Source organism: Ictalurus furcatus, chromosome 8 (genome assembly GCF_023375685.1).
Source record: "Ictalurus furcatus strain D&B chromosome 8, Billie_1.0, whole genome shotgun sequence".
In the NCBI taxonomy this organism is placed as follows: Eukaryota; Metazoa; Chordata; class Actinopteri; order Siluriformes; family Ictaluridae; genus Ictalurus; species Ictalurus furcatus.
Genome location: NC_071262.1, coordinates 8,619,327 through 8,681,674, shown reverse-complemented (window position 1 = coordinate 8,681,674; position 62,348 = coordinate 8,619,327). Strand labels below are relative to the sequence as shown.

Here is a 62,348-nt window from a genome sequence, read left to right as displayed (position 1 = left end):
CTTTTAATGTGGAGATCACGTCCATCTCTACAGCGGGCAATTATTACATTTATGATGGCGAAGATGCCAACGTGCATGTAACACGAGGGTGTAGATTTGCATATGGACGGTAGGGACATGTCCCTATCAATATTTTGGGAGGGCAGAATTGTCTCTACCAATATTTGCGCGAACTCGTTCGCATTATCTTTGGAGTGAAGTCATGTACATTCCATAGCATACTCTCCCAGAAGCTCCAGGATGTAGGTATGCTAGCATTTGATTGGCTGAAAGGGAGGGGGCGGGGCTATCTGAAGGCTCACCTTACGTGCAAATATCGAGCTGTCAGTGTAGAGTACAGACACGGAGGCGTGGTTATGAAGGCTGTCAGTCCATACCTCAAGCATGGGCGAAAAATGTAGTCTTTCAGATGACTTTACTCCCTTTCCTCTATTGTCTGCACGGCACAGCACACATAAAGTATTTTCCCCATGCCAACACGTTTTGTACTTTGTAGATATCATGCCACAAAAAAAACAAAACGACGAGACATCAGGAGCTTTTTCCCCACACAAAGCGATATAATAGGTAGTAAACTAACTGTCCAGTAGCCACATTGATTTAAAATGAAAACCTGTTAGCGACCAAACGTCACCAGCCTTGCACTGCGGAAAGTAATGTCACCTGATGTTAGGTAACCGTGTTAGCTAGCGTTAACTAGCAAGCTGACCCTGCCTTCTGTCATCTGCAGGCTAGCAGTCAGGTTGCTAGCTGGAACATAAAATAGGTGTGTATATGAAATTATGTGGAGTTGAATTTTAGTCTAGAAATCCCATGAAAATGTCATAATTTAATGAATGAGTTTGTATGCAGGAAACACAGCAGCAGGCTGAAGTAGAGCAGGATGAAACGGCTGCATCTTCAGGGTTTCAGGTGAGGTCCTAATTATGAATTACATTTGGAATTGTAGGGAGGAATCAGCATTAAAGTCAGTCTTTAGGATGTTCAGCAAATATACAGTATAACCTTTTGAAAGTCAACATATTGATCATGAGTTTGTTTTGAAAAAATCTTACATCAAAACAACATAAGATCCTATTCACTCTATATTAACATTTCCCTCAAAAATAAATGGGATCCAAAGTTTAACTATATGTTTATGTATCTTCACCAATGCATAATTTTATTACAATAGGAAACTCAGAAATCAAGTAGGCCTAAAGATGCCGTAGGGCAGATTGAGGGAGAAGCAGCTGGACCTTCAGGGATTCAGGTGAGGTCTTAAAATGATACTGTGATTAAACATAGGCCTATATGAAGAGTTCATTTGCAAAAACAGATATCCACCATTTTAATTCATTTTCATAAATAATTTTTTAAACTGTGCATTCCAGGAAATATCAATCAAACTGCAGTTGGGTTGTTTTAATTAAGTGAAAATAAATGTAATCAAAACAACCCAACTCTTCATATGCTATTATGGATTAATTGTAAATGACCAATTTACATGTATTGTAAGTACCATAGTCTGCCTATTTTAATGTTAACTTAGTTGCAAGTTATTATAACACAGGATGGAAAAGAATAATTTGCAAATGTTGGTACAGAACAGGTTAAGTTTAGTTTTCTCTTTAGGAGACAGTCAGTGTGAGTGAGGATGATCCTGAAGCAGGTCAATGTGTAGCAGTGTCATGGACATGGGGAGTAAGCCATACCAGCCTGATCTAAAATTCATCGAAGTACAGCAACTTCCAAACAAGATTTTGTGGTTTCAGGCGAACTGGTACAGTCAGTATTCATGGCTTCACTACAGACCAACACTGAAAAAGGTTCTTTGTTTTGAGTGTGTCAAAGCATACACCATAAAAAAGACCACTTTGGACCACTTCTGCACAAAGGGTTTCAATAATTGGAAGAATACCACAGATAGCTTTAGTCGCTGTTTGGATTGTTTAAATAGACACCAAGGACTATCATGAAGAATGTTGATGTTGGATGCAAAACATTTTTTTGTTTTTTTTTCTCTTTTCCGTTAACAAGTAATTTCATAGTTTACTTTCTTTTATTCTTTGATCTGTTGCTTTGTATAATTTGTATTTAAATGTAAATACAGATCTTACTGTAAATATAGATGTTATATTTTAATAAACCAGTTGGTTGTCAACATTAAACAGTCCTTTTTTTTCCGGGGTGGATGGGTGTCCCTTCCAATATTGAGACCAAACCTACGCCCTCAATGTAACATCAGTCCCATTCACAAAGTACAAGATATAAAATTACATCATGATAAAACAACTTTTGTTATGTCGAGATCACGAGAAAACAACAAAAACAAAAAAGTAATAATGCGTGGCCGCTTAGGGCTTTCGTAAAATATAGATGGAGTTTGAGAGTTTAACTTCATGCCATATGAAATGGATATGAAATATGAAATTGATTCTTGATGACAGCTTGACCTTTACAGACCACATCTCAACAACTGCACGGGTCCTGTAGGTTCATCCTGTACAACATCAAGAAAATCCAACCCTACCTCACCGAACAGGCTACACAGATACTAGTCCAGGCTCTTGTTATCTCAAAACTGGACTACTGCAACTCACTACTTTCGGGCCTCCCAGCCAGCTCCATCAAACCCCTTCAAATGATTCAGAATGCTGCAGCATGCCTCGTCTTCAACCAGCCCAAGAGAACCCATGTCACACCCCTCTTCATCTCCCTCCACTGGCTTCCGGTAGCTGCCAGCATCAAATTCAAGGCCTCGATGCTCACCTACGAGACCTTGTCTGAAACAGCACCATGCTACCTCAACTCTCTCCTGAAGGCTTACGTTCCCTCACGCAATCTGCGATCGATTAGTGACCAACGTTTAGTAGTTCCCACTCAACGTGGCGCAAGGTCCCTTTCCAGAACCTTCACAGTAACTGTTCCTCAGTGGTGGAATGAACTTCCAACCTCAATCCGGACCACGGAATCTCTCACCATCTTCAAAAAACAGCTAAAGACCCACCTCTTCCGTGAACACCTAACCAACTCATAAAATAAATAAATAAATAAATAAAATAAAATTTTGCACTTACACCTCTACTCTGTGCACTTTGCTTCTTCTGGAACTCAATTAATGGATCTTGTATGGGAGCACTACTTGTATTGTTCTCTGCTTGATATATCGCTTTGCTTGTATTTTTCTCATTTGTAAGTCACTTTGGATAAAGCGTCTGCTAAATGAATAAATGTAAATGTCACAAACAAGGATAAAGTGCACATATATATGCTGAAAAGCCACTTTCTTAAAGTTTATATAAACTAAAATCACCAGGGATAAATACATATAGTTCAAACATTTTATTGAAAAATATGCTCAACATTTTATAAATGCATCCATTATGAACATTCCCTTTAAAATGCTTTAAGTTTTCTAAAAGCTTATTTATCTAATATAGGGACTAGAAGAAGGATGAACGTGGACTGGTTCGTTAATGAGGAAGTACAAAATCGGGCTGCTCCCTTCAGCTATTTCCTTTTCTTTCTTTTTAGACAAAGGGCTAATTTAAGGTCCTCTGTTCCACTGCTCCTGAGCTGACTGTACGCAAAAATGCTAGCTGTTGTCCATGGTATTCCACAGAACTCCTCAGATGTTGGTAAAGAGATATCTCTGGTTTGGACTTGGTGGACGCTATATTAAAACTATTCAGTAAGAATAAATAGTTAGGTATATTATAAAGCTATTCTCATTGTGGCTTAAAGCAGTTCCTGGTGATGGTGATTGGTGTTATAAGATCTGATTATTCAGCTGACCAGGATAAAGTTCAAACTCCTTCTCTGCTTCTTCGCTGTATGAATCACCTAAGAACAAAATATGAAATAAAATGATTGTATTGCTAACAAGAAACATAGAAGGTAGACAATAAATAATGAGCTAATCAATGGTGGGATGTGTTGAAAAGTGAAAAGTCTAAACACTGCAGATCTATACAAATAGGGTTAGTAGTTACCTAAGTGGCATTTATGCAGCCAGACTCGATGACCATCGTATTTGCAATTGCAGCGCATGGCGTTATTGGTGAAGTCACTTTCTGCTACCTCAAAGTTGGGGTTTAGTATAACCTGTGAGAGACAGAGCCAGCAAAATGCGTTACATTTTTTGGAGGAAGAAAGTGCTAAATAAACAAATGACTGACCAGTTTATGTTAATATTAACTAATGAATCCTACAGGTGTGTTTTCCCTCGTTCAGTATAGCATTGTGTGCTATGTCAGTTTAATAAACCTTTTTTCTTTTCTTTTTTTTCTTTTTTTTACATGCTTCACCCTCCTAAAGTGAAACCTACATTCACTGTCCACTTTAATAGGAACACTTGTATACCTGCTCATTTATGCAGTTATCTAATCATTCAATCATATATCAGCACACAATGCATAAAATCATACAGATACAGGTCCAGAGCTTCAGTAAATGTTCACATCAAACATTAGAATGGGGGAACAAATGTGATCTCTGTGACTAACTGTGGCATAGTTGTTGGTGCCAGATGGGCTGGTTTGAGTATTTCAGAAACTGGGATTGATTGAATGATTAGATAATGGCATAAATGAGCAGGCGTACAAGTGTTCCTATTTAAGTGGACGGTGAGTGTATGTTGAAGTATTATTAATTTGCTGTGCTGTTGCAGTATCATATGTCTGCCACAAGAGTGCAGACTGTGAACACCATATTTACATTTCTTTGCCATTATAGTGTTGTTCTGCATTTCCAGAAAAAAAAAGGCATCTGTTTTCGGTGATTGTACTTTTTAATTTTGTTTCCCTTTGTTAGTATAAAAAGGAAAAAAAAAAACTGTGAATGAATTTATTACAATGCTCATTTAAAATATAATAATTACAAGACAGCATAGGGTGAGATCAAACTCAAGAATTAGCTAAAATACAGTAGTGGCAATTGTGAAAATAAACAAAACATGCCAATGCTTTGAAGGATGTGAATTGGAACAGAGTAATGTTCTTCAATTGCGAATCTGTTTTTAGAGGATTTAAACCTAACATGGTGAACAAATTATATTATAGAATTCAGGCAATTTTATTGGGGTTATCTCATACAGTGTGGCAAGTAATAATCTGGAAAGACCTTTGTAATATCACAGTCTAAAACTGGATTTAAAGAGAAGCAAATCAGTAAATGAATCACATGAAAACGAATCACATGTAAATGAATCTCATGAAAATGAATAAAAAAAATAAATAGAGAAGAGTGCAGACTGTGAACACCATATTTACATTTCTTTGCCATTATAGAGTTGTTCTGCATTTCCAAAAAAAAAAAATAGATATCTGTTGTGGATTGTGTTTGTATGACAATGATTTATTTATTTATTGTTTACGAATAAGGTTCTTAGTGTTTACCTGCAGTATGTAGTTTCCGGGTTTAACATCAGTGATATCAATCCACTGGCAGTCTATATCATGTCTGTATGTGTCCCAGCAGCCAACCGTGATGCCCTGCTCACCAAAGTTGGCACACTCGTATTGTTTTGAAACACCTGTAGCAATGAAGTTAACAAATCGTATGCTTCTCATTTTCTATGAACATGTAACCTAAAAACTATCCAATCATGAAGACAAATCCAACCCCAAGTCCAAAAAAGTTGGTACGCTGTGTAAAATGTAAATAAAAACAGAATGCAGTGGTTTGCAAAACTCATAAACCCGTATGTTATTCACAATAGAACATAGAAAACATATCAAATGTTTAAACTGAGGAAATGTACCATTTTAAGATAAAAAACAAGGTCATTTTTAATTTGATGGTCGCACCACATCTCAAAGAAGTTTGGACGGGGCAACAAAAGGCTGGAAAACCCGCTGGGTCACTAAAAAGAAACAGCTGGAGGAAACATTTAGCAACTAATTAGGTTAATTGACAACAGGTCAGTAACATGACTGGGTATAAAAATAGTATCTTAGAGAGTCTCTCAGAAGTAAAGATGGGATGGATTCTGATTGGAAGCATATGTTGCTCTAAAACGTGTATACACCTTTATATCCAGATGTGCAAGCTGGAATTCAAACCTTACTTTTTCCTTAAAATGGTACATTTTGCTGATGATTCAAATACAGCTGTCCTACATCTACATTTCACAGATAAAATGCAAAATCAGACCCATATGTGCAGCCCAGGCCTCTGCACATCAAAAGCACCATAATCATAACCCCTGCCTTACCTTCATTGCAGTCTGTGTCCTCGAGGCAGAAGCTCGCTTTGTGACCATCTGCCACTTTTGTGCCATTGAGATCCAGCAGGTCGTAGTTGGTAAAGATATCCATGCTGTGATAGTGCCTGGTAGGGGTAACACACAGGTAGTGAGTACTGTAGGCAAAATTACAGCAGGATTTATTACTGCTCTTAGAACCATTTCCAAATACAAAACTTGACTAATTCACTTTAATGCCTGCTCACAACACATAAAATAACTAAAATATGACTAGGACATTACAGTATCTAGTACTAAGCTTTATGTGTGTTCCAGAAGCAAATTTAAATATTGACAAACTCAACAGGTGGGGACTCAACCCATGGTATAAACTTTAGAGCTCAGTTCTGTAAATTAAAGATAAATCCACCCTGAATGACTTGCATATTAATCTTTCTAATTGGGATCATCGATGGCGTTCATAATTTATATTTGTAATCAAATTTTTAGTTGGCCATTTTAGTTTAAACTTCATTTTATCAACACTTTGCTTTATTTTCACTTTGGTTTCCTACATTTGCCACAATGCCTTTCAACTACCTGCTGATAGTGGTGCCAGTGGGATTTAGACCTTGCTTCATTTCTAACTAAAGAGACTGATGCAGCAGCGCTTTAATCTGCCCAGCTGCCTCACGTCATCTGTTGCAAAGCTTTAACTTTTATACTAATACCAATATTAACACTGTTGTGCTTGTCATCTTGTAGATCACTAACTAACCAAGCTGTGTCTGCCATAAATCATCGAAATTGTGCCATGTGGTGTCTCTACTACTTTTTTTCATTGAATTTCTCATTAATATGACATTGAACATGACTGGAAAATGGTGAGCAAGAAGTTGTTGCTCATTTGTCAATGAGGCGGCTGTGGCTCAGGTGGTAGAGCGGGTTGTCCACTAACTGTAGGGTTGGCGGTTCGATTCCTGGCCCACACGACTCCACATGCCGAAGTGTCCTTGAGCAAGACACTGAACCCCAAGTTGCTCCCGATGGCAAGTTAGCACCTTGCATGGCAGCTCTGCTACCATTGGTGTGTGAATGGGTAAAGGAGACACAGTATAAAGCGCTTTGGATAAAAGCACTATATAACTGCAGGCCATTTACCATTTGTTTTTAGGAGCTAACAGCAAAACCTCACTGTTATGTTGAATTGTTTTTAGTCCTTTAGTTGCCTTTAGCTGATAGATCCTCTATCAGTAGTCATCACAAAGCAGCCTCTGACAAATACTTATATTTACAGTTAGAGACCAACAAGCAGTTCTGATTATCTGCCCAAATGTTTACCTGTGGCATTCGTGCCACACCCAGGAATTACGGCTCAAACGGGGACGGAAGTCAGCCTGGCCCACGTTGTGGATCTCCGAGGAGAAGCGAAGTAGACGCCTCTGTCCGTACGGCCAGTTGGCGTTGGCTGCAGATTTAGATAAACAGTTTTCCTCTGCTGCACAGTAGAGCAAATGCAGCGGCCGATCTTCTATGTAGACACTGTACTCCACCAGAGGGGCATTCAGGACCAAGTCTGATGCCGCTAAGGATTGTGGGAGATGAGGATACGTTTATGTTTATTTATGTTTGTCTCTTACTAAAGCAATAACATAAAAAACTTAATAAACCATAAACCAGGTGCTATCATGTCGATTGGTCAATGCACATATTACTTACTGTCTGTGCAGATAACTCCAGCAGCAAATGCAGCTCCTGCCCTCTTACAGCTAACAACACTATGATGCTGACACTCAGTTAGAGTCATCTCGTCTCCACGACACTTCACCCCACTCATCACCATCTCAGTCACGTTGCCGCTGTCCCAGTACCAGGTTTCCTTAGTAACAAAGAGGACGATGCTAATGACACAGAATAACGAGTAATCTATTGACCTTATCTCTCATAATAATGAGAGTGCACAAGCAGTCTGATAACAATGGTAGATTAAACCAGATAGATTGTGTTTAGTTGCTTCTGTCATGTATTACTGGAGTACAGATCCATGATATACAGTACTATACATGTTTGCATCTACAAAATCATAGCATGAGTATTTGTTGCGTTTTTACAAATTTAAATTCAGGAATGAAAATGCTTATTCATACAGCAGTCCTTTATTATTGTGTTTGCATGCAGGATATAACCAAGGCCTAGATGACGGCAGGCCTCCATGGCCTGCTTAGTGTGCCACCTGGAGCCAACCTGTACACCTGCTCTGCCCTCGTGGCCTGTACTGCCCCTGACCATAAGGATCTCTACATGGATCCCGGATCTCTGCAAGGGCTAGTCACTGAGTTACCTGATGACAAGCCAGTGAATATAAACTGGACTGCAATTCTATTATGCAAGGTATTAATTCATTCGTATTATTGTGCTTTTGTGTCAGTGCTTAACTTTAAGTTGAGCAATTTACACTTTACCTGGCTGCTACTACAATAACTGCTATGTCCATATTTGGTATAAGCTAATTTGCTGAAAACTAAGTCATAGCATGTTATGTTTACAATTATACCATTTTTAAATTATATTGTTACTCCTTGGCACCTATCTCCAGCACTAAAACTATGTACTGTTCAGTGCTACACTGTCACTGTGCCTATTGTCCTGTTTTAGTAGTATTGTATTGTCCTGTGTTGTTAGCACACATTTGCACGTGCACTTTGTGTAGAATGTGTAGATCTTATTTAGTTCTGTGTCGTCTCATGGGGTTAGTGTGTTGTTTTATGTAACATCATGGTCCTAGAGGAACGTTGTTTCATTTCACTGTGTACTTGACCAGCTGTATTTGGATGAAATTAGAGATGCACCATTGTATCGGCTGATAATCGGTATCAGCCGATAAAGGCTATTTTTCCCGCTATCGGCCAATAGTTTAAAAACATCAGATGATCAGGACCGATTATATCCTGTCAATAAAAAGGGGGTGGGAAAACACATCGATTTTGTGCTGTAAAGATGTCTCTTGTCTGGAATGATGACAAAACTGCAGTTTGTAAGTTCTGTAAACTCTGCACCGCTAAAATTTTACACTGGAAGTAAATTTTACGACGCAGAAGTTTCTGTGTCGAGTCAATACCCCCCACTCGCCCTCATTCTGAATTAAAGGGCCAGTACACTGTTGAAAGATTTAAGTTGAAGATGAATTGACAAAAAAAGTATATATTGCACATAAAATATATTTGTAGAGTATTTGTATATTTCATGTATTTGTATCCAGTTAATGTTAATATATACAAAGTTTATATTATATATTACCAGTTTGATGTTAATGATGTAGAAATGCTTTTGTAAGTGGTGAGTGAATGTGAGACTAACAGGAGGTTTTTTAGAATTCAGTCAATGTTAATATGAATTAATAACATTCAATAAGCCAAGAAATCTTACTTTAATCTTCAGAATGTAGTTCATGTGTTCATGTTAATTTGAGTAATGTGTTTTCTGTTTATGAGACCAGTTACTGTGAAACAACTTGTTGAAAATGAGCGAATCAAGTTTTTATTTGGATTTCTTTCAGAATTCTTTTAAATGAATCATTATTAATTTAAAAGAAGGTATAAAAGGCAGAACTATCGGTTATCAGTATCGGCCGATATCACTCTGAATAATCGGTTATCGGTATCGGTGCATCTCTAGTTGAAATGACAATAAAACCACTTGAACTTTAAGTTATTTGAGGAAGATTCCTGCCCATTAATCTTGAAAACTGCTCATATACTATAAACATCACTGAATGCATTAGCATAAGAAGAAGCAGTGTTGTTAGACCAGGGGTGGGCAATCTTATCCGGAAAGGGCCGGTGTGAGGGCAGGTTTTCATTCCAACCAAGCAGAAGCCACACTGTTAATCAAATCATATACAATGATCTAACAATCTGTACTGTCATAATGAGTTATGACCAGTTTGTGGTCTATTATCAATGAAATAAGCCAATTTTATTCCCTATATTGTTAATTTACTTTGTTGTCTGCCACAGAAGTGCCTGATGCAAAATATTTAACTCATTTGCCAAATGCCAGTCCTTGTTATTATAACATGGTTCTGCATTTCCAAAAATACTTTTAATAGTAATAAAAAGGTCATATGCTCTAGTCTTCATTTACCAACCATTCTCAACTAAAGAGCCGACTTGAGCAGCTGACTTTTTTCATGAACAACGCATCGCTAATTAAGGAGGATATTATACGACAGTACAGCAAGTGCTTAAGCTTTATAGTTATGAAAATGACAACCTTGTAGTACTTCTGAGTTTTCCAGCATCTGGAACCTGTCAGTCCACATCTTGAATCTACAAATGCAACCCGTTTCGTATTGCACAATAGTCTCTGTGTGTTTTGTTTCTTGTCCTGAGATAACTTATGCTACAATCTCAGCATGTTGTTATAGAGATCCACTCCTGTTTAATACTCTGCTTATTTAAGGCACTGGAGCACATCCATACTTTTGGCAACTACCTCCCTGCACAGTAAATATATGGCTCTATCTGACAATTCTATGTTTTTAAGATACACAGCTATACATTGTTAATCTTCAGTAAGGTCAAAGCAGATACATCTTGATGCACAACTTCTCACTTTTGCCAAAAATAATTCCAGGCATGTTAGATTGAGCAAATAAGTCTCCGCTAACTGAGCTGGGTACCTCTGATATAATACACCTGCTCTTGACATTCTGGGAATTCTTACTCTGAGGCCGCTGCTAGCATGTCCCAGTCCCAGCTGTCTGCATGCCACCATGGCCTCTCGAGAAGTCCAGTCATCCCCACAGATCAGGCCCCACTCCTCTAAAGCATCAGCATTAGGGGCCAGAATCTCCACCCGACCCTCCAGTTGTGTACGGCCTCCAGTTATACGGATCTATGATGAGTTTAGAGACAAGCAACAACGAGCAAAGAAAAGTAAAACGCTGTTCAATCCAGTGACTCATTTAAAGTCATTAGGTAGTGCATCCATGAAAGATCATGGGGTGATTCTACAATTAAGGGTACACTAAACATCAGTCATAAAGTGGAAAAAACCATTGTGCTCTTTACTGAAAGTTTTTTTGTTGTTGTTGTTGTTGTTTTTTTTTAATACATAATCTAAAATGAAATTTTGGATACTTTCAGGAAAAAGTATCTTTGACTGATTTCTTTGTCAACTCAGTGAAGAACAAAATGTATGCCATCAAATATTCATAATAGACTATATAAATAATTGATTGATTAAAATGTAACAAAACAAGTGTAACTTAGTTGACCTCTGAGTTGACAATAAGTTTATAAAAGATATCAGACCCATTAGGAAAAAAAAAGTGTTGTAATTCGAACTATTAAGCTATGCATCTAGAAGTAGAGATTCTGACCCTTTTTTCAAAGCCCATGTAAGGGGCGTTGCACCTCACTGCAGCATCCTCCGTGTGTTTGCACTTCTTAGCAGTGATGTTGTTATGAGGGCAAGCCCACAATGTCTTCTCATTCCCACGGCACCGTACCTCATTCATGTAGATGTGTCCTGTGCCTATGGTCAGGTTACCATTACACAATATTGCATTTTCTGATTAATATGAGCAAAATGAAGGTTACATCACCGAGAACGATGCACAATAATAATTTTGCACAAAAATGGCTTATAATAGTTTCACATGCATGCATGCTCTGTTCAGAAAGCTTTAGAGACATTATCAGTATTTCATTATATCAGCCTATAATGGCTAAACACTTTCTGTTCAAGCTAAAAGTTAGGTGCTCGTTGCTCAGTGTAATCCACCTTGGCCCATGCGTGCGTCAGTCAGAGCCTCTTTAGCAGTACCGAAGCCCAATTCTCTGCATACCACGCTAGCCGACTGCAAGCTCCAGTGGTCATCACACACTGTACCCCACACAGAGTCCTTCAGCACCTCCACCCGGCCTTCCCCTGTCCTCGCACCACCCTTTAGACGCACCTTAGACTGGGTCAGAGACAAAGAACTACCTTTGTTACTGTTATAACTTTAAATAGTCCTTATTCTAACTAATGACTGAAATCTAGTCCTTATTCTAAAGTGATGGTTTACTGCTAAAGAGAAAGCAGAGAAAGAGAAAGTTTGTATGGAGTATTTTTCAAAGTCAACAACATTACACAATTTGAGATTTTCCATAAATGCTCTTACACTATAGTAAGTTTTCAGCACAAACCCATTCCATACATTTTCATAGCTTTGAGAGAAGCTGCTAGTAAAATTACTTCCTACAGTGTGCACTATTCCTTCAAGAGGCAACAAGTTTGAGCTTACTGTACGGTTTTGCTTGCTCTTGTGTTTGTGACCTTGAGTGAACTGGGGTCCAGACACACAACTGACTGCAGCAGGACCTCCAGCAGGACAGGCTATGCTAGTGTTCTTACTGAACACCATGGTACAGGCAGAGAGATGTGCTTCATTCCCACTGCAGGCCACAGAGTGAATCCTATACACACTATTATGACTAGGGACAGTAATTACATAAAAGGATTAGTAAACAAATCAACAACCAACAGGAAATAATAAAACTGTTGAAAGTTAAACAACAAAAAAAAGAAAGTCATATAGAATGAGACACAGCTAGAGTGGAATAAGCATACAGTAGATGTTGCGTTATAAATTACTTTACATTAGTCTAATAGGCTGTTACACCTTTCCAGGTCAATTTGAGCAATCTGGGATTGCCACCTCAACCCGTTTGACACAACTGACGCATTTCTAACATTTTAGCCGCTTACTGATGAGAATCCAATGTACAGTGCACACATTTTATGTTACAGCCTTATTCCAAAATGGATTACATTCATTATTTTCCTCAAAATTCTACAAACAATACCCCATAATGACAACATGAAAGAAGTTTGTTTGAAATCTTTGCAAATTTATTAAAAATAAAAAACAACAAAAAAAAAACATGTACATAAGTATTCACAGCCTTTGCTCAATACTTTTGTTGAAGCACCTTTGTCACCAATTACAGCCTCAAGTCTTTTTGAGTATGTTGCTACAAGCTTGGCACACCTATTTTTGGGCAGTTCCTCCCATTCTTCTTTGCAGGACCTCTCAAGCTCCATCAGGTTGGATCGGGAGTGTCGGTGCACAGCCATTTTCAGATCTCTCCAGAGATGTTCAATCGGGTTCAAGTCTGGGCTCTGGCTGGGCCACTCAAGGACATTCACAGAGTTGTCCTGTAGCCACTCCTTTGTTATCTTGGCTGTATGTTTAGGGTCGTTGTCCTGTTGGAAGATGGCCCTTCACCCCAGTCTAAGGTCCAGAGCGCTCTGGAGCAGGTTTTCATCAAGGATGTCTCTGTACATTGCTGCGTTCATCTTTCCCTCGATCCTGACTAGTCTCCCAGTTCGGGCCATGAAAAACATCCCCACAGTATGATGCTGCCACCACCATGCTTCACTCCAGGTATGGTATTGGCCAGGTGATGACTGGTGCCTGGTTTCCTCCAGACATGACGCTTGCCATTCAGGCCAAAGAGTTCAATCTTTGTTTCATCATGGTCTGAGAGTCCTTCAAGTGCCTTTTGGCAAACTCCAGGTGGGCTGTCATGAGCCTTTTACTGAGGAGTGGCTTCCGTCTGGCCACTCTACCATACAGGCCTGATTGGTGGAGTGCTGCAGAAATGGTTGTTCTTCTGGAAGGTTCTCCTCTCTCCACAGAGACACGCTGGAGCTCTGTCAGAGTGACCATTGGGTTTTTGGTCACCTCCCTGACTAAGGCCCTTCTCCCCCGATCGCTCAGTTTGGCCGGGCAGCCAGCTCTAGGAAGAGTCCTGGTGGTTCCAAACTTCTTCCATTTACAGATGATGGAGGCCACTGTGCTCATTGGGACCTTCAATGGTGCAGAAATGTTTCTGTACCCTTCCCCAGATCTGTGCCTCGATACAATCTTGTCTCGGAGGTCTACAGACAGTTCCTTGGACTTCATGGCTTGGTTTGTGCTCTGACATGCATTGTTAACTGTGGGACCTTATATAGACAGGTGTGTGCCTTACCAAATCATGTACAATCAACTGAGTTTACCACAGGTGGACTCCAGTCAAGTTGTAGAAACATCTCAAGGATGATCAGTGGGAACAGGATGCACCTGAGCTCAATTTTGAGTGTTATGGCAAAGGCTGTGAATGCTTATGTACATGTGCTTTTTTTTATATTTTTAATAAATTTACAAAGATTTCAAATAAACTTCTTTCACGTTGTCATTATGGGATATTGTTTGTAGAATTTTGAGGAAAATAATGAATTTAATCCATATTGGAATAAGGCTGTAACATAAAATGTGGAAAAAGTGAAGCACTGTGAGTACTTTCCGGATGCACTGTAACTCTCACTGCATTTTCTAGGGAGAGACCATTCAAATTGAGCTGATGTTAAAATATAAGTCTGTAATATCTATAGGAATACAGATCATACAATTATCATTTGAGACAGTTTACATATACGAAAATACTGAAAGTGTAGCATTTCATTTGATGCATTTTTAAATTTAAGCTATGCAGTGTGTCTGTCTCCATCTACTGGGTGTACAACACACATGGCAATATATGCTCTTGACATGCTCAGGCATTTCCCCAGGTTTTTTTGGTTAAGATCAAATCTCAGCTACTAGCATGAGAGATTGCATAACTATGGAAAATCTGGTATGACATAAAAGGTGAAAGGTCATTTTCATAAACAGCTTTGCATCAACTGCATAGCAGAAAACATTCTCAGACTATAAATATCTATTTCTTTTAATGGAAACCATGGCATAATGGCACAGTGGGTAGCTCTGCTACCTCACAAGTCTAGGGTCCCTGATTCAATCCAGAGCCTGGGTTACTGTCTGTGTGGAGTTTCATGTGTTCTCCCCAAGAGTATATTGTTTCCTCTGGCTACTCAATTTTCCTTCCACCTCCAAAAAACATGCTGGTAGATGGATTGGTTACGCCATATTACCCCTAGGTGTAAATTAGTGTGATGATGTGAGTGTGCATGGTGCTTTGTAATTTACTGCTATCCCACCCAACGTATCCATCCAATGTTCCAGATCCACCACAACCCTGACCAGGATAAAGTGTTTAGTGAAGAAACAGAAATGATCTATTATGAACATTCACACCAAAGGTACCAACTCCACTTAGCTAATCAGTAAAGGGCTTCCCAAATGGGAGACCTTAAGATTTGATATAACCAAATCTACATGTTCCTTGTTGCTGTGGTGGTACCCTCAGTGGTAAACCTTTTGCATGTAAACCTTTAAAGCTTTACTCTAAAAATTAATGACAGTTCACATATGTACCTTAAATCATTTTAAAGGTACACTATATTCATGTTTCCAGATGAAAGATGCATATTAAAAGGTATAAATGATGTATCCTTGATTGAGAGCACTACCCTTGCAACAAGGATAGGTACAGTTTAGTACTATTATTTCGGAGGGTGTATCTCAATTCTGAATATGGCCCTTAATTTGTCATAATGATGATCAATTTAACAGCAAATGTATTTTTCTAAATCATGCTTTTTTTTCAAATACCTTTCTCAGTGAGCTTATCCTTTCAAAGACTCAATCAGCCTCCTTTTTGCTCTTTTTAATCTCCACCCCCACCCCCTTTTTCACTGGTTCCTTCCTGTGCACACACACATTTTCTATCACTCATGAACATGGTCTGTGTAGCACAGCACTCTCTGCTTACATTTCACCATCTGGTGCGAATCTGCAAAAGTGTCTTTGACGTGGACTGCAGTTTCTGCACAGAAAGAGACAGTGAAAGAGACAGACAGACAGACTACAGGAGGGGGGGCTAGACAAATACTTCAGAAATTGATAAAAATACATCATACACATGGACAAGCCATAAACTCACAAAAGAATAGGCCCATTCACCAGAGCCTCCAGCAATATTTTGGCATTAGGTCTCACAGATGAAAGTTATTAACTGTCAAGGACCATGCAAATACTAGTGATATATCATCAGAACAATATCAGATTTATGATCAAGTGGATTAATTTTAGAAACTCTCAGAATCAATAATAGTCTAGGATAGTGCTAGGATTATGATGTTTATATCTATTGTGTACTGTATCTCACTTCATTATAAGGCATGACAGATTTTTTTTCCATTGTAGAAGAGATTATTTCAGTGACATAAGATGTGTTCTTTGAGCAGCTACTCCTCAATGCACTAAATTAAGATAAGCATTCAACACTCAATGACTAAGATAAAATTATATGTAAGACTCAGAAAGCAGCCAGCAGCGAAACTCTCTTGGTTGCTTCTTATTTTCCTCAGGCTTCAGCTATGCAATCAACACTTCCCATGATTATTCTGAAGACTCATGCCTTATTTGTCCCTTTATCATATTTTTGTTCTATGCAGTAGTAAGTTTGGACAAATCTGGAAATGGAAAAAAAAAATAAGTCATAAAAACTTATGAAATAAGACATATTTTCAATCATTTATCTTTAGTAATCACTTTATCTTGGTAAAGGTTGGGGTGGATCTGGAGCCTATACAGGGCATGAGGCAGGAATACACCCTGGATTACATATCAGTTCATCATAAGGCATTATGCTCACACATTCACACACTCAGTCATATCAATCCACCTTCCAGTATGTTTTTTGGGAAATGAGAAGAAACCAGACAGCCCGGAGGAAACACTACCCGTCACCCTCAACACATACAATATATGATTATGCATTTACCAGAATCGTTAAACAAATCTATATTATATTTCACATTCTTCAACATTTCAGTGACTGCTTTGTGAGTTTATGGCATTTTCTCAGCAGCTTCTTGAGGAAATCGTCGTGGATGCTTTTCTAATAATTTTGAAAAGGTTATCAGTTATGCTGAGCACATGTTGTAATTGAGTGCTAATTGTAGGGAAAGAGCGGCATTTCGAATAATATTTCTGAAAATGAAATATATATGGATGTCATTTTTGTTAATGCCCATGTTTTCTTCTGTGTTGGTTAGAGAGGGAGGAAGGTAAGAATTTTGTTGTTCATTTTGAACATTTGAACTTTTTAAAATTTATTTTGGCTTGGTCTGAAGTCTTTTTGAAACTTCCCTTTTTGTGTTTTGAACTTGCCAAATAAATGTTACTCTTAAGTGTTGGAGTGCTGGAACAGGAGGGGAGAGCTTGGTTGCCTGTTAAGTCCCCCCCTCCCTGTTTTCCTTAAGTTTCCTTGTTACCCCCTCCCTGACCCTAGACAGTAGAGGCATGTAACACACACACAGAGGAAGCCATATGGAAAAGTACCTCATGTCCACGGTTAAATATGGTGGTGGCTCTTTAATGTTTTAGGGCTGTTTTTCTGCCAGAGGACCTATTCATTTTGTTAGGACACTTGGCATTGTGGACTCTATCAAATATCAACAGATATTAAATGAAAACCTGACTGCCTCTACCAGAAACCTTAAAATGGGAGGTGGTTGGATCTTCCAGCAGGACAATGATCCAAAACATACAACAAAATCAACACAGATGATTTTATGGTTTACTGACCATAAAATCATGGTCCTGCCATGGCCATCCCAGTCCCCTGACTTGAACCCATAGAAAACCTGTGGGGTGAACTGAAGAAGAGAGTCCACCAGTGTGGACCTCAAAATGTGAAGGATCTGGAGAGATTCTGTATGTAGGAATGGTCTCAGATCCCTTCTCATTTATTCTCAAACCTCATTAGGCATTATAGGAGAAGACTCAGAGCTGTTATCTTGGCAAAGGGAGGTAGCACAAAGTATTGACTAAAAGGGTGCCAAGAATTGTTGCAAACGTATATTAAACAAAGATATTTTAACATATTATTTTACAAACCTATGTTTTGTTTGCAATTGTTTGATATCCATGGTTGCAGAGTATTTTTGTGAATTTTTGAACAAATAATAGCCTTCATTGCTCATATTTACCAAGGGTCCCAATATTAGTGGAGGGCTCTGTATATATATATATATATATATATATATATATATATATATATATATATATATATATAACATATATTTTAATTAATTAATTTATTTATTTACTCATACTAATGCCTGGTATTTTTTTCCTTGTTGAGCCTATAGTCATTGTAGCCTTAGATTACTGTTCTTGGCTAACAGTAGTGGAACCTGGTATGATCTTTTGCTGTTCTAGCCCATCCACATCAAGGTTCGACATGAGTGGTTATTTGAGTTTTTGGCCATTCTCTTCTAATTGGATTTTTTCTTTGCATCATTCAATGAAACTCCAGTTATTGTTGTGTATGAAAATCCCAAGAGATCAGCAGTTTATGAAGTAAACTGGCCTGTCTGGCAAAAACCATGTCATAGTCAAAATCAATGAGATCACATTTTTCCCCATTCTCATGTTTAATGTGAACAGTACTTGTAGCTCTTGACTTGTATCAGCATGATTTATTATAAATTCTTTATTCTAATATTTTAAGATACTGAAGTTTTGATTTCCATGAGCTGTAAGACGTAATCATCAAGATTAAAACAAAAGAAGGCTTGAAATATTTCACTTTATGTGTAATGAATCTAAAATATATATGAAACTTCCACTTTTTGAATTGAATTCCATCCATCCATTTTCTATATCACTTATCGTACATGGTCACGGGGAACCTGGAGCCTATCCAGGGGAGCATGGACACCCTGGACGGGGTGCCAATCCATCGCAGGGCACAATCACATACACACACCCATTCACACACTACAGACACTTTGGACATGCCTACCATGCATGTCTTTGAACTGGGAGAAGAAACCTGAGTACCCAGAGGAAATTAGCAGCCCGGGGAGAACATGCAAACTCCGCACACACGGCAGGAATTGAACCCCCAACGCTGGAGGTGTGAGGCGACCGTGCTAACCACTAAGCCACAATGCGCCCATTAAATTGAATTACAGAAAAAAAATTACTTTTCCACGGTATTCAAATTTTTGAGATGCTCCTGGATTCCATTCCAGTACCCATATGTAATTCCTGATCTCATACCTGTATACCCTCTTTGCCATGGTCTTGCCTGAGGGAAACCCCATCATACCACAGACCACACGGGAGTTTTCTGTGGTCCAGCCAGTGTTGCAGATATGAACCCAGGTTTCTTTATCCTTCACCTCTACCACACCCTTAGTAGTAGGTAATTGGGCACTGACAGGATGCAAGCGGATCTCCTTCAGCCTGTTCTCATCCACCTGCATCTGAAACATACAGCTGTGTTACTAAGACCATTTTTTTGTTGTATGTAGCAGCACAAGCTGCCTTTAAAACTATGCTATATGAATGTACTGCTTTTAGAACAGTGGTTTGAACAATCGCCATGTGGATTATTTTGCTATAGTGCCACATTTTTGAGTTGCTTGCGGATTATATTACATTATGTCTAGTCATTAATAAACCTCTTTTGCAGATGTAGCCCCCTAAAGTCCCAGGAGGCAATGAATGGTCAAGACTCACATTCCTCACTTGTATAACTACATACCTTTCCTATTAGTTTCACTGTGGTTACTGAATAATTCATAGTAGCTTCTGAATATTATGCTTTAAAGTGAATGTATGAATAATAAGGTGGGACTTTAAGAGGTTTAAGGAACAGATCTATCTAAGTTTATTCAATGTAGCTGGGCTATTCATATCATAGGCTAATATTGCATAATATCATATCCCTTCATAAAAGCAATCCCAACAGCAAAAAGGCTTGGCAAGAGCAACGATACATTATTCTATTGTCCATAAAACTGCGTGAAGTGATTAAGCAGGTATTTGAATGCCTGTGCACATAGCTAGTAGGAATATCTAATAATATTCCTGAAAACTGATTCCATCTTTGACAATCAGGTTTTTTGTATGGAATATTCTGGGAAAATGACAGCACCATACAAGTTCTTCTAACTCCAGTAGTTAATAGGCTATACCTATTGTAGAAAAAGTTGTAATATGGCTCATACAAAACCACCATTATGCACCATGTGCAAATTGCAAATATTACTACGGGGTGTCCCAAAAGTCTCATACATAGGGGATTTTGTTGCCAGCACCACTTTGGTTGTGCCTTCGTCAGTGGATGTTCGTGGACGTCCACTTCTCGGTTGGGCCGCAACACTTCCAGGCTTTTTGACTTTGTTAATTAGTTTGTCAGCAGTGTCGTGTATGATGTGCATACAATGTTTCCTGTTAAAGTCCATCACAACCTTGCGACAGCTTTCTGATCCAGCCATGAGAATGAGTTCAATACGTTCTTCTTCCGTCAAAGGTGTTCTTAAAGGCTGTCTGAAATAATATATAATATAAACTAAGTATGAAATATTTTGGAAGACATTTTGCCAAAAAGTGTTAAATTCCCTTACATATGGAAACTTTTGGGGCACCATGTATTATACTGATATTATTAGTATTTGGTATGTGATTGGATTAAAAAAAAACATACAATTGCCAAAGTTAGCATTAGAAAATTGGAACTACTTTGAGGATATGCAAGAAATCCAGATGTGAGCTGAGTACATGTGCGTACACACACACACACACACACACACACACACACACACACGCACACACACACACACACACACACACACACACACACACACACACACACGCTCAAGTATGTACACTCAGTCTGTGGACTCAGTGCCATGGTATGTTGTCCTTGCAGAACTGAACAGAATCAGAACCTCTTCCTTTCCCTGTATCTGTTTTTGTGCTTCTTTATGAGTGTGCATTTGCTTGTGGGTAAATGTGGGTATTTGTTTGTGAGTGGCTTCGTGGTACGTTTCCAGTCCCACTGTCTTCTTTTTTTATGGTAGAAATTTGTATGGCATACTTTGTAGTGAGACTTCTCATCATACAATTCTTCATTGTATGTTAATTGTTTTTTTAGAATTTATGCAAAATTACTACCTAAAATCTCTAATATGCAATAATCCAGCCTAGCTAAGTATGCGTGTGTGAAGTAAAGAGACCAGGCAGCTGTTTGTCCCCCCACTCCTCCTCTCTTACTACTACACTCTCCATTTGATGTGAGGACGTGAGGTCAGTACACAGGCAGCCAGACCATAAGAGGCTAATTTCCTGCAGAGGCTGCAGCACAGCTTGCACTAGCAGATAGCTTTCTCCATGTTCTACTCTACACTCTTAAACCCCATCCTGTAGAAATCAGCTGAGGAAAGAGGGGAAGATGCATGAAGAAAGAGAGCGTGAAAGTGAATAAAACATTGTTAGGTCACATCACTGCAATACCCCAGTAGAACTTATGCAAATTGAAAAATGAATTGGTGTGAGTTTTATCAAATAACCTACATGAATAACAATCACAGTAACAAAAGCAAATGACAAAAATGGCCTTTTTTCTGTAAGAAAAAAAAAATACTCACAGCATTCAGATAATGACAATGCTTTGATAGAACTCGCCCTATTGTATTCTTTTGGTAGAATCTGAGTCATCGCTTTAATTAATTCAAATTGCTCGGTTTGAAGCATGATAATTAGTTCCAGCATGAGGGGACAAAAAAAAATGAAAAGACAAAACATTTACAGCACAATATACTTATCTTTCAAAGTTGAATTTGACATGAGCAACATGTACACTAACTTAAACTAAATATTCTATCAAATTATAAAATAAATGTAAAAAATAAATGACTATGTTTTGAATGAGCTGCTGTATGCATCCCAATGTCACAGATTTTCAGAGTGCAACATATAGGGCTACATACATCACCAATTGCACATATTGTAGACTTGGGAAATTCAAATGACAATTCCTTTGCATTAAAAAGCCGTGCCCATGCCAATGTATTCCTCTTGACCTATTCATCTTACCTCAATGATGTTGTCCTCAAAAAACCCAGGTAGCCTCTCATCTTTACAGACGACCCCTGCATCCTCCTCATGAGTGCAGTCACTGTTGCCCCACCCTCGAGACACACAATTCTCAATGCTGCTTTCGGAGCCTCTGCATATTACATTATCCAGCCAAATCTTACCTACAGAGACCATGATATGGAGCACAATTAATGAGCATGCTAGTACTGCAAGCCAAGTGGAAACAGGGACAGGGCAGAACAGATTTGAGAATTCAACAATGGTGTGGTATAAATCGATTTAACGACCAAGATTACAAAAAATATTACTGGTTCACATTGTTTAATATAAGCAGTGAGGATTTGTATTGATCATAAAACTCTATTCTGGTCCTTCTCCACTTTTTTTTACCACACTGGGTAAATTTCTTTACATTTGAAGTAAAATGTTCAAGATTCATACTGTGTCCTCATTTCCAAATCACAAAGGAAAACATCAGCTGTTACACCAACCTGTGCCCGCGCCGTATTTGGCACTGTGTGACCAACTGATAGCATTCACAAATCCTAGATGGCGACAGAGCACATGGGCATTACTCAGAGTGAAGTCATCATCACAGATTGTGCCCCACTCGTTGTTATAGAAGATCTCCACTCGGCCCTCGTTGTGTTTGCGTGGGTAGCCAGCAAGACGGAGCTTTAGTTTGCCAGCTTGAGGAGAGACAGTCTGACACATGCAGGAGGGGAGCCACATACAGCCCAGTATCAGCACTACATCCCAAGCACTCACCATGGTCTAAAGTCGGAAAAAGAAACAAGTAAAGAGAACATTTTAGAAAGTATCAATGATGATCAGTGGTAGACATGTCTGATTAACCGCAGTACCTTTTTACACCACAATATTAACATATTTATTGTGTACATTCTTTGGTATCCATCTTCCATACCACTTGTACTGCACAGGGTCACGGGGGAATCTGGAGCCTATCCCAGGAAACATGAGGCACAAGGCAGGGGAAACCCTGAATGGGGTGCCAGTCAGCCCACAACGCATGTCTCTGGACTGGTGGAGGAAACCGGATTTCCCGGAGGAAACCCTGAAGGACAGGGAGACCATGCAAACACCGCTCACACAGGCTGGAGGCAGAATTCGAAACCCCAACCCTGGATGTGCAAGGCAAACATGCTAACCACTAAGCTCCCTTTTTGGTATAAATAAAATAAATAAATAAAAACATGATATTTACATTCAGTAAATACCAGAATTATTGCCACACCTCAAAATAATGGGTAAAAATTACTGTATAAAAATATTATATATATATATATATATATATATAATCATTTAAATTTACTTTTTTATACAGACAGTTGGAAAAGCTAGTTACTTTTGCCCTAAAGTCAAATAGACACTGCACAACTTTCCAAATTTCAGAATTGGAGAGATCCCCATTGAAGCGCATCCAATCCAGCATTGCCAAATCTGTAGTAGTTTAGCCTGCTAGTTGCAAGAAACTTGTCACTGAGCTACAGGGTGGGGATTTATTGGTGATCCCCAAAATTAATCTGCAACAGGGAAATCAGGGCTAAACTTGCATACTTTGCATTCAACATACAAAACAATTCTCATAAAAAAATAATAAATATATATATTTCAGAAATTCAGGTAACTCACAATGGATTCATAAACAATATTTATTTTAACTGTCTTATTTTACTGTGTTTACACTGCATTTTGCTTTTATACTTCTTTTTTAAAATATATTTTTAATTATTCTTCTAATTATTAATTTTTAAATTATAGATCTTAAAAAAGTAAAGCAACTAGAAACTACAAAGTTGTTCATGATTTCTACTGGATTCAACTGGATTCAATTAGACTCCTTCAGCTGTATCTCTTATATAACTACTTGCTACAACACTGCCGTTAGAAAGTAATGCCATTCAAAGTTTATACTGAAATTGCTTTAGCGAATTCTCTGTTCTTTTCTCTTCATGGATTGGAAATGATTAACAGAAAAACACCTTCCTCCTACCTGGGTTTATAGGATCTGCTTCACACCTGCCCAGTTTCCCTTAATGGCACAGAAGGAGCTTTCTGTAGACTCTGTTCAGGAACGGTGTTCAGGTTCAGGGGCGAGAGAGAGCTGATTGGAGACAGAGGTTGCACTGGGATTGTGGTGAGAAGTTCACTGTGTCCTCACTGCCTACTTTCAACAGTTTCCAAAGGGGGCGGTGCAGACTTCTCAGTGTGTTTGTTCTGGCTCTTTTCAGTGAGTCAGAGCACTCGGCTCAGTTCGCCAATAATTTAAGCCGACTCTTTCGACTCCCAAATGGCTCATTGCTTCTTCTTTTTTTTTTTTAGTTCAGTTCAGTTCAACAGTGCTTTATTGGCATGAATGTTAGAAATTACATTGTTCCCAAAGCAAATTAAATTTGCTTAAATTAAATTAAAAGTTACACAAATAATACATTTATATCTGCAATTAAACATTACAAACATGATAAATAAGCAAACAAAAGCAAAAAAACCATGCAAACCACTTAACAATAGGAAAAACAAAGTATCTGAACATGTAGTGCGTATTCAGGTTGTGTGCAGGATGCTTGGTTTCTCACTGTTCCTCATTCACACACATAATTTGCAGCGAAGGCTGCAGTGTGTCCTTAGGTTTGGTATTTCTTGAGTGATTATGTTTGTGAAAGTCTTTCTTATGTGTTGATAAGGATGTGCAGCTCTGTCTCGACCTCATTGCTCGTACACTGAGCACACAGTCTTTGTTCTCTGGGCAGCCAGGTTCTCCTGTGTCAAACAAAAACATGCATGTTTTTCTTTGAACATTTAGGATATTTCTACAGAATTCTGCATGCAGGGACTCTGTGGGATGTAGTCGTGTGTACTGAGTGGACCCCAAACCTCACATCCATACAGTGCAATAACACTGTCAAAGATTTTTACACCAAATTCTAACTTTGATGTCTATTTTGTAGAATTTTTTCTTGAGTGCATAAAGAGCTCTTTGTGTTTTTTTTCTCTTAGTGCATTCACTCCCAGATCAAAGCCTCCTGATGCACTGATGTTCAGTCCCAGGTAATCATAGTGTAACGAATGCTCTAGGGCAGTGTTTCCTAGAGTGAACAGGTGTCTGTGTTCCTGAGATCTAGCCTTTTTTTGGAAGAAGATAAACTTGGTTTTGGCCAGATTGACTGTCAGGGCCCAGTTCGGACAGTACAGCTCCAACAGGTCCAGGTGCCGCTATATGTCTTTTTCAGTAGGAGACAGCAGCACCAGGAGCAGAAATTTGACTTCCATATTGTTTAGGGTGAGTCCAGGGGCTGCAGATTGTTCCAGTAACACCGTTAACTCATTGACATAAATATTGAACAGAGTTGGACTCAGGCTTCAGCCCTGCCTCCCCACGCCCTTGAGTGAAGTATTCTGTCCTTTTGCTGCCAAGTTTTATACTGCATTTTTTGTTCAGATAGATAGACTTGATAGACCTGATAGACATATACTTTACCCCCTACATCACTTTTTAAAAATTTGACAAAATAATCCTGTGTGCCAAATAGAGTCAAGTGCTTTTTAAAAGTCTATAAAACATGCAAATATTCTCGCTTTGGTTTTTTTGGTGAACGTGCTGTTTGATTAGGGTGTGTATAAATGTAATCAGTAGTGTGATGATTTGGTAAAAAGCCAATCTGTCTCTTACTCAGGACACTGATCGGTAAGGAAGGCCTGTATCCGGGCATTTATGATACAGCAGAAAACCTCCCCCTGATTACTGCTCACACACATGCCCCGGTAGTTGTTGGGGTCTATTTTATCTCCACTCTTATAAATCGGGGATATAAGCCTTCAGTTCCAGAGGTCAGGAAACAGCCAGCATGGAGAACCAGGTTGAACAGTTTTAATAAGGCCCTCTGCATTTCAAGAATGCTGTATTTTAACATTTCTGTCCTGATGCTGTCAGGGCCACATGCTTTTCTTTCTTTGAGGTTTTTGAGTGCATCAGCCAATTCTTCCTGTGTAATTTGGTAGTCAAGCGGGTTCTGATTATTTTTTTATGACTGTTTCAAATTTTTCTAGTTAATTTTGGGTTAATGCTTGATCTTGTGTAAAATTATGATAAGACCTTTTTACAGAGTGATTCAAAATAAGTTTTCCATATTGTTGGGTCTTTTATGGAGCTGTATTGAGTTTGTTTTGTGTTTAAATTGTTCCATTTCCATTTTGTTTCAGAACTGATTTTGATTAATGGATTCTTCCATTTCCCTTAATGTCTGATGGTAGTGCTGCTGTTTTTTCTTATAAATGATCTGTTTATAGTTCTTAAGTGTTTCACAGTACTTTTGTCTGAGTTCAGTGTTTTGTGATAGTTTGTGTTTTTGGTTAGATAGCTGTCTGAGTTTCTTTCTTGCAGATTCACATTCCTTATCAAACCATTTTTCAATTTTGGATCTTTGTTCATGATTTTTTATTTGTTTTACACAGGTTTGTTTTGGTTGCAGATATGTAGTATATTTCATTGATCTTTTTTACTGCTAGGTTTGCATTAGTTTGGTTGGGCTGGAATTCGGTTCTTAGAAATTTGTTAATATGATTAGTAACTTCTGCAGAACTCATTGTATTGGAAAATACAGACACACTGTTTGGGGTCCATTCATAGCACTGATTAAGTTTTAGTAGTTTGTAGTTTTTTCTTGTTGTGTTATTTGGTTGCTGAAGTCTTTTTAGGAACACATTAATTTGACAGTGGTCTGATAAAGGTAACTATGGTCTGACAGTGAATGCACTTATGCAGGAGGGGTACGTGTCAGTAATGGCGTAGTTGACTACACTAAACCCAAGAGCTGAGCAATAAGTAAACCGACCTAATGAGTCACCCTGGATCACCTAACGAGTCACCCTGAATTAAGCATGTACAGGCCCAGGCTTCGACAGAGCTGCACTAAGTTCTTACCACTCTTATTTATAACAGGATCTGGGTTGACTCTTTGTTTTGTTGTAGGGGTCAAATGGGAAAGTGTATTAAATATGTTATTTTTTCCGTGGATATCTGTGGTATCACTTTCCGAACTTGTCCTGGCAATGAAGTCTCCACACAACAGTACATTTCCCTGAGCTTGGAAATGGCAGGTTTCTGTGTGGAAATTGTGGAAAAAGTCATCACTGTAGTATGGGGACTCTGCAGGTTGAGTATAAACTGCACAGATAATTATGCTTTTGTCATTATTCACTACACCCTGTTGAAGCTGAAGCCAAATATGTGAGAGCTCTTTTTTAACAATCGATAGGTAGGGTATAAGAGCATATTTATGTCATGATTTCCTCTTGAAGCAGCGTGTTCTAAGCGCGAATGCGCGAGCACCTGCTTTTCCATTGTTGACAGTAGTAACATCTGGACACGTGTGTTTTGTTTATGTTTCTGTCACGTCTCCTCCCTGTTCTGTCATTGACTGGGATTTCACGTGTCTGTATTGCCCTCAGCTGCTAGCAGTTTAGACGCTGATCATGTCCACATATATACCGCGCGCCTCCCAGCACACAACGCGGAAGATTATAGTAGAGTTAGATTAGTTCGTTTAGTAGTCATAGTCACGGTCCACGTTTAGCGTTAGTTCACACTGGATTAGCCGCTCCCAGTTCCTCGTCATAGTTCATGTTTCTCGTTTTGTTTATCGACCCCGTTTTCCGTGACCACGACCTTGATTCATGTTTAACCCTGTGTATGCCTGTTTGCCGATCGCCTGACCTTCACCTGTTTTGGATTACGTTTATGGATCACGTTTTGGATTTGTCTGCCTGTCTCTCTTTTAAAATAAACAACTGTTCATACTGCACTTGCATCCGTCCTATCTCCGCTCCGTCACGATACGTGACAGAATCTTCCGCCCAAACATGGATGCAGCAGGAGAACGGAGAAAACGCAGAACCCGGAAGTCGACGCCAACCGTCCCCGCTATGGACTCAGTCCAATTCCCACAATGGACATTTATGGAGCTTCCTGATCCATTTGACGGATTTTTCGGTGCCCCAGAATATTTTCTGGTAGATTGTCAATTCTATTTCTCCAGCCTGTTAGACCCTAAGCCAGAGGAGAAGCAATGGGTCCGATTCATGTGGTCCCGGTTCTTTGGACCGGCCCGTCACTGGGTGCAGCTGGATAAGCACTGTAGGAACCTGGACAGTGTAGAACAGTTTGTGGGGGAGTTCATGATGCGGTTCGGGAGTCTGGAGGCGAGGGTCGAGCTAGAACAACTTTTCGGGGGGGTAAGTCTGGCAGGCAAACCTGCCCTGCCGTTTACCCACTACTACAGGCAAACTCATGCAGAGCCCCAGCCGGAGGTTAACCTGGCGACCTCAGAGCTCAAACCTGAGACAGACGAGGTGGGCTCACCTGCTGAGCTCCAGCTAGAGGTCAACAGGGAGGCTCCAGCACCAGAGCTCAACCCTAAGGTCCAAGTCAGGTCTCAAGTCTCTGAGGTCCAAGTCCAAGTCAAGGCTCAAGTCCCTGAAGTCCAAGTCAAGTCTCAAGTCCCTGAGGTCCAAGTCCAAGTCAAGGCTCAAGTCCCTGAAGTCCAAGTCAAGTCTCAAGTTCCTGATGTCACATCCAAGCCTGCTGATCCAGTTGACCAAGTTCCGCTAATATCTAAGCCTAACAACTACGTTCTGCTTACGCCCAAGTCTACTGACATGGCCGACCACGTTCTGCTCACACCCAAGTTTACTGATACGGCCGACCACATTCTGCTCATGCCTGAGTCTACTGACACAGCCGACCACGTTCTGCTCACGCCTGAGTCTACTGACACGGCCGACCACGTTCTGCTCAAGCCCGAGTCTACCAACCCGGTCGCCCAGGTTCAGCCCACGCCCAAGTCTACCGACCCGGTCGCCCAGGTTCAGCCCACCCCCAAGTCTACCGACCCGGTCGCCCAGGTTCAGCCCACGCCCAAGACTGCCGACACGACCATCCAAGTTCTGCCAAAGCCCGAGTCTGCTGACACGCACAGCCAAGTTCTGCTCACGCCTGAGTTTGCTGACACGGACAACCAAGCTCTGCTCATGTCCATGTCTGCTGACATGCACAACCAAGTGTCTGTTGAAACAAACAACCAAGCTCTGCTCATGTTCCGTCTGATGACCCAACCAACCAAGTTCTGCTCATGCCCGAATCTGCTGACACGCACAGCCAAGCTCTGCTCACGCCCGAGTCAGCTGACATGGACAACCAAGCTCTGCTCACGTCCATGTCTGCTGACATGCACAACCAAGTGTCTGTTGAAACAAACTACCAAGCTCTGCTCACATCCCTGTCGGCTGACATGACCAGCCAAGTTCAGCTTGCAGGCTCCGCTGAGTACGTCGCTCTGCCTTCCTGCTCAGCCAAGGACGTCGCTCTGCCTTCCTGCTCAGCCGGGGACGTCGCTCTGCCTTCCAGTTCAGCCGGGGACGTCGCTCTGCTTTCATGCTCCGACGAGGACGTCGCCCTGGTTCCCTGCTCTGCTGAGTACAGCGCTCTGTTTTCCTGTTCAGCCGAGGACGTCACTCTGCCTTCCAGTTCAGCCGGGGACGTTGCTCCGCTTTCGTGCTCCGACAAGGACGTCACCCTGCTTCCCTGCTCTGCTGAGTACAGCGCTCTGTTTCCCTGTTCAGCCGAGGACGTCGCTCTGCTTTCATGCTCCGCCGAGGACTTCGCTCAGCCTGCCTGCCCTGCTGTGGTCGTTGCTCTGCCTTCGTGCTCCACCGAGGACTTCACCCAGCCTGCCTGCCCGGCTGTGGATGTCGCTCCGCTTTCACGCTGCGCCGAGGACTTCACTCAGCCTGTCTGCCCGGCTGTGGTCGTCGCTCTGCCTTCATGCTCCGCCGAGGACTTCGCTCAGCCTGCCTGCTCCACTGTGGTCGTCGCTCTGCCTACCTGTTCAGCCGGGGACGTCGCTCCGCTTTCATGCTCCGCCAAGGACGTCGCCCTGCTTCCCTGCTCCGCCGAGGACGTCGCTCCGCCGTCCTGCTCTGCCGAAGACGTCTCTCCGCTTTCAAGCTCCGCCAAGGACGTCGCCCTGCTTCCCTGCTCCGCCGAGGACGTCGCTCCGCCGTCCTGCTCTGCCGAGGACGTCGCTCAGCCTGTCTGCCCGGCTGTGGTCGTTACTCTGCCTCCCTGTTCAGCCAGGGACGTCGCTCCGCTTCCCTGCGCCGCCAAGAACACCGTGCGGTTTCCTGGCTCTGCTTGGGACATTCAGCCCAGGGGGCCGGGGGCGCCAATGAAATGGGATGACTCATGGCACTCCGGGAGGAGTGCCTTTGGGGGGGTTCTGTCATGATTTCCTCTTGAAGCAGCGTGCTCTAAGCGCGAATGCGCGAGCACCTGCTTTTCCATTGTTGACAGTAGTGACATCTGGACACGTGTGTTTTGTTTATGTTTCTGTCACGTCTCCTCCCTGTTCTGTCATTGACTGGGATTTCACGTGTGTCTGTATTGCCCTCAGCTGCTAGCAGTTTAGTCGCTGATCATGTCCACATATATACCGCGTGCCTCCCAGCACACAACGTGGAAGATTATCGTAGAATTAGATTAGTTCGTTTAATAGTCATAGTCACGGTCCACGTTTAGAATTAGTACACGCTGGATTATCCGCTCCCAGTTCCTCGTCATAGTTCATGTTTCTCGTTTTGTTTATCGACCCTGTTTTCTGTGACCACGACGTTGATTCATGTTTAACCCTGTGTATGCCTGTTTGCCGATCGCCTGACCTTCGCCTGTTTTGGATTACGTTTATGGATCACGTTTTGGATTTGTCTGCCTGTCTCTCTTTTAAAATAACAACTGTTCACACTGCACTTGCATCCGTCCTATCTCCGCTCCGTCACGATACGTGACAATTTATACCAAATGATGACTCCCCCACAGTCTCGGCCATGTTTTATATTCACTCTTTCATGGCATGGTATGGGATGGTAGTAGGATTTTTTTGTTTCCTGAGGGAAAGTGAGTTTCCATGTCTGAACGACACCATGTTTAAAACAGTATGATAATGTCATATTTTGTATTTTTAGGAACTGTGCATTTGAGATTTTAGTTCCGAAAACTGAAGAATATAGACCTGTATATTCCAGGAGCTTATAGAGAGTGACTTCATTGTAAAATTAGTTAGTGATAGTAGAGATGAAAGAGAGAAATTTTTGTGTTTGAGATTTATATAGAATGTCTATGATTTTGTTTGGAGCAACCTTATAGAATAAGAACATATTAATACAATTAAACATATTAACAGAGGATTTGATTTGTATTAGAAACACTAATACAAAAAGACAGCTAATGGACACATAGGCCTACTGTTGTATTATTTCAGATTCTTTTTTATATTAGGATTTTTTTGGTTCAAGTGTTTACGTAAGTATTTTGCAAATCTCCAGTTTCTGTGGAGTCTAGGTGTGTTTTACCTCGAAGTACATCAGCATATGTGGGATGCTGCAGAGGTAAAAGAGGTTGTGTTTCTTTATTCTGCCACAGGGCATTGCTGAAAATGGGATCCTATCTCTGTGCTTATCTGGATTCAGTCCTTGAAGGCTGTGCTTTGCTAGGATGGGATTGTTTGGCCTGGGATTTATTGACCATAGCTCTATGTGCTTCACATGGTGTGTGTTGTAAGGCTTGTGTCCCTTCTGTCTAGGTGGCTGGAGGGCTGTGTGGTAGTTAGTAGATGGTCTTTGGCTTTGAAGTTCTCTAGATCTGATGGGATTCTGGTTGTTTAGGTCTCTCTTGAGTGCAGCATCGTTTAGATTTTTTGCAAAGATTCTGATGCCCTCCTGGTGTAGGTATACGTGGTCAAGTAGGTGTGCATCTGTTATGCTTGGGTGTTGTGCAATGATGGTGTTGGTACTGTTGGAGCACTCTTTGGTGATATTTTCATTGATTTTTAAAAAAAAAAATTTTAATGAGACTCCAGGAGTAAGCTCTTCCAGCAAAACCATTGAAATGGTTATATTGGCTTTTGGGAACACCATATGAGCTTTTTCAGCCATCTTCACTGAGTCTGCTCCTTTGTTTCCTTTGGAGTGTATGTTGTTTGTGCCAGAGTGAATTACTATGTTTTGAGTGTCATGTAATTTGGACTGGCAGAGTAGCTTGAGTGCACTGTCTGTGGTGGGACACCAGAACTTTGCAATTCTGTGTGTGTGGGGAATGGCCTTCTGTGATTTAAATATTTGCCACTGGATAAGAACTGCAGTCTTTGGGTCTTGTGGATGGTTGGTGGGCTGGATTCTGGGCTGGCTGGTCTGTGGGGTACCTAGCTGGCTGGTCTGTGGGGTAGCTAGTTGGCTTGTCTGTGGGGTGGTTAGCTGGTTGGTTGGTAGGATGGCTAGCTGACTGCTCTGTATGGTGGCTTGCTGACTAGTTAGTTGGGTGGCTATCTGGTTAGTTTGTTGGATGATTAGTTGGCTGTGGGCAAGCTGGAGGCTAGTGGTGGTGGTGTGGGTGTTCTTATTGGTTGTTATATTGGGTGTGCTCTGATTATGGGACTGTTCCAATACCTCAGCTAAAGTGGTCAGCTGCTGTTTGAGACTGTGAATCAGGGACTCTTTCCGCTCCAGGTTGTCCATAAGTTTACAGTTCTTCTCTGAGCGACTTGTTGTCTCTCTGGAGCTTGTCCATGTTTTTCTCCATTTGTCCCATTTTAGTCTGAGTCTATTCTTTAAGCTGTTGTATCTCCTCTTGGACTTGCAGGATTGTGCCACTGTCTTGGAGTTTACTTTCCTTGCAATCCATGATCTCCATCTCTTGCAGGGAGAGACACTCATGGATGCGGGGCACAGACATTGCAGACCGGGGAGAGTGGGAAGCGGGAGGAGAGTAGGGTATGTGAGGGGTGGGCTGTGTGAGTGAGGATGAGGTCGGGGGAGGGGTGCAGGCAGAAGGAGCAAGGGGAGGGGGCTCAGCCTCAGAGCTGTGCTGAACTGCTGTTAGAGTTTTCTTCTCTTTTTCAGCTAAATATTTCAGTTCATCAAACTCAAATTTCACAAGACTAAATTCTACACTAAATCATTACAGTTGCATTATTATACAGTTTGATGTTAAATTTGTGAGAGGTGTCCATGTATAGTTGTCTCATAGCTTTATTCCCAACCATTTTCAGTTCTTTTTTTAGCTGAGAGCAGGGCTGTGTGCCAGGCATTTGGGTGCTCTGTGTAGAAGAGCAAGTCTGCTTTGATGATATTATCATTTAATATAGTAAATTCAGCTCTTAGAGTCTCTGGAAAGTCTCACAAAATCTTAGCTTTATACTTTTTCCTGCCATTTTCAGTGGTTGTCATTTGGGTAGCGGATAGCAAGGGCGCTAAAGCGCTGTCCCTCAGATTTTTCACATGTAGCCATTTATTAACTGTCACCTCTAGTTGTGATACTAGCTAGCAATTAGTTGTTATTTCTGTTAGCAGGGTTAAAAAAAATATGATAAAATCTGTGCTTTTACTTATACTTTTATTAAGTATTTTTCCTCTGTTCTCTAGAGTTTCTATTACTCTTCTTTTAGTTAGTATCCTGTATTTGATCTGTGGTTGCTGTCCCAGTTAGTGGATTAGCATAGTATCACCTTTTTAGTTTATTTAGGACAAAATAAATTATATACTATGCAGTATCTTTTTTTTTTTTTTTTTTTTTAACTTGTCCAGTGTATTCTCTGTATGTTTAGCATTAAATTGACATCTTTCTTCTCTTTTTTTCTCCACTTGAAACCAGCAAAATTTTAGGTTTGTTTATGAGCTCATGTTTTTGCTGCTATTTCTCTCACTCTCTCTCTGTTTTAACTAACCAATATTGTAAGTCATCATCTGTCGTTTAAATCAGGGGAAAAAAACATATGCCAAGCTGAAACTGGTGGTTCTTATACATCCCACCAAAGGAATACTCTGTGCTCTAAATAAAATTATCTCGTGGACCAGTTAATTGGATGGAAAATTCAAGGGGGATGGGGAAAATCTCAGTTATTCCACTAGGAAAATAGAGCAATGAACTCTGGGACAAAATATTTAATATACAAATAGGCCTAATTTTTAACCACGTCTCTTTTCAAAACAATCTATTTATGGTATTCATAGCAACTGAGTGAATACATATGCAATTTTCTTTAACTATGTTGATTTGTTATGGGCTAATTCATGATTAATTTGTGTTAATCCATTACATACAATCCCAATTAAGGTTAAGCTTAAGGGGTGAATACTTATGTAAAGCACTGCTGTATATGTATATGGTAAAACCATCGCATCACGAAATCCATTCTACTTGTCTCGTCCCCATCTAAACAAAACAACTCTTCAGAATTGCGAGACAGCTTCTAAAATTCGCCCTAAAGACTCGGTTCGAAGAATCCACTCATTATATAGCATGTGTTTAAACAGAAGAAAAAACATAAACATTTTGCTTCAAACACAGACACATGATCAGTTTGCCAGATTGTTGTTGAATTTGGAACAGTAAAGGATCACTGCTGAATGTTTGGAGAGTTAGATGTTTTTATTTGTAAAGAAAATAGTTTGTTCTCTTTGTTTGCATCTTCTCACATTTACTTGTGTTTGTTTGGAACATTAGTACAACACCAATTGCGAAAAAGTTGAGACAGTATGGAAAATGCAAAAAAAAAGTCATTTGAAAATTCAGTTCACCAGGTACTATATTGAAAACACATTATTAACACATTATTTGATGTTTTACTTTGTGAATTTAATTTATCTTTGAAAATATACACTCATTTCAAATCTGATGACTGCAACACACTCCACAAAAGTTGGGACAGTCAAATGTTTACCACTGTGTAACATCACTTTTAATAACACATATTAAGAGTTTGGGCGCTGAAGACACCAGTTGGTTAAGTTTAGCAAGCGGAATTTTCCCCCATTCATCCATTATGCATTTTTCAGCTGCACAACTGTATGGGGCCTTCGTTGCGCTTCATAATGCGCCACACACTCTCAATCGGAGACAGGTCAGGACTGCAGGCAGGCGATGCTAGCACCCGCACTCTCTGCTTATGCAACCATGTGCTTGTAATCCGGGCAGAATGTGGTTTGTCATTGTCCTGCTCTGCATGGCAGCATACGTTGCACCAAAATGTGTACATATCTTTCTGCATTAATGATGCCCTCACAGCTGTGCAAGTTACCCATGTCATGGGCACTGACACACCCCCATACCATGACAGACTATTTTGACTATTAACTATTTGAAATGTTGACTCGTCGGACCACAAAACATGATTCCACTGTGCTACAGTTCATCTCAGATGAGACCGAGTCCAGAGAAGTGGGCAGCACTTCTAGACAGTGTTAATGTATGGATTCTGCATTACACAGTAAAACCTTATCTTGCATCTGTGGATGCAGCGGCGAATGGTGTTGACTGACAAAGGTTTACCAAAGTATTCCTGAGCCCATGTCAGGATATCTATTACAGATTCATGATGGTTTTTAAGACAGTGATGTCTGAGGGATCGAAGATCATGCGCATTCAGAAATGGATTTCGGCCTTGCCCTTTACGCACCGAGATTTGACCGTATTCCTTGAATCTTTTAATTATATTGTGCACTGTAGAAAGTGAAAAACCCAAAATCCTACCACTTTGTCTTTGGGGAATGTTATTCTCAAAGTGTTGGATTATTCACTGACTCATCTGTTGGCAGATTGGCAAGCCTCGACCCATCCTTGCTCTTGATGGACTAAGCCTTTTTTAGAGGCTCCTTATATCCTATGATTAGACGATTGCCTCACCTGTTTCACATCACCATCTTATTTCAACTTGTCATATTGCTGTTAGTCCTAAATTGCCCCTGTCCCAACTTTTTTTGGAACATATTGCATGCATCAATTTCAAAATAAATGTTTACCTTCAAAAACTATTCAATTGATTAGGTAAAACATCAAATACCTTGTCTTTATAAGTTTTTTGTTGTTGTTGTTTAAATACTAGTCAGAGTACATTTACAAATCACTCCTGTTTGTTTTTATTAACATTTTCCATACTGTCCCAACTTTTTCAGAATTGGGGTTGTTCAATCCAAGCATATAGTTACAGGAAATAGCTTTAATGCAAGCGCTAGAGGTAGAATTTCCATCTGTGGAAATGTGCAAGAAAGTTGCAGAAGCTAAGGGGGAAAAAAACTGCAGTGCATTGCCAAGAGCTACAAGGTACATGAGGTTTACAATTCAAAGATATGAAATATAAGAGGAGAGAGGGGAGGAGAGGATAGAGACATATTATGCAACCACAAATACCACTGTTATGCAGCAAGCCCTAAAGCAGAGTAAAATTAGATACAGACGATCAAGTGCTCACAATTAGGGCTTTGAGAGATGCTTCTTGAAGTTGTATGACATTTCAGCAGATGAATAAGAAGTGGCATATCTCTGAAAAGTATCCCCATCTCTGACAGGAAAAATTAGGATCTTCATTTACAAATAGCATTTACCACAAAAATGCATGTTTTACATAAACGCTTCCTGATAACCTCAACAACTACCTTTAAGTTTCAAGTAACTTTTAAAAGAATTTTCAAATTCTTATCTCAATACAGTTTCATTCTGTTCCATCGCCTACATTGCAAACTGCTGGAGCCTTTAGACCTTGACCTTTATGCTATTGAGTGAGACATGGACACATGAGATGAGGAAGGCTGGCATCAGGAGCTACACTGCAACCACTGACAGGTGAGGCCTGATTTTCCTTGATATTATACAGAGTGAATTTGCACGACTGGCAGATCTGCAAAGTGGACTGTGAAGGTCAGCTGGTCATCAAGCAGTATGGGGTTCCTGGAGGACTTTGCAAGTGATATTGATGTGACTTTAATAATGATGTGATGGATGGCAGCACATGAAAAGCTTGGATGACAAAAGCTCTGTTTTTATGGGATTGTGTTGAGGTTGGTGTTTTCTCTTTCAAGCTGTGATGCTGAGAACACAGATCTGCATTACTTTCCTAATATGTGTAACACTAATCGCCTGACTAGAGATGCAGATTGAGTATGTTCACTGTAATTATCAGAGTTTGAATTACAAGTGAACGTTGAATGACAGGGACGTTTTGCGTTTTTTTCATTTATAAGATGAGCACAACCTTGTTGCCAAAAAGTCAAATAATCCTGATTATTTTATTTGTATGCTTTGTTGACTTCATTGTTTAAGTGTATGCCCTAGATATAGAGATAGTTTATGTGTGTCATTTATTTTGGTGTTATGAATGTGTTCAATTGTGTTCTTGCATGTAGCATCAATATTTGAAATGACAGTGACAAACTTTGCCCCAAATTTTATTTCCAGCTCATATATTACAGTGTGTGTTGGTTTGAGTTGTATTAAAAGGAGTCAGATGCAAGGTGGTCCCCTGCTAAACATTGCCCTCCATTTTAACCTTGGTGAATGTTTCACCATTTCTTTAGTCTACCAGAATGCCAGCTTAACCAGCCATGTTCATGTCTTTCTTTCTCCCCCTCATTGCTTGCAGTGTGGGAATGATACGATGACATGGGCCTTGCCTCTTTGCAGGCCGTCATGCCTCCTGAACAGGGGATGTCTCATCTCAGCTTGTCTTCATTCTTTTCTCCCTTCTGAGGGCAAAGTAGCCCTGCAGTATAAAACAGCTTTTTAGGACCACCAGGTCAGATCTCTCACTTATCTGCCACACTGCACCTGCAAAAGAGAACATCACAACATTATATCACAGTGTTGCAGAATGATGAAGTGATTATATGGATTTGCTGCTTAAAAAAAAAAAAAAAACCAAAAAAACCTTTCTTAATATGGTATGTGCTTATTGTTGTTTCTCATTTAGTCTAATATTACTTGCATGAGTATACATATCACTGGATTATTTTGATCATTTCAGAATGAAAATGACGACTTTTCAAGACACCTATGTGGCACAGCATGCTTCAGAGATTGCTTGATATTCTGATATTTACCATACTCCATTACCCCACTAAGCAGGAAGTTTGCCTCAGGAGCACTGCTTCCAGCAGGCAGGTTAATGTTACTGATTTGGTCCCAGACTCATAAAAGCACTAATGCATACTTCCTTAGCGGTTGAGAGCTGTGAGAGGGTCAGCCCCTTGCTTTAACTCCAAATGTAATCAGTGGTGAGAGTGAGCACGCACAATGGAGTGTGAGAACGTTGATTGAATGAGATTGACTTGCATTATCTGGCATAGAAGCGGTGATCACATTCAGTCCTATCATCACTCTTAGAGCCTGAACTGGGTTGCTTTTCTCCCTCCTTTGCTGGTAGGATCACTTCATCTTCTGCATATAAACCTGTGAGTTATAGGAACTTACTTACACCTCCTCCACCTCCCTCCACCTAATTAAATTCACAAAGGATGTTGTAATTGTCACATCCGTTGAATGAGGTATATAAGAGTAGGGAAACAATGAACAGTGCAGGGGGAAAAGTGCTGATTTAACATCACTGCAGTATCAGGAGGAGAACAAAGGAGACAGACAGAGAGAGAGAGCAATATATATAGATTCATTCAAAACCTTTCAACATTACAACCAATAGCTTTTTTGTAATACTGATGCCAAGGACAAACTGGCAATTAAAGAGATGTCAAACCATAAGTCAATAATTCATACCAAGGAACTTGGTGTACATGTGTATATTCAGTGTCAGAGCTTCAGGTCAAATGTCATGCTAGGGGTGCTTGCCTGTGGACTGAGTTGACATGCTGGTTGTGTTCCAGCAGGAATCATTGTGCCTGATCAGTCAACATATTCACAATTCCAAAGCAGTTATTGACCAACTTGTGTCACCAATAATAACCACGCTGACAGTCTATTGAGCATTTCAGTCGACTTGGTATAATTACCACTCTGTGAATGAACACAGCCAGAGGAAAGGAGGTAGTGATTAGCACTAAAAAAAAAAGACCAAGCTGCTTGTTATTTCCCCAGCGGAGCACTATCAGACAGGGTAGAATTCCTAATGTGACTCTGATAAATGACACTGAAGTTATCAGTTTGGCCAAGTAGCTGATGAGTAGTAATAAACCTATTACAAGAAAGCTCTTACAGAGTTCGTAGCTGAATTTGACTGGGATTGTTTACACCTCTTGAGTGTGTTGCGTATGATGGATTTGTTCTCTGACATGGCAGAAATTGCCGCTCAAGTACAATGAAACATGTTACTGTATGTCTGTTGTGTTTAACCCCTTCAACTTTCTGCTAATTGAACATGAATCATATTAATTAGTAAACAAGCAAGGGTAATTCAGTGAAACTGATAGGAAAGGTTATGATCTGATACGGACCTGAAACACCTATCTAGTATCAGGTCTTATTTATATTATTTTCTAATCTAATCCACATCATATATTATACAATGAAGACATTATGTTGACTGACATGGCACAGATCTGTCATGAGATTTAATTTAAAGCTCACTGCAATCACATTTCAAATATCTTCACCAAAAAATGCTTTGCAGAGAGTCAGCTACTGAGAGACTGTCAACATTACATCGATATGTAGTATTGCTGATACTCAGAGACGTATTATCGGTACACAAAAAAGTGTGATGGGTGTACGTCTGGACCCACCGATTGCTTCTGGAAGTTTAAGAAGTTAAACAGTTGTGGAACTGAGAACACTGGCATGAATTGGTGAGGCATTCTGAATAATGAGTGTGTTGATCTCTCTGGGAGTCATTAGTGAGATGTTGTAATGTTTACTGTGTTACCTGGTTACAAGACTCAGGTAGGGGACTGGTTCATGTTATGATTGTTGATACAAATAGTAGAACCCAATATTTAATAACCTCAGTCAACTGAAGAGAAGTGAGCAGTCTTTAGTGAGATGGGAGCTCAGATATTGATTAAATTGTGTTTGTACACACAACATGTTTTGATCTGTGTTATTTCAGCTTATATTCAGGTCCACACCTGGTTCAGTGCAATACACTTGTTATGAGTGTCCATTAGATGGAGCTGTGGTATACTAGATGTGTTTGTGTGTGTGTGTGTGTGTGTGTGTGTGTGTGTTGTAATGGATTGACAGAGACAATGTGAGAAGCACAGCTAATTTGTCTTTATTCTCCAGAGAATATCAAATTGTATGCCTGTTTTTTATCAATCCTGTGTCAGAACATGAATAGGAACCTGACAACACACCAGTTTTGTGGCACAGGCTGTAATTTTTACCTGACTCCTACAAACAGACCTTAATGTGCAGAACTCTACTATATTAATCGGGAACTGCCTGGTTTATATTAGTGCTTTTTCTGAGGATTTATTATTGCACTGATGTACCTCTTGTCCTTTAAAAGGCAGAGCCATTTGGTTGCTCCTCCCCCTGAACTGTGAATGATGTCATTGTGGCTTCCCCAGACCATGGACAAATGATGTGAAGCCTCTCAGTGAGGCTTTACTCTCTCCCTCTCCCTCTCCCTGTGCCTCTCTTCCTCTCTGGTTCTCACTCCTTTGCTTTCTATCTTGAGTTGCTGCAGCTGAAGCAACTTGTCTGCTCTCTCTCTCTACCATTCTTTCTGTCTCTATGCAGAGATGTAGCCCTCACACTATCAAACTTTCTTACCTCTTTGCTGAATTGCTGAAGCCCTGACTGATCTCCATCTTCATTCCAGTCCACTTCAGTCCTCTGCTACTCCATGGATCTCCTGAGTTCTGCTCTCTGACCTCCTGCATTCTTTCTGCTATAGCCTTTCTCCTCCTGCTTCTCCAATCTGGACCATGGCCATGAAGGAGACGGTGCTGCCCATCAGCGAGGTATGCAGCCCCTTCCCAGAGGTGATCGAGCTGAATGTTGGTGGCCAAGTGTATGTGACCAAGCGCACCACCCTGCTTAGCGTTCCTGACACAACGCTTCATGCTATGTTTGCACGGCGAGCACCTGGCGAGCTGCCCCGAGACAGCCGTGGCCGCTTCTTTATAGACCGTGATGGTTTCCTGTTCCGCTATGTCCTGGACTTTCTGCGTGACAGACATGTAGTTCTGCCTGAGCACTTCCCTGAGCGTGAACGCCTGCAGCGTGAGGCTGAGCACTTCCAGCTGAATGAGCTTTTGAGACTGCTAGGACCACCACGTATTGCCAAGCAGGGCTCACTCAACGATGAGGGCTGCCACAGTGACATTGAGGAGAGTTCTCAGAGCAGCGAGCTCCCTGGACGTACTCCAAGCCTGGATAAGAGGTCAGGGTTCATCACCCTTGGCTACCGTGGCTCATATACCACAGTGAGGGACAACCAAGCAGATGCCAAGTTCCGGCGCGTAGCAAGGATCATGGTGTGTGGGCGAATCGCTCTGGCCAAAGAGGTGTTTGGTGAGAGTCTGAACGAGAGCCGTGACCCAGACCGGCCACCCGAGAAGTACACTTCACGCTTCTACCTGAAGTTCACCTACCTAGAGCAGGCCTTCGATAGACTGAGCGAGGCTGGTTTTCACATGGTAGCTTGCAATTCCACAGGGACATCTGCCTTTGTTAACCACTACAGAGATGATAAGATTTGGAGTAGCTACACTGAATACATCTTTTTCAGTAAGTTATGGAGAATCCTTTGCCTAACATCATTAGCTCTCTCTCTCTCTCTCTCTCTCTCTCTCTTTTATTCAGCCATTCTAAATCTTTCACACATTGGTCCATTGCTGCATCTTTCACATATTTGACTCTTTTTACTCTCTGTACAAAAAGAAATCATCATCTTACCTCTCTGTCATACCTCTCACTATTGTTCCTATTTTTTTTAAATTTCTCATATATTTCACATTTACACATGCTTATAGCTAGCCAACGAGTTTTTCCATTATGCAAATGTGCGTGATAATTGGAGTCCATTATGCCAAAGGCTTGAATGAGTGAATGTGTATACAAGCCCCAAAATTGCATCAGTAGTGTTAACATGAGCTACAGCTCTAACCAATTAGTAGCAACTATTATTCCAGTCATTCTTTGCTGGTTTTGTGCAATAGTCTGCTCATTACAGTGTTTTCCCTCAGGTCTGAAATAAATCAGGTGTGTTTGGTGGTGGTGGGGTGAGGGGTCTGGCTTAGGTATTGGGGATTTTTGCATGCCAGCTAGTATGTTTTTCTATATACAACTTGAAGTTACTAGCTAGCAACCACACTCGTAGAGTATTTAACATGAAACAATTAGCAGGACAGGAGAAGCTTTACATGCTCCATGAGATTATTCTTTCTTCGTTGGTTTGTGTTAGGTTAGTGCTCCTCTGTCTCTTTCTCCTTCCCAATCAGGCCTAACCCTAAACAGTGCTAGGACTTATGTGTGTAGTACATGGTTTGTAACCACGGAAGATCCAAGCCTGAATTCATGGATGAGTTGATGTTTGACTGAGACTGAATTGCAGGTGTGTTGTTAAATCTATGCTGTCATGCTCTGCAGGTTTCAAAAATGTTTCAACAGAGCTGTGTGTCCATATAAAGATACTGTATGCGTGTATGGGGAATTATGAGATTGTGGGTGTTGGTCTGCGAGAGTGTGTACAGAGATAAGGCTCAGTGTATGAATAGACAGCATGGAGGAAACACACAGATAAAAGGTGCAAGTGATTGACTAGAAGGAGGCACGGCTGTGGTTTTAAGGAAGCTAATAGAACTTCAGTGTTAATCCCACCACTGCACAGCACAGATAACAAGACCGTGTGTGTCTTTAGTGTTACATCATGAAGTTACAACCTGAGTAAAATCACTAGCATTTCTTTTTCTTATAAACACACTCTGCCTCTTTCTTCCTGTCTCTCCCTGTCACTCTTTTCCGAGCCTCTAAATAGATCCCCATTCAAGGTACCTAACACCCATTACCCTTTCTCCACCTCTGTCAGTCTGCATTGTGAAGGTTCAGTACACTGAATGTAGTCTCAGAGTCAGGGACAAGAGAGAGGCAGCACACAGAGAGGAAAAACGAAGAGGGCAGTCACAGTGGTAGAAACAAAGCAAAGGTAGAAAAGCATAAGGGCAAGAAGATTATCTCTAATAGAAAAAGGGAGGAAAGAGCCCTAATGTGGCAAGGCATGGGAGAAGGAAGAGTAAGAGAGAGCACAAACTGAACTGAGAAAGAAGAGAAGTAGACTAGAGGCAGCTGGTGTAAAGATGAACATCAGGGAGTGAGAGACACCAGCAGTAGATGGAAAGAGAGCGAGAGAGAGAGAGAGAGAGAAAGTATAGAGGGAGAGTGGTCACTGGAGGCCATGTGAGTGCTGGGCTGTGGACAACCTTGTCATCTGAGTTTTTCATGATGGGTGTGTGCCTCATGGGGAGCCCTTTCCCTGCTCTCTCACTCCTTCCTCATCCATACTCTATTAGCATAATGATGGCTGTCCAGGGAGCTCTGAGGAAGGGCACTGACTTGTTTTGGCATGTCAGAGATGGTTACAGCACAGGGAAATGGGTAAATATTCAAAATTGCCATCTAATGGGGGTCACAAGAACACTAATGTACAGGAACTGAAGCTAGATAGTCAACCAGAATGACCAGTTTAAAGATTAATTCATTTTAGGGATGGACAGTGTACAAATATTGTGATTAAATTATATTACTACATTTTCTAAGATGGGTATTGTCGGTTCCTTTCCAGGTCCATTCCTTTTTAAATAGGTAGTCTAGCAATGACTGTCTGACTGAATGTTAAAATATATATTATTATCAGCCCATCTCCATTTTCTTTAATTAGACAATAAATAAACCATTTTGGTTTATTTATTGTCTGGTACTCTGTTAGCAAACCTAAATATCATGATGGATGAAACATCAATAAACAGTACTGTGATATGATATTTTTGTCATATTGCCTGTGCTCATAAAGGTAAATTATTAAGCAAACCCAAGTCTTATACTTACATATTTCTTTAAATTTTTTTTTACTTTCTTCACATCTTAATGCTTTGTGTGTGTGTGTGTGTGTGTGTGTGTTGGTAATATTTTTTTGCTCTCAGGATATTCTAATGCTACTGCACCAATAGTGGCTAGAGAGTTAGGTGAAAGGATCCATCACTGCCTGACTTTTTAATTAAATTAATCCCAGACATTAGTCTGTTCTCCAGTAGTAAATACAGTGTCTCATAATAAAGCTCATTTTATCTGCTAAACAAATTTTAATAGTTAACATGAGATATTAACTATTAACTCTCCTATTATATTGGGGGGAAAAGTTACATCCATTATGTTATGGGTCAAAATGACTTCCACAGTTTAAATACACACAAAAACAGCAAAGAACAGCTTAGAACGGTAAAACTTTAATATGGCTTGTCTGAGACAAGCCATAAGAAGAAATATTTGCATATATGTACATGACCCTAAATGAGGAAAGTCATAAAATTTCAAAGAGGAAAAGAGAAATTAACCAGTATTTCAGACATCTCATATGTGGAAATGGGTCAAATTGACCCATAACATAATAGGAGGGTTAATAGCAAATGACCAAACTCGTAACTCTGAGTTATCTACATTTGATTTACTATAACTATATACTATACTATACTATACTATAACGATATACTATAACTGTTAATAGCAAAAGACCAACAACATTTTTTATTTAAACATTACATTAGTTTTCTAGCACAAAATTTAATGTTACAGAAAAATGTTTGTATGTCAATAAATACATAAGATAAGATGTACCTTTATACATTAAATAAAGCATATTACATAAGAGACCACTTTTCAGTCAAAAAAAAACACAATGAAGGCTGCTGGGTTTTGCTGCAAAAATAAGAAGCAAGTGTAACAGTCAAAGTCTCCAGAAGAACCATGGCTGATTCTGCAAGATGCTCAATAAAACTTACAGCTCATTTCCTTATAAGACTGCTCTAATTGCTCCGGAGACTGCTATTTTTATTTATTTTTATTTATTTACTTTTTTTTTGTCACACCAAATATTGACTTTTTTGTTTCATTTACTACTGTTTACTGCTCTTTACAGTATTTGTTTAATGTAGAAACATTTAATTTCATTATTTTGAAGGCAGTTTTGCGCTACAGCATTTCTTTGCATGTGCCTAAAACGTTTGCTCAGTATTGTATCTGCTTTGTATGCAAAACATTCATGATGGTCTTATTGCAGCAGTTTTCAGAGCATGATGAATCATGAAAAATTACATTTTAATAGTGTTTTGTATAATAAATATTGAGCTTTGCAGCATTAATGCAATGCGTAATTGGGCTTCTGAGTGGTGCGACAGAAAATACTTCCTTCTCTCATCAGGAGATTGTGGCCAGGAATCTGAGAGCAACATTCCTACCAATCCATGTTGTCTGGGTAGGAATGATGGCGTTACTTTCTCCCCTATCAATCGGAACAACACTAAGCAATCACGGGTTTGTTAGGTCCTCAGAGTGTGTTATGCTGCCCTGTGATGCTGAAATCCCTTGGTTGGTAGCTGTCAGGTGACTGGAGAATTCCCTTGCCAGTGGGTGGGAATTTTAAATGAATACCATTTGGTAAAAATGGGATAAATATCCCAAAGATAAGAAAAAAAAAAGAAAAGAAAACGTATGTTTGAATACACTATAGGACAGTATTTAAGCCAAGCTTCACTGGAGAATTATGGGCTACATTACCTCTGGCTGTCTAAGAGTTAATGTAGACAAACACTGTTGAAAGTATAGATAAAATTAATCATGCAACAGTGCAAGTGAGGTTTTTTTTTTACTCACTAGAATAATTGAATTACATCATGAGTAATGTAGTCATGCTGCTAAACATTTCCTTGTGACATTTGTTTAATGAAAATATTGGGGGAAGTTGTGCAATTTCCTTTGTATTGCACATATGCTAAAGGTCATCTTTAGAGAGACTGGTGCCAAGCAGCTGTTGGCTCAGGCACTGCATATCTGTGAGGATGTTCGTGTGTATCTGTGAGTGAGTGTGTAATAGGGTGGTCCTTACCACAGTGGCATATTGTCATGTCTTATTATTATTCCACTGAATGACTGAGTGGTATGCATGGGTGAGCGCGTTGTCTCTCTGGGTGAATGTAAACTCTGATTGCATCTCTGTCAGCGAGGCGATGGCACAGACACATACACAGGAGGCTGACAAATAAGTCCTTGTCATTTGCCAGACCTTCACACACCCTTATGATTAAGACAGCGGTTGTTCTGCCAATTTCACCCCAGGTGGTGGGTGCTGGTCCTCATCAGCCATAACTGTTCTCAAAAGTAAATGACCATGCCTGTTTTCATCTAACTCTCTGCTGCTTTTGGAATGCTTTTGTCAAGATCTCCTACCTGACAAAGCAAATTGAAATGTAGAATTTGTCCTGAATGTTGACAATTTCCATTTGCCACACAAAAGAAATGGCAACAAATGGTGGCTCTTTACAGTGTTGGGTAAGTTACTCAAAAAAGTAATCCACTACAAATTACTAATTACTGCATGTAAAAAGGAATGAGATTACTAATTACGTTACTTTCACGTTACTTTCAAAACCTAACAAACCTACAAAAATACACTGCAAAGTGAAACTCACTTTCAGTCATTTTAGCATGCGTCAATATATGACATGATCAGAAAAAGTTGGATTTATCATAACACTTGCCTCAGGTGTTGTCACTGTTTGTAGGACTCCAGACCAATAAAATATCAAACTTTTCTAACTAGTCTAGTTTGGTGTCGCTAGCCAATGGGTGGCACAATTAAGCTATTGTATGAGTTATAGCTGCTACAGTGCCATGCAAAGTACATTATCTTTCCTTATGCTCTTTTCATATCATGTTCATGTAAACTGGAACATATATAGACATTTACACATCATGTTTTCCTGCTCAGCATCAGAAGATGTTAGTGTTTCAGTTTCAACACCTTTTCTGTTTAAAAGAAAAACAGCATATATCCATTTTTCCTCACACTGACTGTGAGCTAGCGTTCGGCAGAATTGAAAGACTGTCAGCCAATAAGATACAAGTGTTTCCACGTATTTTCCTGTAAACCCTGTCTGATTGGTCTACGTAATGTTCAGTTACGTAGTGACAAACTGCTCCAAATGGAGAATTATTCAGGGCTAACAAAAAAATCTTCGGGGCAAAACGTGATTTATTTTTAAAATGCATTTTACTTAATATCGTTTTCTTAACAATAAATTTGTAATGCAAGAAAAGTAATTTCATTGGCATCAGTACCTGTAATCAAATTACATAAATTTGAAATGTAATGCATTGTCAGAAAAAGTAATTAGATTACAGTTCCACCCAACTCTGGCTCTTTAAAGCTTCATTCGTAACCATCTACATTCTATACCAGCCAAAATGAGAGCAGAAATGAGTACTGCTCACTGAACAGACAAAAGAATCAATCAAACTTGATAAAGGGCATTAATGGAAGACATGAACACTATAGAGGCCAAGTTATTCATAGACATAAGTAGTATAACCGGATATTGACATCCATTAAATGCAGTCTGGCCATTATCCACTTCACAGAATATCGGTGCTTTAGTGTGTAAAGTAGCGATGATGCCAGGATATGTGCCTGCCTGCTGCAAAGAAACGTGTTGGGGAACACAAAGAGAAAATCCCTCAACAATTTTTTATTCAATTTTATATTGGTTGTAGAATGATAAAATTATATGCATTTGTTTTCCCCAAGCTGCAGCTGTAGTACAGGCAGTGGGCTCCATAAAATAAAAAAAGCTTGATTACCTGTTTCAGAAAATATAAACCCTTTTATCAGGACTGATTGAAGGTCCCATTCATTATTCCATTCATATATCTGTCTATGTTCTGCAAAGGGCATTTCCTATAGAACTATGAATTTTGTGCTGGCAAATGTGCATAATAAAAATTTCCTCTGGTACAAATTCCACAGAGTAGCGTATTATTTATACAAACAGCTGAAATACTGAAATAGAAGAGTTAAGACTGCTGCTCTGGGATACAGATTTATTGATGCTGAATTATTGAAATGGAAAACAAATCTAAACGTGACTGAAAATGTGCAAAAATTAAATTTAGCCTTTATTGCTCTTCACTAATGCAAGAAATCAGGCGCATACACATTTACCTAAAGCTTGATTTATTTTTGTTTCTTATTTGCATGCAGAGGTTTTAGTTGCTTACATGACAATGTCAAGATTTAATTTATACTGAAACAGTGTTTGACTTTTTTGTATTCACTTATTTTTATACGGGTCATGAAAACATGTCCTTCTTTTCATGCAAAGTCCCATTTATGTACATCAATAGGTAGAAGAAATACTGCCATATGGGTCATAAAATCTTTTAAATAGTTTTTGCAATTAGAGAGCCAGTATTGAAGTATCAAATATTTTATCTGATACTGATATTGTATATAAAAAATATATTTGAAAAAAAAAATTAAAAGTAAGTTAAATTATGCTTGTTATAAGTCACACTTGCATGTAAAAACAATTCAGAAGCATGTTGTGTGCAGTGCTGGCAGAAATTAATTTCAGGGCCATGAGGAAATATACAAAATAAAATCATGATTGTTTTTCTGATCTGTACAATTAAATTGATAAGTGTGACACGTACGTGCATTATAGGTGAATGTCAGTCAATATATTTCTATACGCTGACTTGCAGTTTTTTAAAGTATAGCAAATTGGTGTACAATTAGTTGCCATATTACATAAACCAAATCAGCCTACAATAAACATTACAATCTTTTTGTTATTCACGTTCCCAATGCTAATATTGTTCTCATTGAGAAATTAGGATGCACTGGATGGGAAAAAGTGTAGAGAGAGAGAAATTTGTCCGTCTCGAGGTAGTGTCAAGGGAGATGTATCAGTAAGATCCCTTCACACCAGAAGCAATAAACAGTGTTTGATTTAGTATGCAGGTTCCACTTTGTAGTCACAATTTCAATTTTGCCTATTTTTAGTCACAATTTAATTTTCTGAGTATTTCACTGGACAGGGATGCAGCTCTGTACAAGGGTGTGCTGCAGATACATTAATCATGCATACTGACCCCATAGAGAATTTGTTCACCCAGTACTCTATGATCTGTCAGCATCTGACACCTGATTGCTCATCCATGGAATCTACTTGGTACTTGTACACCACCATGGCACTCATCAGCATTCAAACAGAGATGGATGTGCTTTTCTAACTGTAGAATGAGATGACACATTACCATCAAGCAGATAACAAGCCTGCAAGTATTTATCAGTTAAATAAATATTGCAATTATTTCATGATTTTAGATAAGCATTGCTGGCCTAGTCACAGGGACTGGTAATGAAATGGCTGTATAAAACATGTATTCTTAACTGTGGATTGTCTGTTTTCTATTTCTATTTCCAAGTTCCAATAGCACAGTTATTACCGAATGACTGTGACCTCACATGGGTAGTGAGTGAGGGTGTGCTGTGATACACATCTTTGGTCACAGTAATTCTAGTATTTAACTCATTAATATTCTAGCCACATTTGACTGTGTCATTAGAACAGACACGTGGCCTATAAATTCAGTTTATAATTTCTACTCAGCAGCAGCAGTAAATGAGCTGCAGGCTGGCATTAAGGCTACCTGTTCAAAAATAAGGCTGTATTCTCCATTAGACAGATGATCAAATGATCCATTTTCTAATACATCTATTCAGGAGAGGGACTGGCCTATTCTACAATTAACCAGTTTCTTAATCGCATTTAAGAGTGCATTGAAGCTGCAACCTGATAAAAGATCATGCATACTGCCTGCAGTGACTGATGAAGAAGCCCTTGGGTTGAGAGCAATCCCTCTCATAGAGAGACCAGTGGCATCACTAGTGATGATACAGTCTAATGAGGTTTTGTGTGTTAATACATACATACAGGCCAAATATAAAGAGCTGACATGCTGGTTTGTAAAGTTTATGATAACCTGCCGAGTATACATTGGATCTTAATAAGGTAATGCCCACAACAGGGGATTCAATGGACACAGAGATCATATAGGCAGCACTACAAGCTATGGGAGCCATAGCAACGGGTTGTAGTAAATTACAGAAAGTGTTGGGCAATCCTGGCATTGTTTCTGAAAATATGAGGTTCATGGTGGGTGAGTTTTCCCTGCTGAACTGTCTATGACCTCCATGCAATATGACCCCCCATATGGCTGGAAAATTTAAGTGAGTTTCCTTGATACATTATTGCAATGTTAACAAACAATTATCAGTTAATCACAGACAAAAGCAACACAGCTTGTGAGACTTGTAATACAGAAATACTTATTTTTCCCCCACAAACAATTATTGATAAATGACTTTAAAGGAAAATGAAGTTTAACTTTAAACATGTGTAGGTTAAATTGGAGACTCTATCTTCAGTTTTAATTAACTGAAAAAGGGCAGATGGAACATGCTAGGATCAGTTTATCCACACTGCAATGCCCTGTTAGATAGTGTAATGAGCAAAGCTGCATTTCTGGGCCTTTTGGATTAGACCAGTACAGTTCTGGATGGACCAAAATTCAACTGTAGCTTGGAGAAATATAGAGGCAGGGTTGGTACATTCAAGGTTTGTGATGTAATGTTTGCTCAACATGGGCACAGTTTTTTGTTCTTTGTACATTCCAAGATATATAAAAGAAATTTTCTCTCTCAGGTTCTTCTTATATTTTGTATCTGCTATATAGACTTATGGCATACTTTGGTACTCGTTGTCACATTCATAAGCCACAAGACCTTTTGTATACTCTAAGAAGCCTTTATGAATCCTTGCTGTCTAGAAGAGAGAATTGGTATCGGTATAGGTAAGGGTATCTCTTTCTAGCCTGCATGGGAAAAGATTTGGACCAACCTCAAACAGACATCCAAATGCTTAGCTCCTCTGTTAATGAATTACAAAAAGAGATATACAATGACTATATTCCAAAGCCCGTACTGCAATTTTTGTCTAAATTCCTTGTAAGGTATGAATACATTTCTGCAGACATTTATTTGATTGGGAAAATTGCCCTTTTGGGGGAATTTGTTATGCAAACTCTGTATCTCACATTAGATCCAAAACATCAAAACATAAGGAACACTGGGTGTTCAAAAACCTTTGACTAGAAGTATACTTTAGACTTCATTGTATACTTATTTGATGTTTGTAAAACAAAATAAAATTAAAAAATGACAAGAAAAGAAAAAAATAATTTGGTTATCCATCCATCCATTTTCTATACCGCTTATCCTACAGGGTCGCGGGATACCTGGAGCCTATCCCAGGGAGCGTGGGGCACAAGGTGGGGTAAACCCTGGACGCAGGACACAATCACATACACAGTTACACAACCATTCATACACTACGGACACTTTGGACATGCCAATCAGCCTACCATGCATGTCTTTGGACAGGGGAAGGAAACCGGAGTACCCGGAGGAATTCCCCGCAGCACAAGGAGAACATGCAAACTCCACACACACAGGGCAGTGGCGGGAATCAACCCCCCAACCCTGGAGGTGTGAGGTGAACGTGCTAACCACTAAGCCTAATCCAATAAAAGTCACATGGAGCCAGGAGAATGAATTATTTTAGGTTAATACTCTGTCTGGGCGGTGGTCATATTTTGAACTTACTTATTGTCTATTCAATAAATCACTTTAAGCAGTTCTCTGATTAATAGCTTATAAGTGGTTATACTATGATTCTGAGTCATGGCTAATAGGTTTCATGGTCCCTATTCCTTCTACTCTTCCTTCCTGTTCAGGGTTATAGTCCTAGTTCCTTCACTCCTCAGTTCCACACTTAGCATTTTTCATTTGTATTAATTTCTCCTTGGAAGGAATTGATAAAAGTTCTATGTTGAAGTCTACAACAGAGGATTTCTCAAATTTACAGATGTTTTCATTGCATCTATTTAGCATAATGTTTATGCGCCAAATATTTTATGGTGGGTTGAATTTCGTCCAGATTTCCAGGTGCCAATGCATTAAGCAGTTCACCACAGCTGAGCTGAAAAAAGACAGCATAATTGAGTGTTGCATTAAGGCTTTAAAAGAGAGAATGTGAGTGCTCAATCAGTATCTGTCTTAATATAAAAGGATCAGTAGATGTAAATGATATTTAGCAGTTCAGAAGAGGAAATGAGAGTTGTTAAAGGACAGCGTTTCCTAGTTTATCCCAGGCGTGAATATGGCCACAGATGGAGCTTTCTATGGGTTTGATTACTGTGAAAGCATGAGAGAACACATTATGTTTACACGGTTTTGCTGCACACTATTTATAGGACACCGTTTTGGCCCTCTGAGAGAATTATTCTGTTAAGGACATCTGCTGCTCCTAAGCACAGGTGATCGGCCTGCATTACACTATTAGCTATGCCAGAAAAGTTATATATAATACAATGATTTAATACATAAAACAGTGATGTAATAGATAAAACAATGTACCAAATAGGCACTTGTGTATATGTGTACATGTATAGCTGGTTAAAGGCTTTTGTGGAGTGTCTTTTCAACTGTTATTGAAAGGTTCATGAGGTGATAAATATCCCTCCAATCTACTTGGAGACATTTCTAGACACTTCAGCATGGATTGTTCTACATTTATCTCAGTATATAAAAAAAACTATTTGCAAGTGTATGGTCTCATATTAGCTCCATCTAAGATTTAAAATTTAAAATCTACTTTCATTGTTGTTCAAGCAAATCACTGCCACTGAGATCAGCATCTTTATAGATTTGCATTTATCTGGTAGTTGCCGTTCGTGCAATCTTGAATTCATGTTTCACCCAGAGACATTACTGCTTTATTGAAATCTCTCTGATTTTTTTTTTCTCAGTTTTCCCTTCTTCAATCCTCTTTTGTTTTTTCCTCCAAGGTTTCGGCAGGAATGTTCTCTGCATTATAGGTCGGTATGTCATTTCACGTACCTCTAATCCCCATATGTAGTAATTTAGGACGTTTTTGGTTCCAGACTAGAAGTGGTGAAAATGATGAGCAGCTTAGCATTCAGATGAAATGACATTCTGGGTTTTCACTTCTTCTTGTGATCTCACTTAGACAAACTGTGAAAGCTTTCTGGCCCTCACTATTGTGCTAGATATTTCAGTAGTCAGTTTCTGCTCAGATTCAGAACAGTGCATTGAGTTCATTTACACTAGACAATGATTACATTATTAGATTGTTTCCTTGTTTCTAGCATGAAAATATTAATAACCAAGGCCTCTATTGTCATGCTGTCAGTAGACTGATCCAGTCACAGCAGGCCAAAAAGCTAGCAGCTTCTCTCAGGATTTTTATTTTGGAAAGTGTTCTAAATAGCACCTCTGTCAAGGCTAATTGGACTTCTCACAGAGATTAGCTAGGCGCTTATTTTGTGCCTGCCTGCAAACACATTTCTGACAGCTGTGCTGATGATTACCATTTTTATCAGTCATTATCAGTCTGTTAGTTGATTAGAAGGTTTTTTTCATGTTCTGCATTTGATATTAACAAATAGGGCTGTAGGAGTCCAGTTTCGACCAAGTTTGTAAAAATTACGTTCATATTGTCTTCTACTGGTAACCCAATTACATGCCTAAACCTACTGACCAAAATGATTTTGCAGGACTCTAGGTAATTTTCAAGAGAATTTGCTAATTTGTTCTGGCATATATGAAACTAAACTTAAGGTTTGGCCTCACAAAGTATTAGATGGGTTTCAGTCTCAATGTTGACTCTGCGTTGTTTCATTTGGGGTCATTCCATTTCAAGTGGTGCAATGCAAGTTGCTTGACTGTTTTTAATTTTCCTTTAAAAAAAAAAAGTTATTACATTTATGTATTGGCATTGAAAAGTCGCCATTTAAAAAAAAATTGGTTTAACTACACTGGCCATCTTTCAGTCAACAAATTTTAATTATACTGCTGTTTATGTAAATCTCAATATCTTGGCTCAGGGTGGTCCTAGCTCCTTGGAATGAGAACTGATCTCTAGAGCACATTACAATTTACATGTTCATATATAAACATTTTGTACATTCTTGTTCCTTAGACTTAGAACTTAAGTCCAAATGTAATCCTCAACCCCAAATGAAAGGGTTTGAGTTTCAGTCTTAATTTTTTTAGTAGGTACCTATATATATATATATATATATATATATATATATATATATATATATATATATATATATATATATATATATATATATTTTAAAGGGACAAGAAAGTGCAATTTTTTTAAATTCCCCTCACTTTTGAGTTGAATATCTCTGGTGGGGGAACAGATATGAACCTGAAATTTTCACAGAAATAAGTCCCTATAGTAGCATTCTGCTGTAAAAATCGTGAGTTTTAGGGTAAACTCTGCAGGACAGTGGACCTAGAGGACCAGATTTGAAGAACCAGCCTGATCTATCATGTTGGTATGTGTGAAATGTACAGTTGGTATGTGTGATAAGATTTTATTCAAATATGGAAGTACAGTGTTCATTTGGGTGTTTTACAAATGAAGCGTGTCATGAACAGAGCTGTGGTGTTGGTTCTCCTGTGATAAAAGCAGTAAGTGACTTCTGAGCTGTAGTCAACTGTAACCGTGTTTCCATGAACAGCTGTAACCAAATTTGTTGTGTGCCACGACACAAAGATGACTGTTGTAGTTAAACCAAGTAAAAAATACTGGATTTGCAATGCCAATACATAGAGGTAATCACTCAAACAAAATAGAAATAGAAAAAATGGTCACTCTATTGAGCAGAGTGACTCTGGCCAATCACAGCATCTGTGAGTTTATGTATACAGAAAAGTTAACATTCTCCTCCAGATGTGTTCTGTCACCCTGTGATGTTACATGAGCAGCAGTTTAGAAAGCTGAGGTGGTGTCAAAGGAAGCTCATGTTAGCCCTCACCCCCTCAACTCATCTAGAGCATAGGAATTGGCAAAAACAAAGTTGGGAGAATATTGGGAGACAACAGCCAAAGCTGGTTTAAGAAAGTGTCAGCCATAATCCAAAACAAGAAATTTAAACATAGTTTAGCATGTGCCAAAAGATGATTACCATAGCATGCTGTATAAATGTAAGATTTAGGTCTTTTGTCTAGAAACACATTTAAATTGAGTCTGTAAATGTATAAGTGTGAATGATATGTGATCACATGTGGAATAACGTGAAATTGCATTTATCCTGGTTTATCCTTGACAAGACAGAACCAAATCCCACAAAAAACAAAGTACACTGTGCTCGATAATAAGAAAATGAGAAACTAAATCAATATTCATTTAGTGTCCAGACAAAAGTTTACTTCATAATCTTTAGAAATTTCCATGTGGTAAATAAATACTAGACTGGAAAGCTCTAGAAATTGCTTTGATATTTCGCAGAAAGTCCCTGCCAGATAAACAAGTCTCTAGAGTGTGGTGTGTACATGTGAATGCATGTATATTAGTAATTTTGTATGCTTGGCTATCTCTACATTTGTGTACGCTCATATGCCAGATGGAATAGATTTCCAGCTGCACATGACCTCTCTGTCCCTTGGTGTGACTATGTTCCTTCAGATGAAAGTGCATTGCACAGCACTCAGAGATAAATGTAGTGTGTGTATGTGTCCATATGCATATGTGTGTTACAGCTGATCAACAGCTCCTGAGGCATGGATACCTATGCTATGGCGAGACAGTAAAGCTAAGAGGAATTATCTGTTATGGTACCTCTGAGGTTTAAAGTCCAAACTCACCCTATGTTTGCTAATGGGGAACTCAACAGATGATAGCGTATGGCAAAATTTCACATTGGAAGCATCTGATCAACCCTTGTGTGGCCCTCACTTTTTGCTCTCAAGTCTTCTCCCAAATCCTTCTCACCATGTATGCAGATGTTCAGGACCTTGGGACTTGTTTTCTTCTATGGATATACGAGGTCACAAGTGCCTTACCTTGTATCTCTGACATGAACTCATTTTAAATCAGTTTAATTTCATATTTAATATGACCTGTCTGTTTTCAAGTACTCTTTTCAACCATGAATTACTCTCAGGTCAAATTGATGTAGGATGGGGTTTAGCATGGGTGTTCAAAAAATGTTTTTCTTTTACTAATAATGATGACCACACAAGGGTTAAAGATAAAGGCAGTCAGAAAGAGTAGAATTTTATGTCCTGATCATTTACATGACAACAGATTGCCAGTACAATTTCTTTTTGGTTAGGGGTGAAGTATATGTGGGTTGTATCACTGACTTTATAACTTCCTAAAATGGATACATGTTTTGGCTGGACAGCTATTTTATTTATTACATGTGTATACATGAGCTTTTACATGGGTTTTACTTATTACATCATTCTTATAGATTTATGGATTTTTCATAGAATGTTCCAATAAAACTGGTTGCACTATTTTCAGAAATTAGCATGCTCTTCCTGCATCTGACATGACTTTTTTTTTTTTGCCAAGTTGTTCCAGTACAGTATGATGGTGTTCCAATGGGGTGGTCCAATAGAAGATGTTTGGTCAGTATATCATGACAATAAGGTTTACTTTGACATAGTTTTTTTTTTTTGGTTCCCTGATGGATTTGTGAAAATTTAAAAACAAATGTTTTGCTTTCTCATCACAAAATATTCCATTGTAGGACAGAATGGTGGCTTGAACTTGGCCCTTTTGGTCACACAATCTATGACTATCCTCTTGATCTGTGTACAGTATATAATAATTACTGTATATATAGACTCATTATAAATGCCTGAAACCGGTGCTTGCTGCACTGGAAAGGCTCAATCTGACACTGAACACAGATAAGTGTATTTTCTCAACATTAGCAATATACTTTATACATTTTCATGTGTCATCAACAGGCCCACTCCAGTCAAATATAGATGCCATTGTGAACATGCCCATACCTACCTCAGCAGTACAGTTGGCTGGATGGTATATTACATACAATTCTTCCTTGACTATTCCTTCATCACAGTGGCACTTCATCAGATACTTAAACAGGACACAGCATGGGACTGGACTTCCAGTATTCAGACAGTGTACAGTGTATGACACTCTGAAAAGACTCCGCAGTTCCTCACCAATGCTAACCTACTTCCACCCAGACTGACAAATTTTGCCTGTGATGCAGCAATTGCTGTTGGAGTAGTCCCAGCTACAACATGGGCTGAAAATTGTGCCTCCTGTGACCTCAAGCCATCATGTCCTCAAGGCTCGGGGGGCATATGATGGTCATTGTACACGATGCCTGCCTTGATATTGTCAAACTCAGTGTTATTGGCATGTGGTGTGGTGGCCAGGCATAGATCGCAACCTGAAAGAACACTTGGGACCAACAACATATCAGTTGACTAATGTATTCACCATGTTCATGCTAGAATACCCTGTGTTGCAGACCCAGAGTGAGGAGTGTGGCAGTGATACACCCGGGTTACTATCGCCTCCTGCTGCTCTGGAAACCCAACTTTAAATATTACTGTCACTGCTTGGTAGACAAGGGGAAAGGAAATAAGGTGGAGCAGTGTGAAGCAAGTAACTCAGTTTTAAGATCACAGCTTAGACAAAAGCATTTATGACAGAATTATATTTTTCATGGAATACTAGCCTACAAATGAGCCAGCTACTGTATCTAACATCACTTGGCAGAGTGACCATAATGTTATAGCCCCATTTCGTTGGTTGGTTTTATGATTATTTTGGATTTTTTTAAATAACTGCAGCACAGTGGTACAACTAAGCTCTGAAATATAAAGATGTGATGTTCAAAAAGGCCAAATGAAAGGCAGAATACACCAGCAAATAATAAGTTATATATCATCTTATTGGAAAGGTGTTTTAGACATGTGCAGAGATTATTAAAACAATCTGTCTGTCTGTCTGTCTGTCTGTCTCTCTCTCTCTCTCTCTCTCTGTGTGTGTGTGTGTGTTATATAATGGTATTCAATAATATAATGTGTGTGGTGTCTTCATGCTGTGTCTTTTATACTGGATATTTTTTTTTTCCAATAATGTTTTTTTTTTTATGTTTTTATCTAGAAACTTGTCAAGGTTTAGAATGATAACAAAGTTAAACTGATGAATGGGCTGCACTCCTTTAACTAAACAAAATGTCCTGTTCCTGGAATTCAGATAAGTATCACTGCAGATTAAGATATATGTGATGTATGTGTAAATTGATGCTGAGAAAGTCATACATCTATTGATCATGAACAGACCCCTGTGTCATTGTAAGACAGTGCACCAATAGGAAACTACAATCTTTGGATACCAAAACATTTGTTTTCTTGAAGGAAATTTTAGGAATTGGGATTGTTATAATGACAGCCTTGTAAAATGAAGATAGCCAAGGTAGGTCACGTGGTTTGTGTGTGTATTTGTGTGTGTGTGTGTGTGTGTGTTTGTGTGTATTTACAGACATGCCTCCAGGTATAATTAGCCTGGGGAGAGTGGCTCCCTGCTTCCCTGGTGCCTTGATATCAGCCTCTAATCACCAATTAGCACCTGCATATGGCATTCAAAGGCTCAATGAGGTTATACGCTTCTACCAAAAACCCTTTGGTTATAGACCTATCAGTGCAGTATAATGGAGTAACAATAAAAAGAGATTATAAATATATTTTTTATATCAAATGTTTGGTTTGAGCCTGTAAAAATAATACCATCATCTTTGGAAATGTGTGCCTTACTTACGTTTTGTGATTTGTATAATCCATTCTCACACTTCCGTTTCCCCATACAGCATTTTTATAAGAACTTGCAGCAATTAAGGTTTTCCCCAGAACTAATTTATCGGTCAGTCTGTTCAGTCAGTGTATCTCAGCAATGCAGCTGACAAGATGTGATTCATAGCTTCATAATGGTGTTTTTATCCCTGCATGATTGATCCTGTGAGGGGTATGGTAATTAGATGAGGAACTGATGTGTTAAGAGAGTAAAAAAACACAACAGAGTGCAGTACCGTGGCTTTAAACATCATTCCTCATGACTGGACCTACAATAACCCTGTATATATTGTTTATATGTGTGTCTTGGGTTAAGTGATTGTTAAATATGTATCTTCTCTGTGATGTTCATGTTTGTATGGTAGGGCCCGCCTGCAGGACCGTGTCGCCGAGGACAGAGTGTGAGGAACCCAAGCCTGAGAAGCTGGCAGACAAGGGCAGTGAAAGTGGAGCTTCCTTGAACGAATTGTCCACCTCCAGCTCAGAGACCCACTCAGAGGCCACATCACCCCAGGATGGAGGATCTATCTTGGTGCCTCGTGAGGAGGTAGTTGGAGGCTCCCTAGCACCCTGTGGAGCTCTGCATTCAGTATCTCGTCCCCCCAGTACCCTCACCCTCGGCAGGCCGCCCAAGAAGGGTGCCTCCGTGCAGTGGATGGAGCTTCCAGATAAAAGGCGCAACAGCGAGCTCTTCCAGTCGTTGACCAGTGGTGGGGGGCTGCGTGAGGGTGGACTCGTGCGCCGAAAGACTCTGGAAAGACCCAACGCTCAAGAGGATATGAAGCAGTGTATTCGGGATTTCCGCAAGATCAGGATTCCTCAGGCATTCCCAGAACGGAAGCGCCAGTGGCAGTCAGAATTGCTTCAGAAATATGGGCTCTAGAAAAGCTCTTAGTCAGAATTTCTGTGGTGTTTTTTTTTTTCTTTTTTCCTGATTTTCTTTTTTTTTCGTTTGAATTTATTTTTAAACAATTTATTTATAAAGGTGCAATATTTCTCAAAAGGAAGTCAACAGGCTGTTAAAAATGGCTGTAATCTTGGATGAAAGTGAGTAAAAAACATTTGAACTACATTGTAGCCCCTATGTTCAAACTTAAAGCAAAAAGGGGAAACGAATCAAGGATCTTCAGCAGCTTAAAAAAAGTATTATTGATGGTGAGGACTATTTTTTTCCTCAACAGCCCATTTAGCAGACGCTGTTGCTAGTAAATCAATCAAACTGAAAACACAGTAAATATTCTCTTATGTTGCCTTGTCTTGCATCAGTAGAGTTTATGTCTTGTATATGTCTTGTACAGTTCCATTGTGCAAATGTCACCATTTTATACCTCACAATGATTTCCTAATTTTTACTGAGTATCATGAAGCCAGCATGGGATTTAATGAAGTTAATGGCATTTCTTCCAATTCATAAAAGTGACATTGAAATGTTACATACTGATTTTAATGTTGACTGATCTGATGAATTGCTATGAGTTGATGTGTACTGGATGGTATCTAAAACCTATGGTCCATATGGTTCACTGTATAATATGTGGTTTTAGTTTGTAAAGTGGTCTGTGCATAACAATGTTTGTGTATAATTAGTAAAATATGGCAACCATACAAAATGTTAGTTTTAATAAAGCACCACAAAGTCTTACATTTTAGGGCTTTTGATAGATGCCAAATCACTTAACAATATGCTTACAGTACAATTTACAATAAATGCTGGATTGAGATGCTGAAATATCTCTTTCCAGAGCACAGGTTTGAGAAGCACAATGACACTGCTGTCTCTGTGAAACCTTAGTTGCAGTGTTCCAGTAAGTTTCCAACAAGAGCTAGTGTTAGTCTATTGTATGTAAAATACAAGAAATGGAGATTTTCTTCTGTAATTAAATGTGTCGTGCAAATGGAAAGAGAGAAATCAGTTTGTCTGCTTTGTGTATGATTTTTTAAATGTGTGGTAAGTTAAAATAAACAAGGGCTGATTAAATGTCTGAAAGTAATTTATGATTGTTCTAAATATGTTATAGTATTACTAATACACTAGCATAACTAATACACATGGCACATGGCATAGACATGGTGATGCAATAGACTCAATGAAATTTCCCCACCTCTTTCTGAATATGAAAATGGAAGAAAATTTTGACTACTGTACAGCTTTGGTGGAAGATTTGTGACTCCTAAAATATCAGACTCAAAGCTAACAGAATAGAATTTAATAATAAGTAGATTTGATGTATAATCATCTTTAAAGACTTTATCTGGCTTAAAAGTTATTCATAAGGTGTTATGTTTAATCAGAGTTAGCTCTAGAGTTCTATTAATGCTCAGACATTACATTGTATGAAACCTTACTCCATGGATGACATTTGTAGGAGATACAAACAGACTATGGTTAAATGAGGTGAATGTGACCTGGTTTATTATGCATTTTAATTAGTATGCTTTGAGACTGTGACTTCTAACGGACAGGTGGTGTATTAAGGTGTGTCAAAATCCCACCATTATGGATGTAATGCCCTTCCCTGGATAAACTACAGGCAGATAATATGTGATAATAGACCTGTTTCTGGGAAAAGCCAGGCTTTCACACTAATTCTCAGTGTGAAAGTCTTACTATCTGTAAATCTGTGAAAATGCTGTTCGCACACTAATTCCTGGTTCAAAGACAAAGAGCCTCATCCAAATGGCAGTGCCAAATGGAAATTAAGATGAATTAGAGAATTCAAGTCTGCCAAAATGAATCGCATGACAATAATTCACGGAAAATCTGTGCCTATCACAGTGAAAAACACATCTGATTGAAAAAATGCAAGAGTAAAAATGTGTGAAATGTGAATTTTTGTTAAGATTTAGGCACATACAATGGGGGAAATAAGTATTGAACACATCAACATTTTTTTCAGTAAATATATTTCAAATGAGGCTATTCATATTAAATTTTCACCAGACATCAGTAATTACTCAAGAAATCCAGAAAGATAAAGAATTCACAACATTAAAGTCCATAAATGAAGTTATGTGTAATAAAGTGGAATGGCACAGGAAATTTATTTAATACTTAGTGGAGAAGTCTTCGTTTGTAATGATAGCTTCAAGATGCTTTCTGTATGAAGAAATTAATTGGCCGCAGTATTCAGGTGTGATTTTGGCCCATTTTTCTATACATATTGTCTTTAAATCTTGTTCAATTGGATTCAAGTCAGGTGATTGACTGGGCCATTCTAACACCTTGATTTTTTTTTCTCTGAAACCAATTGAGAGTTTCCTTTGCTGTATGCTTTGGATCGTTGTCCTGCTGGAATGTCCACCCATGTCTCATCATCATCCTGGTGGATGGCAGCAGATTCTTCTCAAGAATCTCCTGATAAAGGGCTCCATTCATTGTTCCTTTAATTATATGAAGTCTGCCATGTGATGAAAAACAGCCCCACACCATGATGCTTCCACCTCCAAACTTCACTGTTGGTATAGTGTTTTAAGGGTGATGTGCAGTGCCATTTCTTCTCCAAACATGGTGTGTAGTATGACAGCCAAAAAGTTCAATTTTGCTCTCATCTGACCAGACCACGCTCTCCCAGTATTTCATAGGCTCGTCCAAATGAGTTGTAGCAAACTTTAAATGAGCTTCGACATGACTTTTCTTTATTAATGGAGTCTTGTGCAGTGAGCGTGCATAGGGGCCATAGTGGTGGAGTGCATTGCCTATTGTTTTCTCTGTGACAATGGTGCCTGCTGCCTCCAAGTGTTTCTGGAGCTCTTTCCGAGTGGTCCTTGGATCTTGGGC

General features: G+C 39.4%; 2 protein-coding genes across 3 annotated transcripts; one reads left to right on the top strand and one right to left on the bottom strand.

The window, feature by feature from the left end:
• Nucleotides 1-3,309: 3,309 nt before the first annotated feature.
• Nucleotides 3,310-24,106, bottom strand: loxl3a (lysyl oxidase-like 3a). Of its 2 annotated transcripts, none has more exons than XM_053630521.1 (14): nt 24,016-24,106; nt 22,493-22,775; nt 21,999-22,162; nt 19,176-19,381; nt 12,459-12,648; nt 11,954-12,134; nt 11,550-11,704; nt 10,892-11,062; nt 7,886-8,045; nt 7,508-7,751; nt 6,197-6,312; nt 5,379-5,515; nt 3,975-4,086; nt 3,310-3,825 (listed from the first exon to the last, which is right to left on the bottom strand). In XM_053630521.1, exons 2-14 carry the CDS (start codon nt 22,770-22,772, stop codon nt 3,752-3,754), a joined length of 2,190 nt encoding a protein of 729 aa, XP_053486496.1. In that variant the 5' UTR covers nt 22,773-22,775; nt 24,016-24,106; the 3' UTR covers nt 3,310-3,751. The 2 variants fall into 2 exon arrangements, with proteins under 2 accessions (XP_053486496.1, XP_053486497.1); XM_053630522.1 differs by lacking the exon at nt 24,016-24,106 and adding an exon at nt 22,927-23,248.
• Nucleotides 8,458-60,737, top strand: LOC128611188 (BTB/POZ domain-containing protein KCTD8-like). The gene is made up of 4 exons (XM_053630524.1): nt 8,458-8,557; nt 36,555-36,687; nt 40,688-41,523; nt 58,936-60,737. Exons 2-4 carry the CDS (start codon nt 36,614-36,616, stop codon nt 59,451-59,453), a joined length of 1,428 nt encoding a protein of 475 aa, XP_053486499.1. The 5' UTR covers nt 8,458-8,557; nt 36,555-36,613; the 3' UTR covers nt 59,454-60,737.
• Nucleotides 60,738-62,348: the final 1,611 nt, after the last annotated feature.

Coding starts and splice junctions, on each gene's coding strand:
- loxl3a (XM_053630521.1), bottom strand. CDS start 22,772: ATGGTGAGTGCTTGGGATGTAGTGCTGATACTGGGCTGTATGTGGCTC. Junction 19,382..21,998: donor TTGAGGACAACATCATTGAG/GTAAGATGAATA, acceptor TGTATGTTTCAG/ATGCAGGTGGATGAGAACAG. Junction 12,649..19,175: donor ATGGCAAAGAGGGTATACAG/GTATGAGATCAG, acceptor TACTGTCCCTAG/TCATAATAGTGTGTATAGGA.
- LOC128611188 (XM_053630524.1), top strand. CDS start 36,614: ATGCTATTGAGTGAGACATGGACACATGAGATGAGGAAGGCTGGCATC. Junction 36,688..40,687: donor TACACTGCAACCACTGACAG/GTGAGGCCTGAT, acceptor TTTCTGCTATAG/CCTTTCTCCTCCTGCTTCTC. Junction 41,524..58,935: donor CACTGAATACATCTTTTTCA/GTAAGTTATGGA, acceptor TTTGTATGGTAG/GGCCCGCCTGCAGGACCGTG.